Source organism: Rana temporaria, chromosome 1 (assembly GCF_905171775.1).
Source record: "Rana temporaria chromosome 1, aRanTem1.1, whole genome shotgun sequence".
Classification (NCBI taxonomy): Eukaryota; Metazoa; Chordata; class Amphibia; order Anura; family Ranidae; genus Rana; species Rana temporaria.
In genome coordinates this window covers 563311552-563382104 of record NC_053489.1, presented here as the reverse complement: position 1 = coordinate 563382104, position 70553 = coordinate 563311552, and the positions used below count along the sequence as shown (strand labels likewise).

Sequence of the window (70553 nt, the reverse complement as noted above, 5' to 3'; positions counted from 1 at the left end):
GACCCCTTTTTGGAAAGACGACACTCCAAGGTATTTAGAAAGAGGCATGATGAGTTTTTTGAAGTTGTCATTTTTTCCCACAATTCTTTGCAAAATCAAGATTTTTTATTTTTTTCACAAAATTGTCATATTAGCAGGTTATTTCTCACACACAGCATATGCATACCACAAAATACACCCCAAAACACATTTTGCTATTACTCCCGAGTATGGCGATACCACATGTGTGAGACTTTTACACAGCATGGCCACATAGAGAGGCCCAACATGCAGGGAGCACCTTCAGGCGTTCTGGAGCACCCAGGCCAATTCTGAAATTTCTCTCCTACATGTAAAAATCATAATTTATTTGCTAGAAAATTAAATAGAACCCCAAAACATTATATATATAAATATATATATATATATACTGTATTTATCGCGGTATAACGCGCTCCCGCGTATACTGCGCACCCCTAAAGTTGCCCCGAATCCTGTGGAAAAAAAGTATTTTTTGTACTTACAGTTTTGGTGTCTTGCGTGGCGTCCATCGGCGGCCTCGTCGGGTCCGGCGTCCGTCTGCGGCTTCGGGTGTCCTCTTCGTCAGGTCCGGCGTCCTTCTGCGGCTTGGGGTGTCCTCTTCGTCGGGTCCGGCGTCCGTCTGTGGCTTCGGGTGTCCTCTTCGTCGGGTCCGGCGTCCTTCTGCGGTGTCCTCGCGTCCTCCCCGCTCGTTTCCCGTGCCGAGTTAGAATACTGCGCCGACATATACAGAGCGCAGTACACTCGTGTATTGTCGGGCAGGCTTGGCAACTCTCGCGCTGACGTCCTGTACGTCCAGGACGTGAGCGCGGAAGGAGCCGAGACTGCCCGACTATACCCGAGTGTACTGCGCTCGGTATATGTCGGCGCAGTATTCAAACTCGGCGCGGGAAAGCGGGTATCGGTACCGCGCACCCACGATTTTGCCCTGATTTTCAGGGCAAAAAAGTGCGCGGTATACGCTGATAAATACGGTATATATATATATTTTTTTTTTAGCAAAGACCCTAGAGAATACAATGGCGGTAGTTGCAACTTTTTATCGCGCACGGTATTTGCACAGCAATTTCTCGAACGTGTTTTTTTGGGAAATAAAACTGTTTTGTGCTTTTAAAAAAAAAACACTAAAGTTAGCCCAATGTTTTTGCATAATGTGAAAGATGAAGTTACGCCGAGTAAGTAGATACTTAACATGTCACCCTTCAAAATTCCACATGCTCGTGGAATGGCGCCAAACTTCGCTACTTAGAAATCCCCATAGATGAGGCTTTAAATATTTTTACTGGTTACATGTTTTTAGTTAAGAGGAGGTCTAGGGCCAAAAGTATTGCTCTCGCTCTAACGTTTCACATGTGTGTTTTGAACACCGTTTTTATATGTGGGCGGGAATTACATATGTGTTCGCTTCTGTTTACGAGCACACGGGGACAGGGGTACTTTATAAAAAAATATATTTTTTGTTCATTTTACTTTATTTATTTTAGTTTGACACGTTTTTCCCCAAAAATAAATGTTTTTGATCACTTTTATTCCTATTACAAGGAATGTAAACATCCCTTGTAATTGGAATATGGCATGGCAGGTCCTCTTTACATTGAGATATGGGGTCAATAAGACCCCACATCTCACCACTAGGCTGGGAAGCCTGAAATAAAAAAAAACTATCCTGGCTTTGATCGTAGCGGTGAGTCGGTAGAAGCACCAGAGGGCGACAGGGGGGGGGATGTCCCCTCTCGCCTCCCGTAAGAATGATCAAGAGGCGGAACAGCTGCTATGATGTAGAGCAGGGGTCTTCAAACTACGGCCCTCCAGTTGTTTAGGAACTACAATTCCCATCATGCCTAGTCATGTCTGTGAATGTCAGTGTGTTACAATGCCTCATGGGATGTGTAGTTCTGCAACAGCTGGAGGGCCGTAGTTTGAGGATCCCTGATGTAGAGAATCGACGGCTGAAAAAGCTGATATCTGAATGATGCCTGTAACTGCACCCATCATTCAGATACCCCAGCACAAATTCAAGGACGTCATATGATGGCCGGCGAGCGGGAAGTGGTTAAAACGCATTTTTTTTTGTATTTTCCGGGTATTGCAGAGTATTGGCAGGATATTACAGAGTGTTTTCTGGGTATTTCAGAGTATGGGCAGGGTATTTCAGAGTATGGGCAGGGTATTTCAGAGTATGGGCAGGGTATTGCACAGTATGAGCAGGGTATTGCAGAGTATGGGCAGGGTATTGCAGAGTATGGGCAGGGTATTGCAGAGTATGGGCAGGTATTGCAGAGTATTTTCCGGGTATTGCAGAGTATTTTCTGGGTATTGCAGACTATTGGCGGGGTATTGCAGAGTATTGGCAGAGTATTGGCGGGGTATTGCAGAGTATTGGCGGGGTATTGCAGAGTATTGGCGGGGTATTGCAGAGTATTGGCGGCGTTCTGCAGAGTATTGGCAGGGTATTGCAGAGTATTGGCAGGGTATTGCAGAGTATTTTAGAGTATTGGCGGAGTATTGCAGAGTATTGGCGGGGTATTGCAGAGTATTGGCGGGGTATTGCAGAGTATTGGCGGGGTATTGCAGAGTATTGACAGGGTATTGCAGAGTATTGGTGGGGTATTGCAGAGTATTGGCGGGGTATTGCAGAGTATTTTCCGGGTATTTTTAGGGTACTGTAGAGTATTGGCAGGGATGGCTGAGCATTGATGGATGGATGGCTGGATCTGTGACTGCAATTGTCACAGATCCAGCCCACAGCGCTGCTGCTGCCATCCGATCACTCCCCCTCTCCTCTCACACTGTACCGATCGGTACAGAGAGGGGAGGGAGGAATCGGCATCATCACATGACGGTTTGTTTACAAGTGATCGCTCCATCACTTGACCGGGCGATCACGTGGTAAACGGCCACTATCAGCGGCTATTTACCACGATCCGTGATGCGCCGGGTCCTCCCAGAATCGCGGGAACGCGATTCTGGGAGAACGTCCATAGACGACCTCCCAGATTTACCGAACCGCTCTGTAGACGTCTTTTGTCTATGGGCGGGTCGTTAAGTGGTTAAAGGTTTTTTGTTTTCTTTTTAAATAACAAACGTGTTATACTTACCAGCTCTGTGAAATGGTTTTCCACAGAGCTGCCCCGATCCTCTTCTTCTCGGGGTCCCTCACTGGTGCTCCTGGCTCCTCCCCCTTGACTGGTGCCCCCAATAGCAATCCACATTGCTGTGTGTGGGGGCACTGGTGCATGCTCACTCCAAGGCCATAGGACACATAGAGCCATGGTCCAACCCCACCCCTGCCCTCTCCACATTGGCTCCCACTTCTGTCTCAGCCAATGAGAAGAGCGAGATCCTGCATGCATTGCATGTCCTATGCATAGCATTCGTATGTACTGCAAATTTTTCTCAATAAACTGTTCAGCCTTTACATCAGCTCTGCACTGTTTTGACTGGAGGCTCCACATCCTCATTGAGTTTTGGATAGCGCTGTCTGCATCGCTCCTACCCTATTCACTCACTCCATGTGTTTTCAAGACGGCTGCATCGGATAGGCTCTGGGGCAGTGGACAGCACCTGGAACATTGTGTTGTTTTAGTCTTCTCATCCTAGTTACACTTTGATAATTAAAGGCTGAGCTTAACGTGTTTTATCTTCTTCTGACATTTCACTTATTTATTGCTCAGCACTTATATTGGGCGTGTCCGTATTAGCACTGTCTACAATTATCATTTATAAACCTAGTAGGTGTCAAACTTGAATTTCAAGTTTGAATACATATCATAACTGGACACGTTTTTGAAACACATCAAACACCTACAGCATGCACAAGTAACCCCTGGTCAAGCTCGTCCACACAGGAGATTTTTTTGTTGCTATTGTATTTCTGATGGACACATGGATGAAAAATACAATTGTAGCGCCTGGCTACTTTCATAGCCGGTGCTGTTGTTAAATTAATAGGGTGGTCAAAGAATTAGTTGCCTCTGACCGTGTTTATTTTGCTAAATTCAGAGCTTCTGTTCCAGCTTTGGCTGTACTGTGTGTGTACACTGTCGTTGTCTGGGGAGTTGGTCCCACCCCCAGACCGACAGGTGGCAGCAGTAGAGTCAGGGTAGTGTGGATATTTCTCCTCGGCAGCCAATCAGAAAGGTTGATCGCCTCGCTGTGCATGCTGGGAGGCGTATTTAGGGGGCGGACTCCATGAGTTCGGGGTCGTCTTCGCCACCATCTGCCTAGGCAGTCGTCTCCCCACCCCATATGTGGCCCTCATGGCCGGGGTGTGTGCTTCAGTGTTCCTGGCTCCGGGACCACGTTGGTCCGGAGCAAAGAATCTACCTGGCAGGCTCAGTGTGTAGACTGAGTCTGCGGCTGCAGAGTCCTGTGCTGTCCGCCCCGAGGGAGGAAGCCGACCGATGGAGAACCTGTCTGGGAAATACTGAGCATGAGGCTGGTATCTCAAGAGAGGCCCACTGCTTCATCAAAGGACACTTTGTTTCTGAGAGGCTGGACGATGGTCGCCTATCAGTACCGAGATTACTAAACGCTGTTCAAGGGAGATCCAGGTGCTTAATCCAGTGTTGAGAAGGATTTTGTACCGAGAATGTCTCCACCTTTAGGAAGGTCTGTGGCAGAGACCTTGCTAAAGTTCTGAGTGACACTCTGGCTGCTAGTCCGGTGAGAGCGGCCTATCCAGATGCACTATATCCACTCTGGCTAGAGTGGAAGCAGGACTGCTTCTGAAACCCTGTTATACGCCCGAATCCATTATCTACCACTTCTTCCATCATCTCACCTACTACTACTTTTACCATTTTTACCCTGTTGGGTAATAAAGCAGAGAAAAAAACACCTACAGTGTGGACATTGACTTTCTTACAGCTGTCATCCAGTACCCTAGACGGCGGAGAAAATAGAGGTAACATGCCACCCAAATTAAACCAGCAGCTCCTTCGGGGGTAGTGCTACACAATATTGTCTAAAAAGGTGCTAATGTGCAGCCATGCATATAAGGGTTTCAAAGAGAACCATTGTATCTGTGTAGTTCTTCACCATTGCCCCATATCATCAGCAGGCAGCTCAGTATGTGAAATGTGTAGCTGCATTTTCTGATCCTTTGAGCTTGAGTTACAAAGGAAAAAACTATTTCCTTTTTACCTGAAATTTTACTTTAACATTTCTATTTTATGCATAAAGATGAGGTATGCAGCCCAGCATATCCAGGGAAGTTCAAGTACTGGAACATTTATGGTGAAATTCGCCAATACCAGATTATTTTTTTTTTTTTTTACTGTGGGCTAGAGAGTTAAAATGTCCAACAATCGAGGCTTTGGTATGTGCCAGCCCCATCACTATAAAAAGGAGCGTTCCCAGAAACAATTTGTAATTGTGTTTTTGAGTACTGTAGGGAGAGCTGACAGTCTATGTAGGTGGAATTGAGGTGCTTTTATGTGTGTGTCAGCAACAACTGTATTTACTGTTTAGCTACTGGGCCCCCCTTTGCAAATTAGTTTTTGTTTTTTTGTTTATTTTTACTTTTACATTTTCCGCTAGGTTAAAATGGGTTGGGATGAACATTTCAGTTTATTTTTTGGGGAGAGGTATATTTTATTTTCTGTTGCTATGGCCTGTACTTCTGTTTCAAGGTGCACTATGTATACTTGTTGCTGACACAGGCAAAGCTTGACACTGTTTGCAACATGTCTTTACATACTTGTGCATTAAAGGTTTGTTTTTTATTTTCTAAATAGGTCCTTTTAACCACTTAAGACCCAGACCAAAATGCAGCTAAAGGACCCGGCCAGGTTTTGTGATTCGGCACTGCGTCGGTTTAACAGACAATTGCGCAGTCGTGCGACGTTGCTCCCAAACAAAATTGGCGTCCTTTTTTTCCCACAAAAAGAACTTTCTTTTGGTGGTATTTGATCACCTCTGCGTTTTTTATTTTTTGCGCTATAAACAAAAATAGAGCGACAATTTTGAAAGAATTCAATATTTTTTACTTTTTGCTATAATAAATATCCCCCAAAAATATATAAAAACCTATTTTTGGTAAAAAAAAATCGGAATAAGCGTTTATCGGTTGGTTTGCGCAAAATTTATAGCGTTTACAAAATAGGGGATAGTTTTATTGCATTTTTATTAATATTTTTTTTTTTTACTACTAATGGTGGCGATCAGCGATTTTTTTCTTGACTGCAACATTATGGCGGACACTTCGGACAATTTTGACACATTTTTGGGACCATTGTCATTTTCACAGCAAAAAATGCATTTAAAATGCATTGTTTACTGTGAAAATGACAATTGCAGTTTGGGAGTTAACCACAAGGGGGCGCTGAAGGGGTTATGTATGACCTAATATGTGTTTCTAACTGTAGGGGGTGTGGCTATAGGTGTGACATCATCGATTGTGTATCCCTATAAAAGGGATCATACGATCGATGATGCCGCCACATTGAAGAACGGGGAAGCTGTGTTTACACACAGCTCTCCCCGTTCTTCAGCTCCGGGGAATGATCGCGGGACTCCAGCGGTGATCGGGTCCCGCGGTCCCGGTCACGGAGACCAACGGCTGGGTACTAGCACAGGACGTACCTGTACGTGCATGTGCCCAGCCGTGCCATTCTGCCAACGTAAATGTGCAGGAGAACGTCCTTAACCACTTCAATACCGGGCTTTAAAACCCACCTCCTTCCCGGGCCTATTCTGGCACTTCTCTCTTACATGTACAAATCGTCATTCTTTTGCTAGAAAATTACTCAGAACCCCCAAACATTATATATTTTTTTTAGCAGACACCCTAGGGAATAAAATGGCGGTCATTGCAACTTTTTATCTTGCACCGTATTTGCGCAATCATTTTTCAAACGGCTTTTTTTTGTAAAAAAAATTGTTTCATAAATTAAAAAATAACAATAACAGTAACGTTAGCCCAATTTTTTGGTAAAATATGAAAGATGATGTTACGCCGAGTAACTAGATACCTACCATGTCACGCTTTAAAATTGCGTACACTCATGGAATGGCGCCAAACTTCACTACTTAAAAATCTCCATAGGCGACACTTTAAAATGTTTACAAGTTGCCAGTTTAGAGTTACAGAGGAGGTCTAGTGCTAGAATTGTTGCACACGCTCTAACGCACGCGGCGACACCTCACATGTGTGGTTTGAACGACGTTTACATACGTGGGCGGGACTTACGTGTGCATACGCTTCTGAGCGCGAGCTACCGGGGACAGGGGCATTTAAATTTTTTTATTATTATTTTTTATTTTACTTATTTCTTTATTTTTTACACTTTTTTTTACACTTTTTTTTTTTCAATCGCTTTTATTCCTATTACAAGGAATGTAAACATCCCTTGTAATAGGAATGTGTGTGACAGGTCCTCTTTAAGGAGAGATGCGGGGTCAATAAGACCCCACATCTCTCCTCCAGGCTGGAAAGAATGAGATCGTGAAAAAAAATTCACAGATCTCATTCAAACTAGCCACAATTGCGGTTTGTTTACTTACGGGGACCCGGGCGTGACGTCATCACATCGCGCCCGGGCCTCCGACGGTCATAGAGATGACTGGTGACCATCTGGTCACCAGTCATCTCTATGGCAAACATCCGGCGGACGGCGATCATCTCTCCAGGCCCCCGGTGGGACGGGAGAGCCCGGAGAAGCACCGGATGGCGGCGGGAGGGGGGATGTCCCCTCCCGCCGCCTGTAAGAACGATCTAGCGGTGGAACCGCCGTTATGATCGTTCTTACGGTGCGCAGGATCGCCGCCACTAAAAAATTATATCTCAATGATGCCTCCGGGTGCAGGCATCATTGAGATATCCCCCCGCAAAGCCCAGGACGTCATATGACGTCCACCCGGGATAACAGGTCCCCGTTTGGACGTCATATGACGGCGTGCGGGTGTCAAGTGGTTAAGTGGTTAAGCTAGTACATCTAGTGCTAGTGCTAGTTGGTTCACTTACCTTTTCCTTCTAAATGTTTTTTTCTTTGAATTTCTCACTTTATGTTCCTCCTCCGTAAGCTTGCCCTCATCATCTGAGCCGTTCTGGCTGGGGGTTAGTCAGCGTGCTCTCCCTCTCCCTTGGGACTACATCCCTGCGGGAAGATGCCATGAAAACAGCATCTCCCCACAGGGATGTCGTCTCAAGGGAGGGGGCGAGCACGCTGACTAAACCCCAGCCAGAACGGCTCGGATGATGGGGGCAAGCTTACTGAGGAGGAACAGGAAGTGAGAAATTCAGACAAAGAAAGAAAACATTTAGAAGGGAAATCGAAGGAAAAGGTAAGTGAACCAACAATGCACTAGCTTAACGGAACCTATTTAGCAAATAAAAAAACTAACTTTTACAACCCCTTTAATGTATTGTGCAGCAGAGCACCACATTGTCACCCCCCTTTTACTATAGTTGCCATTGAATTCCAGTAATTCTCTATTTTAAAATAGAATGTCATGCAGGGGCACCAAAGGGGATGTAACCAATTTTACATTTTAAAATTAACCTCTTGCATGCTGCAGTACACCCTTACATATTCATAGCACTGCCCCACATGTACAAGCCACTGCTATTTCTAATAGGCATGTGCATTTCGTTTCGTTCCGAATCGAAATTCTGACAATTTTTTCATTATTCGGACATTCGGATGCATACGAATTCCCGAATTGCAATATTAATGAATCTACCGAATCCGAACGAACGTTTTCGATTCCGGATCGAAAACCCGCGGACGAAATTCGATCGGAATTCGATTTTTTTTTTTCGAATTCCGATCGAATTTCGAAATTATATTCGAAAAGAGACTATTTGTTGTCGAATCCGGTCGAAATACTTTCGAAATCGACCGGATTTTTCGAAATTCGGTCGAAAACGAACGAATTCCGAAAACGGTCGAAATATTTTCGAATTCGACCGGATTTTTTCGAAATTCGGTCGAAAACGAACGAGTTCCGAAAACAAATTTAACACATGTAACGAACCTAACTTAACAAAATTAATTAAATAACGAATTAAAACGAAACAAAACAAAATTTTCCCTTTTGCACATGCCTAATTTCTAAGGTCAGTCCACAGTCCTCTGCAGTATGGGCCTCTTTTAACGTATCTCCTGCTGACAGCACCATTGTGGTACAGAGCTTCTGCTGAAATGTATCAGCCATTGTAAAAACACCAGCTATGTGGGTACTAAATGTGTGAGGAAACACATGACTCTGCATCACAGAGTTTGGTGGGATTAACACTTCAAAGAGACAAGTCAGAAGTAGGGATGAGCCGAACACCCTCCGGTTCGGTTAACACCAGAAAAAATGAGTTTGAACACGCAAACACTGTTAAAGTCTATGGGACACGAACATGAAAAATCAAAAGTGATAATTTTAAAGGTTAATATACAAGTTATTGTCATAAAAAGTGTTTGGGGACCTGGGTCCTGCCCCAGGGGACATGTATCAATGTAAAAAAAAGTTTTAAAACCAGCGGTTTGTTCGGGAGCAGTGATTTTATTAATGCTTAAAGTGAAACAATAAAAGTGAAATATTCCTTTAAATTTTGTACCTGGGGGGGGTGTATAGTATGCCTGTAAAGTAGCGCATGTTTCCCGTGTTTAGAATTGTCCCTGCACAAAATGTAATTTCTAAAGGAAAAAAATGGCAGGGGTTCCCCCCCCCCCGTCACGGGGCGGCGTCACCTGTCCACGTCACTGGGTAACCCCCGACTTTCTCCTTACGCAAGGAGAAAGCCGTGGGTTACCCAATGACGTGGACGGGTGACCCCGCCCCCTCTTACATGTAATGGGGGTTTTGTGTGGAGTGGAGACTGGAGCATTGCTAGAGAATGGATCACCGCGGGACAACGAGAATGGATTACAACACTGGACAGACTAGATTACATCGCTGGAATGTTTTTTTTATTTTTTATTTTTTTATTTTTAATAAAGGACATTTTTGCCACTTTCTTTTGTGAAATGGTAGGGGTACAATGTACCATGTTACCAACTCACATAGGGGGGCGGAATCTGGGGGTCCCCTTTATTAAAGGGGGCTTCCAGATTCCAATAAGCCCCCCGCCCGCAGACCCCCACAACCACCGGGCAAGAGTTGTGGGGATGAGGCCCTTGTCCCCATCAACATGGGGACATCCTTCCCATGTTGAGGGCATGTGGCCTGGTATGGTTCAGGAGGAGGGGGGCCGCTTTCTCGTCCCCCCCTCTTTTCCTGTGGCCTGCCAGGTTGCGTGCTCGGATAAGGGTCTGGTATGGATTTTTGGGGGGACCCCATGCCATTTTTTTTTTGGTGCAGGTGCTATTTTTTCAATGACTTTGATCTATTTTTAAATGGCATGGGGTTCCCCTTTATATCCATACCAGACCTGAAGGGCCTGATATGGAATTTGGAGGGGACCCCCACATATTTTTTTTGGTTCAGGGTTCCCCTTAATATCCCCTTAATATTCATACCAGACCCAAAGGGCCTGGTAATGAACTGGGGGGAACCCCTGCCATTTTTTCAATGACTTTGATCTGTATTGCTGGGACCCGACAATTCATAAATAGCCGCGAGTTGTTTTAAATTATTTTTTTTCCTTTAGAAATTACATTTTGTGCAGGGACAGTTCTAAACACGGGAAACATGCGCTACTTTACACGCATACTATACACCCCCCCCCCCCCAGGTATGAAATTTTAAGGAATATTTCACTTTTATTGTTTCACTTTAAGCATTGACCCGGGTCCCCAAACACTTTTTATGACAATAACTTGCATATTAACCTTTAAAATTAGCACTTTTGATTTCTCACATAGACTTTTAAAGGGTGTTCCGCGGCTTTTCGAACTTGCCGCAAACACCCCAAATTGTTCGCTGTTCGCCGAACAGGCAACTCATGTTCGACTCGAACATAAAGCTCATCTCTAGTGAGAAGTAAAAAGACCTCACTTCTCCTCTAGTTATGCACTTTCAACATCTCCCCTTCTCCACAACATTCTTCTGCGACATCTGTGGCCCCTAGTGACAGGAAGGGGACTCTCACAAAGGGAATAAAAATCCTCAAGTATAATTTAAGGCAAAACGTTTTTCTCGTTTTGGATAGAGTAAAGAGGGATTAGAACCCCTGTCCGTTTTTAAAGCTGTCTGTGCCCCCGGTAAGGAGATTTACCGTCTTTATTTGTTCCGTTAACCATTATCATTGGAAGTACAGAAAATATGAAATTTTGGGTTGTCCCCAGAAAAGTAATAGAGGGGAAATCTTCCAATAGGGACACTAGTTCTGGTGACCTGGTGGTCCCCAAAGGATTCCCTTAATTTGCAGGGATTTCCACTTCCTGTCTGGCTAAGGGATGAGACGCAGGAGGGAAATCTCCAAAATAGGAAACAGCAAAAAAAATCTGACGAAAAACAGGTTTTGCCTATAGTTCTACTTTAAAGTGACTGTAAAGCTTCTGTTTTTTTCACCTTAATGCATCCAAATAATCATAATTTGAGCCCAAAAAATGTGATATGTGTACCAACATCAGAAATCAAAACGTAATTCCCAAAAATTTGAGGGTAATATCACTATTCTACACTCCACAAAGAACCACCAAATATCACAGAATAAATTAAAGGATAACTATTGAGTAATGTAATTCCATCACCTCTATGTCCAAAGAAATGCAGTATTTATGTGTAGGAGGTTCTCACATGTGGCAGATCTGTGGCTTAGAGGTTAGAACTTCTGCTGAGCATCTGGGTTTGAATTCCAAACACGCCGCTTCATGTAGAGAAGTTGTCTCATCTCCTAGGTCATAAAACTATGTCTAAATGTAGTATTTATGTGTAGGAGGATTTCACCACCATTGTAAATCTTGCCAGATACACTATATAGCCAAAAGTATTGGGACACCTGTCTTTACACAATGGCAGCCCAGTCTTAGTTCGTAGGGTTACAATTTGATTTGGCCCACCCTTTCCAGTTAGAACAGCTTCTGGGAAGGCTGTGCACAAGGTGTCTATGGAATGTAGTGTGTCTATGGGAATGTTTATCCATTCTTTTAGAAGTGCATTTGTGAGGCCAGGCACTGATGTTGGAAGAGAAGGCCTGGCTCGCAGTCTCTGCTCTAATTCAGCCCAAAGGTGTTCTATCAGGTTTAGGTCAGGACTCTGTGCAGGCCAGTCAATTTCTTCCACCCCAAACTCGCTCACCCATGTCTTTATGGACCTTGCTTTGTGCACTGGTGTGCAGTCATGTTGGAACAGGAAGGAGCCATCCCCAAACCCCCATGAAATTTCCAAAATGTCTTGGTATGCTGATGCCTTGAGAGTTCCCTTCACTGGAACTAAGAGGCCAAGCCCAACCCCACATCATAATTCCCCCTACACCAAATGATGTGGACCAGTGCACAAAGCAAGGTCCATAAAGACATGGGTGAGTGAGTTTGGGGTGGATGAACTTGACTGGCCTGGATAGAGTCCTGACCTCAACACAACAGAACACCTTGGGAATGAATTTGAGCAGAGACACCACAGAGATGCAGACAACATGTGTGAGGCTGCCTGCTGGCTAAGAGGGTAGCCATTCTGTCTAGCAACCCTGGGGTCACTGGTTCAATTCCCCAACGTGCTAATGCTTGTGTTGAAGTTTATACAGCTGTATGTTCTACCTGTGTGGTGTTTCTCACCACAATCCAGGCGCCTCTAAGTGCAGAAATATAAAACTTTTAATATCCCCTAAAGGGGTTAAAAACACTTACAAGATGGTGGATGAAGCAGGCATGTAGAAGGTAGGTGTGTCCAGAAGATGTTCCAGTGGCAGGGCAGTCCCAGTCTGATGATAAAGCTTCCAGGGAAGTCCACAAGAGAACAGCCAACTTGTGCTGTGAGTGTTTAGGGAACACAATGTTAAATGTTTTATATTTCTGCACTTAGAGGCGCCTTGTTTGTTTTTCTGTTCCCATTAGAGATTGCTTGTCTCCCTGAGTGCTGCCTAAAGTGTGTGAAGATCTGCTACCCTCTCCAACACAGACTTTATCTGTCAGGATTCAAATTCTTGGAGCGCCCTGGATATACACATTTTTATCTTCTTCTCACCACAATCCAAATAGTCTCTAATTTAAGAAAGTTAGTTTTGGACTTTATATTTATATTGAAAGCTCAATGCAGCCAGGGACAATTGCCACACACAATTTTAAATAAAAAATTTTCCTTTAGAAATGAAATTTTGCTGTAATAAACACGGGAAAGGTGCGCTACTTTACAGGCACACTAGAGACACCCCCCAGGCACGATATTTAAAGGAATTTTAATTTGTATTGTTTAACTTTAAGCATTATTAAAATCACTGCTCCTAAAAAAAATGCTGTTTAAAAAACGTTTTTTCCAATTGATACATGTCCCCTGGGACAGGACTCAGGTTCCTCATACACTTTTTATGGCAAAGAACTAAGTCTTAATTGCCCTTAATTGACGCTATTTTCTGGGACTGCAGGATCATTTATTGGCGCTATAGTAAATGACCCCCTTTGTATCGTATGTATTATTGGTACCCTGGCCCCCCACCCACAGTCCCGCCCCAGCCAGCATAAAAGCTTTTTGACTGGCTCTGTAGCCACAGTTATAAAGAAGGAGCAAACCTATATGCTCCGAAACGCATCACCACCCCCTCTGACATCACATCCAGGTACCTGCGTTCCAATATGGTCCCGGCAGCATGGCTGCTCTTCCTGGATTCCAATACACAGCTCTCCACCGCTGGCCGGTTGGAATACATCTTACACCTGCTACATCTTAAAGGAAATCTCCTGTATCTTGTAAAGCCTCGTACACACGATCAGTCCATCCGATGAGAACGGTCTGAAGGACCGTTGTCATAGGTTAACCTCCCTGGCGGTATGATTCTTTCTGAAAAAACATGCTGAAAGCGGTACAATTATTTGCAAGGAAATTTGGTGTTTTATACTGTAGGCCTGTGATTTTTAGGAATAACTCACTTAAATCTGACCAAACAAGAATCTAATAGGCATCCCGGGTATGACATTTTTTTAAAAACAAAATTTTTAATTATAATATAATAAATAATTATAAATAATTATAGCAAGTAATAATATAATTAAAATAAAAATTATTCAATAATGTAATCAACTCAAAATCACTGAAATTTGCTCAGTTGCAGAATTGTTGCTGTCATTATTTTTTTTTTTTATGATGAATTTCCCCGCAAATCGCTATCGCACAATTCTGCAAGTGATTATAATTTATTATCGCTGTTTTCTAGCTGATCTAAAACCATTTTTGACATAAAAAGACACTTTTGGTTGCTATGGACAATCTACAGTTTTCAGGCAGAAAGAAAGGTTTTTATTATATAAAATGACATGTAGGACACTGGGCAGACCACTAGGGACAAGGGGTGTGTGTTTTTTTTTTTTACATACAGTACTGTAATCTATAAGATTACAGTATACTGTATGTATAGTGTTTGTTTACTTTTTTGAATTTGGCGCCGATCTCCGCTCCCGTGCGTCGGCACAGGAGGACGCTGTGTGAATCGAGCGAGTTCCCGCTCGCTCACACAGCGCGGTGACATCGCTGGATCCAGGAGAAGGTAAGCCAGCGCGCTCTGCAGGCTCTGCATGTCTACCCCGAGCGTGACTCGGGGTTACCGATTTTGGTAGAAAAAATCAACCCCGAGTCACGCTCGGGGATACCGCCAGGAGGGTTAACCGATGATGGTCCGTCGTGCCTACACACCATCAGTTAAAAAAAACGACCGTGTCAGAACTCGGTGACGTAAAACACAACGACGTGCTGAAAAAAACGAAGTTCAATGCTTCCAAGCATGCGTCGACTTGATTCTGAGCATGCCAGGGTTTTTAGCTGATGCTTTTGCATACTAACGATCGGTTTTGACCTATCGGTTAGGTGTCAATCGGTTAAATTTTAAAGCAAGTTCCTAGGTTAAATAACCTATGGGGCCCACACACGATTGGTTTTGACCGATCAAAACAGTCCTTCAGACCGTTGTCCTCTGGCTATCCTATCGTGTGTACGAGGCCTAATTGTTTTTAATCTTACTTTGGCAATTAAAAGGCTTGGTTTTATTGCACTTGGAAGCACCCTCTTTTCTTTTTATGTTCATACTTGCAGTCTGTATTCCCCATTTTTTTTTTATATAGCTCCTATTATGAAATAAATGACCCATGGCTTCTGTACTGTTTTGTTCAATACAGAACAATCTCACTAAAAACCGTTATTAAAGCAAGCCCACGTTGTTTACTTCGATCAGAACTATCAATAAAGGCAAAGAAGATGGCTAGTAAGGTGGATAAACAGATGTGTTACTTTTATGAGACTTTAGGAACCAATCCTATTACCCATAAGGAACTGATATCTAGTTATTTCTCGTTTCTCTTCCATCTGGCTCCAGGGTGTACTCACACCCTGATGTAAGAGGCACAAAAATTCCCTAATGTGTTTCCTTTTATTCATATCACACTGCAGGCTCTAATAGGTAGAGTGGATTCCATATACAATATTCTACCCATAGTGTTTGTTATTATTTGTAAGGTGTAAGTTTTGATGTGTTGCATCCACAATGAAGGGGTTGTGAGTATATAAAGCAAAAACGGAAATATCAATCATCTATTGCAAATGGAAATTGCAACTTCTTTTTACCTGGGCCCCTGGAGAGAAAGCTTCAGAATTTCTACATACACCAGTATATTTACCAATACCTCTGATACTTTTTTTTTTAACAGAAAGCAGATACAGTAGCAAGTGCTAAGAAGCAAATATATTAGTACAGCTCTAGCACTGAACAACAGAAGGAGAATTTACGAGTCACACTGCAAACGCTCAACACATTTGGATGAAAAAGAAAAACTTTTAACTGCTCTTCAATGCTGCCTATGTCATTCAATGACGTATCTTGTCCAGTCCAGTGTAAAATAATACAATAATCATTTAAAAAGGGAGATGATAATAAAACAGGAGTTCTAAGGAAAATATGAAAAACACATAAACAAAAAAGAATCTAAAAGTATAAACTCTTCTCGCTAGTGACACATTTTTTTTATTATAATTTTTGTATTTATTTCTATTGGTTGAACTAGGTTGACTTGTGTCTTGTTTTAACCTATGTGACAACATTTGAAAGATGCAATTCTTTTTTTCTTTCTGGGTATGGGTTCCTTTAATTTAGTCATAATTCGGTGGCATCACTATTGTTGTAAGAGTCCCTGGTGAGCAATTGTCACATCTGTTGCTCACAGGAAACGTTTTTTTTACCAAACGGTGTATGACATGCATGCTAGAAAGATGCAGATCACACGTGTACTGAGCATGTGTGCTCCGAGAGCAAGAAAGAACATTCCACTAAGATATAAAGGGGAATATGAGCTGGCGGTATCATGTAAAGGTTAATCCAATCCCTCTAATTAGAAAACCATCACATATTAACTAGTAATTAAAACCAGTGTCATCACAGATAATCTGTAATCAAATACAGTGAAACCTTGGACTGCGAGCATAATTCGTTCCAGAAGCATGCTTGTAATCCAAAGCACTTGTATATCAAAGCGAATTTCCCCATAAGAAATAATGGAAACTCAAATGATGTGTTCCACAACCATTTATTCATAGGTCCTTCAGCTAATAGTCCATATACAAAGATTTTAGCAAGGTTATGTTAACATCCACAAATTTCAGCCTCCACAAGGGAATTAGAAGCAAAATCCAGCAGGAGCTACAGAGTATAAAAGAGAAGAGAGGCCCCTCTAAGTGTAGCAATATGTTGCTAAATGTTGTACCTTCATTAAATGTAACCATGTTGCTACACTTATAGGCGCCTCTCTTCTCTTTTCCTTGTGAAAGTATTTTATTGAATAAATATGATAATCCAAGTACAAATCTTGTGTTATACATGTTGTAATAAGTTATCCAACTTACAACAGGTTTGAAAACAAAACTTCATGATCCACTATATATGTACAGATAAGTAAATTATGTAAACTCAACAGAAAATAGAAAAGTAAATAAAACATTACATCAAGATATTCATGACTGTAGCTGGAAATACTATTTATCATATAAATTGTTTTATTTGGACCTGGAATATTGAAGTATAATTATGTAAAGCAGAACTTTATTACTGTTTAAATAAAATGAGTTATAAAATAAAAATAAATAAAAAATAAAAGGATAGACAAAAAAACAAAAATAAAAATGGATAGAATAGGATAGTAGGAAATTAGAGAAGGAAGTGTAGAAGTCCACTGAGATGGTTCGGATAAGTTGGCCTACAGCCTGAGTGTTTGAACAGAACACTATAATGTTCACGATAATGAGTAGGGTAACACCCAAGCTCTAGAAATTAGTTTTTTAAGTCATTTATTACCAAATTAATCTTTCAGCTACCATGGCATAAGAACTGAGCTGTCACGCAAGGCTGTGGCGGGGTCTGGTTGCACAGTGAGACCAAATATTCTGGAAGCAGTTTCAAATAACTTTTCCCAATATATTTGTACTAACGGGCAGGACCACCAAATATGTAAGTGGGTGCCTGGATCAGGACAGCCCCGGAAGCATTGGGCTGTTTGGTTTTGCGTAAATTTTTTCCAACCTGGAGGGAACAAGGTAGCAACGAGTTAAAACTTTGTAGTTGGTTTCTACCATCAGGATATTTGGTGAGGAAGATTTTGTTGCAGACCAGATTTTGGACCAATCAGCCATATCAAATGTTCTTTCCAGGTCCTCCTCCCATTTACGTGCATAAGGTGGTTTATCTAAACCAGGGTACATAGAAATGTGGGAATATATAGAAGATATTATACCTCTTAAATGAGGGTCTTTCAGGCATGCTGATTCAAAAATCGTAATTTGGGATAGAGAGATATCAGTGTTTAACAAAGGTGTGTAACATTTTTTGATTTGGAGGTATCTAAAAAGTTCAGAATTTGGTAAGTTATAGGTGTCACAAAGGGTAGGAAATGTGTGAAAGGATGTTGAAGAAGTTAGGTTACTAAGACCCATGCTGGGTAGAAAGCAGGGTTTTTGAGAAATGACAAAAGAGGGTTGTGAGAAGATTGTAGCTGATGCTTAAATCTAAGTTTGTCCCATAAAGATAACAAATATTTAGTGATGGGGTTACACGTAGGGTTTTGCGTTCCTTGGGGAGGAGCCATAACAGATTGGAAATAGAAAGAGGGTCACATTCTACCGCTTCTATTATTACCCATAGGGGTTTTTTATGTGTGATGTTTAGAGAGGCTAGCAATGTGTGCAGCTCTATAATAGTTAGCAAAATTTGGAAATCCAAGACCTCCTTTGAGTTTTGGTAAATGCAGCATATGTAATGATACACAGGGTTTAATGGAGCCCCAGACATATGTTAATGTTCTTCTATGGAGTAATCTAAGGTAGTAAGATGGGATCGGCAAAACTCGAAATAAATAAAGTCGTTTTGGGAGAATTGTCATTCTAATTGCATTAATTTTACCTATACATGAGATCGGGAGATGTGTCCATTGTTGTAAAAGTATTGTAATTTGTTTGAGGAGTGGGGGATAGTTTGCTACAAAAAGATCTGAATATGAGGCTGTTAGGTGAACCCCTAAATAGGGGATTGACCTCTCAGTCCATATAAAAGGGAGTGCATTTTTGGCCGAGTCTGATTCTACTTTGGAGAGGGATATATCTAGGGCTCTGGATTTTTTGGGATTTATTGTAAATTTCCGAAATCATTGCAAATTTGTCTAGAATGGACAGGAGGTTATGTCCAGAAACTTGTGGGGATGACAGAAATAGGGTATGACATCTGCAAATAGACATCATTTATGATGGTATCCAGCAGTTTCAATACCTGTGATTGTTGGGTCTGTGCGGATTCGTTGGGCTAAAGGTTCTATTAGGAGGGCGAATAGGAGGGGGGAGAGTGGGCATCCCTGGCGAGTTCCTCTTTCTATATTAAATGGATGAGATTTATAGCCTGCATATTTAATGTATGCAATTGGTTTGTTATAAAACGCTTCGATCCATGTTAAGAAGTGGGGGCCAAAACCCCATCTTTGCAATGTGTAGTGAAGGTAAGGCCATGATATGGAGTCAAAAGCCTTTTTTATATCAAGGGATAGGAAACAAGAGGGAATTCGACGGGTTTTAGCTATTTGAGCTAGCAATACTGCCCTACGGACATTGTCACACAACTGGCGCATTGGCATGAAACCTACCTACATTATTTAGTCTTTTGGCTAATATTTTGGCTAAAATTTTGATATCGAAGTTCAGGAGTGAGGTGTCGTCGGTGAGAGGTTTGGGGATCATGCAAACGATGGCCGTCAAAGTTTCTTGTCTAAAGGATTTTACTTCTAATAATACAGTAAAAGCTTCCGCTAAGATTGGTGATAACATGACTGTATACGTTTTGTAATATAAGTCAGAGTAGCCATCTGGGCCTGGTCTCTTGTTGAATTTGAGGTCTTTGATAGCCTCGGAGACATCATCAGGTGTAATGTTGCCTTCTAATAAATTCTTTTGGTCAAGGAAAAGTTCTGATAAGTTTATATCGGAGAAAAATGTATCTGCCGTTTTCGGGTTTAAATTATTAGATGATGTATATAATGAGGTCAGATGGGAATGAAATTTCTGAACTATTTTGGTAGGGTTGCTCGTGTAAACATCTTTTGCCAGTTTTAAGCGGATTGGTTTTAAAGGGTTTGTTCAAGGAATTAAGCGTACGTGCAAGGTAGGTACCCGATTTATTGGATTTCATTAAATAGTTATGTCTTGATCGTTTGTAGGATTTTTCCACTGCTTCAGTTAGAAATAAGTCATATGCAACACAAGTTTTGTCTAAACGGGATAATGTTAATGGTGATGGATTGTCCTGATGGGATATAAAGGCAGTATTAAACTCCATTTCCAGTTTACGCGCAAGGGTTTTCCGTTCGCGTTTGAATATGGCTGATTGTTTCTGAATTGTATTGAGTGAGATATAATCTTTAATGGCTTGTTTAATGGTTTTCTGATAAGCCTCTCTTCTCTTTTATACTCAGTTGTGACATGACGCTACTCTTATATCAAGACATCGCTTGTATATCAAGTCAAAATGTATTAAAAAATGTTACTTGTCTTGCAAAACGCTCTCAAACCAAGTTACTCTCAAACCAAGGTTTTACTGTATACAAGAAAAAATTAAAAACATTTCTAACACACCTGAGATTTAGGATGCTGAATAAAGTGAATTAAAACAAACGTTGAATTTTCAGGTTTTCCGTCTACTTTTTGAAACCAGGAGCATAACAATTTAAAGCGGTTCTCCACCCTAAAGTGGAGTCCCGCTGATCGGAACCCTCCCCCCCCTCCGGTGTCACATTTGACACCTTTCAGGGGGGAGGGGGGTGCAGATACCTGTCTGAAGACAGGTATTCGCACCCACTTCCGGCCAGACGCTATGGGCAAAAGACGGGCATTCCGTCACATCCCGTCTGTCGCCCGTTGTGTGCTGGGAACACTCGGCTCCCAGCACACAGCGGGAGCCAATCGGCTGGCGCGGCGCGACTCGCGCATGCGCCGTAGGGAACCGGGCAGTGAAGCTGCAGCGCTTCACTTCCTGGTTCCCTGAGCATGGATGGCGGGGGGAGCAGCAGAGAGACGAGCGATCGCTCGTGCTCTGCTGCGATCGGCGCTGGACTCCAGGACAGGTAAGTGTCCTAATATTAAAAGTCAGCAGCTGCAGTATTTGTAGCTGCTGGCTTTTAATATTATTTTCCCGTGGCACATCCGCTTTAAGAGAAGCAGATGTTGTTTGCAGAAATGCAAAAAGCCTTCCAAAGTGTAGTGCTATATTTTTGTTTTAGTGTAGAATGGATCGCTGGGTATTCATGACCCCTACACATCCTCAATATGATTTTATAGCACCAAACATTTGTTCTTCTGCTTGAGCCCTGATACTGTCATTCAGCAGACACCATGTGATCTAGGACAATTTAATAAATGGGTAACATTTTGAAAGTCGCTGTTATTTAGTAGCCCCCCTCTCTGCATTTACACACTTAGTAAAACCTACAAAGAAAAAATAAATAAATACAAATTTAAACGTACCTCCTCTTCCTCCTTCAGCATCCCACCTGATAAAACTATTCTGCCAATTTTTGTGATTGTGGAAAATATCAAAATCTCATGAAACTGGCACAGGATTTGTCAGATTTGGGACCTTACGCTTCAGCCTGATGAGGTTGAGTGCTATCAATGGCAAGTGGACCAGAAGACGAGTTGGGTGTTCTTTAGATTCTCTAATACTTAGCATGGTCAAATAGACATTTGTTTTTCACCAGAATGACAAGAAAATTCATGGAGCAGGATAAAAAATAAATATTTAACCACTTAAGCCCCGGACCAATATGCAGCCTAAAGACCCAAGGTGTTTTTACAGTTCGGGACTGCGTCGCTTTAACAGACAATTGCGCGGTCGTGCGACGTGGCTCCCAAACAAAATTGGCGTCCTTTTTTCCCCACAAATAGAGCTTTCTTTTGGTGGTATTTGATCACATCTGCGGTTTTTAGTTTTTGCGCTATAAACAAAAATAGAGCGACAATTTTGAAAAAAAAGCAATATTTTTTACTTTTTGCTGTAATAAATATCCCCCAAAAACATATATAAAAACATTTTTTTTCCTCAGTTTAGGCCGATACATATTCTTCTACCTATTTTTAGTAAAAAAAATCGCAATAAGCGTTTATCGATTGGTTTGCGCAAAATTTATAGTGTTTACAAAATAGGGGAAATTTTTTTTGCATTTTTATTTTTTATTTTTTTTTACTACTAATGGCGGCGATCAGCAATTTTTTTCGTGACTGCGACATTATGGCGGACAATTTTGACACATTTTTGGGACCATTGTCATTTTCACAGCAAAAAATGCATTTAAATTGCATTCTTTATTGTGAAAATGACAGTTGCAGTTTGGGAGTTAACCACAGGTGGCGCTGTAGGAGTTAGGGTGCACCTAGTATGTGTTTACAACTGTTTGGGGGTGTGGCTGTAGGAATGACGTCATCGATCGTGTCTTCCCTATAAAGGGAATGACGCGATCGATGCGCCGCCATAGTGAAGGACGGGGAAGCCGTGTTTACACACGGCTCTCCCCGTTCTTCAGCTCCGGGGAGCGATCGCGACGGAGCGGCTATAAACAAATAGCCGCGCCGTGGTCCCGGATCGCTCCCCGAGCGGACCCGACCTCCGCATGTAGCGGGGGGGGGTCCCGATCGGACCCCCCACCCGCTAATAGGCGAGGACGTACGTGTACGCCCATGTGCCTGTACGTGCCATATTGTGGACGTATATGTACATGCGGGGGTCGGGAACTGGTTAATAATTGAAATTCTAACTGTGAATGTGGTTTTTGCTTGGGAAAAATTTTACTTATTATATGAAACCTAAGTCTGGGTACATAGGTCTGAGATACGTCTGGGATTCAATTCAAATAGCATGTTTGGTGGTAATTGTAAGTTTTTTTATTTTAACAAAATTAATTGTTGTAGATTTCAAAATGTTAGGAGCTGTGTTTGGAAAGCAAAGGATTGGACAAACAAAAGGGTTATTCTAGGTGTTTGGTATAGAAGTTGAGTTAATGTGCATATTATTAATAAAATTACTGAAATAGTGAATCTGCACATTGCTATTAGTAGATGTAATAGATGTAAGAGTGAATAGGGTGTGGAGTACACTTCCAGACTCCTTTAAAGAACTGGAGGTTTTTCTTCTCCGCAAATGGTGCAGACTGTTCAGAACTTGCATGACGGCATTCTAAAAAGGACTGAACCTAGTCTAAATGCAAAGGGTGGATCTATTTCCTCTAAGATCACTGATATTTTGCTATTGTTAGATATTTTTACCCCCTGCATATTCTCGTTTGGTGAAATGATATATGTAAATAACTTAGATAAGTGTTGCTTTATACAACATACAGTATAAGAACGCTCTATATACACAAAAACAGAGAGATATGTGTATACACTGATGTCAAGAACTACTGATATGTTTTTTTGAACTTTCTGACATGGCATTGACATTTTTGTCAGTGCAGATTAAAGAGAATATGGATTTTTTTTAAATGTCTTTATTGATTTTGCTAATTGAACCCAACAAATGCTAGAATACCACCTTTTTACAGCTGAACTTTGAAAAAAAAGGGAAGATCAGATTCCACAGACTGTCATTTGAGTTGCATAAGATACATAGATAACTCTTGCATCTCCTTAAAATAATTAAATGTCTGTATCACTTGCTGCCATATCCGGACAGTAGTTTATAGCAGCTCTTTACAGTAACAAGTTCTTTCGTTTCTAATTAAAGCATTCAGAGATTCAGCTTATCGATTTTGATGAAAAGAAAAAAAAAATAATGCAGGAAATATTTACAGAAAATATATTACATAATTAACAGTAAAATAAAAGTTATAAAATGTAAAAATACTTAGGCCTCATGTACACTGATGCTGGTAAATGGATGTTTAGGAGCAGTTGGGCATTTTTTTCAACTGCTCCTGAACTTTACTCTGTGTTATCTTATCAGTACATGTACACAGGTTCATTTATAGTCGTTTCTAGGCAGTTGCGTTTAGAGGCTTTTTCTTGAACCCCAAAAAATTTGTTCAGAAGCTGTTTTTAGAGGCAGTTGAAGCGCCAAACTCAACTTGCTTTTAGCAGTGTATCGTTTACAGACGTTTTTCATTTTATAAAAAAAAATGTGGCTTGTAAACGTGGCTAAACGTCTGTTTTTACACACTGGTTTCTAGCTGTCAAGTTAAATTGTTCAGGAGAGGTTGAACGTGAAGCCTTAGTATTAACCACTTAAGCCCCGGACCATTTTGTAGCTAAAGGACCAGGCCACTTTTTGCGATTCGGCACTGCGTCGCTTTAACTGACAATTGCACGTTCGCGCGACGTGGCTCCCAAACAAAATTGGAGTCCTTTTTTTCCCCACAAATATAGCTTTCTTTTGTTGGTATTTGATCACCTCTGCGTTTTTTTTTTTTTGCGCTATAAACAAAAATGCTATAATAAATATCCCCAAATAATATATAAAAAATTTTTTTGGTAAAAAATGCAACTAAACCTCTGTTTTTAATTACATACAGTTAGACAGATTAATTTGGTTTAGTGCTTTTTTGGTTGGTAACTTTGAGCCTGGCTATTATGGAAACATTTTTTATATTCCATATATATACTTAATCGCATACTGCTAAAAACGCATCTCATTCAAAGTCCCAACTCTCCCCCCTTTTTATACATTTACAGGGATGGAGGCCTGTGGTAGTGTCTATCACATGCCTCATTCAAAGTCCCAACCCTATTCCCCCCTTTTAAAAAAAAATCACAATAAGCGTTTATTGATTGGTTTGCGCAAAAGTTATAGCGTCTACAAAATAGGGGATAGTTTTATGGCATTTTTATTAATATTTATTTTTTACTAGTAATGACAGCGTTCAGCGATTTTTATCGTTACTGCGACATTATGGCGGACAGATCGGACACTTTTGACACTATTTTGGGACCATTGTAATTTTTACAGCGATCAGTGCTATAAAAATGCACTGATTACTGTAAAAATTACACTGGCAGTGAAGGGGTTAACCTGTAGGGGTTAAGTGTTCCCTAGGAAGTGATCCTTACTGTAGAGGGGCATGGCTGGGCGTGTGACGTCACTGATCGTCGTTCCCTATGACAGGGAACAGACGATCAGTGACACTCTCACTAGGAAGCACAGGGAGAGGTTAGTTTACACTTGCCTCTCCCCGTTCTTTAGCTCTGTGACCCGATCGTGGGACACCGGCGGGGATCAGGTCTGCGGGCGCGGTCACAGAGCACAGGACCAGGTCGCGAGTGGAACCTTAAAGGGGACGTACCTGTACGTCCTTGTGCCCAGCCGTGCCATTCTGGCGACGTACATTGGCGTGCGGCGGTCCTTAAGTGGTTAAACCCAAAAAAGCTGAAATGTATTATATTGCAGATTGCCAATCATTAGTGGCTGCTTTTGTTTCCTTTTTAGGGCTCCAACCTTTATTTTCACCCATTCATCTGGTTGGTAAGTCTGTTATTTTTCAACTTCCTTTAACAAACCAAGCTCTCCAGCAAAATTGGCAGTAAGGGCTCATTTACACTTGCTTCGATTTCAACACACATTAAAGAGCCTACTGCTTCAACATGCTTTTTTTATGTGTCTTTGATGCTTCGTGATGTTTTGATGATGCTTCAGTGATGCTTTTTTTTAAGCTTTAATGGAGCTTGGCAAATGCCCTGTGTGTGTGTATTGATTTTCTATTTGTTTTAAAGGGGCCCAGTAGAACCCCAGCTCAGTGGTACCCCCACTCAGCAGACCCCCAGCTCATTAGTAACCCTATTCAGCAGATCCTCAGCTCATTGTTACCCTTATTCATAAGATTCCCAGCTTATTAATACCCTTCAGTAGATCCTGCTCACTAGTACTCCTAGCTCTGCTGATGCCCCAATCAGTAGTATCATCAGTACCCTGCTCAGAAATAAGCTCCAGCTCTGCTAATCCCTCACTCAGTAGTAACATCCGGCTCTGCTAATCGCCCACTCAGTAGTAACCCCCAGCTCTGCTGATCCTCTGGTTTGCTGACCCTCCTCTCTCTCCAGTTGCCGCTCACTTCCGGCTATATTGTTCCCATGCTGCACACCATGTGTGACATTGCTAGTTCCCCCAGCTCTGCTGATCCTCTGCTGCTCTGTCCTCACTGTTTCCATGTTGTACACTACATGTGATGGCTGCTAGTTGCTCCGCTCCAGTCTAGACCCTGCTCATCTTCCTGCTGCTACACGCTGCACACCAGATGTGACATTTGCACCAGACACTTCCAGAATATATACACATGAACCAGAAGTGACTGCTAATGAAGTCTTTCCGGTTTGCTTGTTGGTTTGCCAGTGCATCCTGGGATTTCTCATACCTGTAATACTTCCAAAGCAAAGCTAAAGCTGAATAAAAGCCCCTCAAAAGCTGCAGGTGCTGCTAGCGAGTTTGTCATAGACTTCTATGGAGGCTTTGGAGATACCTTAAAGAATCAAGAAACAGACATGTGGTATAATTTTTGATGTGAAGCAAAGCAAACACAACATGTGAACAGGACTGTAAGCTTACTTTTTTATTTAGAGACAGGGGCTTTGATTGGCATTCAGAGCGCTTTAAAAAAGTGTGTCCAATGCCACATTTTGAATTAAGTATAAGCAAGCCCTTAGAGTGCAGGGACAAAATATGCACCACTGACAGGGGTGCTTACAATATTTAGCTTTATGTAAACCCTTTATCTCAATAGGGAAAAAAAGCTGTAACTGCTTATAAAGTGTAAGCTGGAGTTTGGGCTGTAGGTTGTTAATCAAGTTCATCTAAGGGTCCTTTCACACGAGCGGACCATTCGTCCGTTCATTACAAGTCCGTTAACGGACTAGTAATGAATCCCTATCTGTTAGCAGATGGAGCATCCGCTAGCATCCGCGTCAGTCGGGATCCGGTTTTCCGAACGGAAGAAACCCTATTTTTCTTCCGTTCGGCGGAACGGACCGGATGCAGATGGACAGACGGTCCGTCTGCATCCGGTCCCCCATAGGGGACAGCGGAGCAGAGACAGGGCAGTCCCTGCACTGTGTGCGGGGACCGCCCTATCCGCCGACAGCTCAGCGGGGATCCCCGCTGAGCTTTGGCGGACACACGGAGCGGACCCAGAAACCGTCCGCTCCGTGTGAAAGAGCCCTAAATCTGTTAGTCCATCTGACAATACTCTCTCTTCAGGTTGACAATGCTGCTGTCCAAAGGTGTTTCTGTTGCTCTTGCATCCAGAGTGGAGATGTTTTACAACATGCCATGCGTTACTGACCTGGTGAAAAAGGAAAACGAATGCAGCCTCCACATCCATTTTATATCCACAATCAAGTTATGATTTAGGATTACAGCTGAACTTCAAGCAAACAGCTAGATACATAAATAAAATCCATATATGGGTTTTGTTTACACCTGCCAAAAGATTTGTATTTCTTTCCATCCATTTCAGAGATTTACACAGCTCTGCCACCCTGCAAAGTCCTGCCTTGGAGGTCATCTGATCTTTCTCTGCTGTAGTTACACTTAAGGTTCCTAGACGAGAAACCAGGCAGTAGAGGTGCACACCTTTATCTTTGGTGTTTGTCCCCCCCCCCCCAAAAAAGATCATTAAATTTTTTTTACCCCTATCTATGCAAATACTTTCTAGCACCAAAGTTCCCTTGTCCTTTATAAATCTGTCCAGTCAACAGATTAGTTAAGGTATGTACACACAATTACTAAAATATATTTTAGCTTTAACATAATGTAATTTTAAAAGATATTTGTGATGTTTTTAACAGCTGATGCACACAGACATAAATACAGGCAGACAGCATTAAATATGGCTGTATTTGCGATGCCCAGGAGCCCCAGCTGATGCGTAATTCTGCCCATAGGCCTGTATGTACAGAATACGCTGTACATGGGTATACGTCTGTAAACATCAGTACCTGTGTTTACATATGCACATTTATGAACATCATTTCCTGAACAAGCACATTTATAGAGCACAGTGGTGCTCTATAAATGGGAAAAAGAAGACATGCTCTCTTTTTGGCTCGACGAGATCCTCGACAGTTTCCTCGTCGAAAAGTGTACACACGACCGGTTTCCTCTGCAAAAAGTTTCTTGCTGGTTTTTGCCGAGAAACTCGGTCGTGTGTACGAGGCCTAAGAGAAGGCTAATTGAAAAGGGGTTACCTTGAGCAACAGATAATGATCTAGTCGAAATAATACAAAAATTATTTTATTTCGATATCAATGATATAATTTTAAAAATGCAGTTTTAAAACAAAAACTTAAATAAGATCTAGTCATATGGTAATTAATTGCCATGGACATAAATGATGAACAGGACTCACAAATTACAACATAAACACAGCACTAGTCCGGACGTGATAGATCCAGTAGCAAGTTATATACACTCCATCCAATTGGATACCTTAATTTTATGCACAGGGGGGAATTGTTATATTAACAATTCAAGCATATGGGTACTAAATTGTCCCTCCCCTGACAAGGCCAATGAGTGTGTTTACAAAAGACTGGATTTAGTGAGTGGAGAGAGAGAGAGAGGAAGAAGGGAAGGAGCAAAGAAAATTTAACCAAGAGGCATCCTAATTGGTATAAAAAAATCATCAATTGCGGAAAAATTCATGTGTGCACACTATTACACTATTTTAAAAATGTTATTGATCAGCAGTCCCAATGTTAGCTAACAAGGAGGGGGTGAATTGAAGATTAATCATATAGTGATGATGAAGTTATCACAGATGTTGTTAGTAAAATGATTCCAGTTATTAATTCCTCATTATATCTGTAGGCAATGGCATCCAATAGATCAAAATATGATTAGTCCCTCTGTTAATTGCCTTAATCATGAATATATTGATCTATCACAAGATGGTATAGAAAATATTTCTAATTAGTGGTGATCAAAAATAGAGAAGCATGGCAGGCTTGAAACTAGAAACAGCAGCGGTGACAAATATCTGGTAACTGTAACTTGTAAATGGTTTCAATACGTTACCAATATGTTGCTAGTTGTCACACTGATTCTTGCTGATTTAGTTGCTGAAGCGGCAGCTGGTGCTAAATAGGTATAAGGATCACATGGTAGTGATCTTTTTGGCCGGAGATCTGGGTGAGAGAGTAGCAAATGTGTCCCGAGATTCGATCAATTCAAATGGTACATTCAGGTATCGCTTCCTCACGATCTCGTAATGCCGTGTAGAGGTGTTGCTGGCGTGTGTGTCCGCCAGGTATAGCCAGAGTGCCTAGTTAGCTCGTGTGCCGCTGCTCCGTAGCTCCTTTGCTTGATCCGCCCGCCCAACACTCACAGGACGCCAGATGACTGCGGGGGGTGATGACGTCAACGTGTTTCGCCGTGCTTAATAGTGTAGCTTCATCTCAGACGTAATGTACAATGAGCCTTGCATGCACAGCTCAGAGTACATTTATGGCACCTGCTCTATGCTGTGAAAAGTGACTCCCATGCACAAGCACGGTAGCGATGTCATCACAGCTTATTCATTCAAGGGACCAAACAGATCAAACCCAGAAGGAAGACTGAGAGAAGATAGAAGCACCTGACCACTGACGGCGCAGCGCTGGAGGGCATCTATTGACAGGCAAGTCTGTCATAATGTGTTAGAATGCAGTGTAAACTAGCACATTATGGCAAAAACCTGCAAGGGACCCATTCATTAAAGAATTTGGGGGGGAATTTAATTATTTTAAGAGGATTATTTCTAGCAGAAAGTCTTCTGTTGTTTAAGCCCATGGTTCTCAATCTTGGTCCTCAAGTACCCCCAACAGGCAATGTTTTTGGAACTTCTCTTAGATAAAATAGCTTTCCAAATACGAAACCGTTGACTCTGATTTAAAGTACCTGTGCAAAATAAAGGAAAACCTGAAAACATGGCCTGTTGGGGGTACTTGAGGACTAAGGTTGAGAACCATTGGTTTAAATGACTGTTATTACTGGGAGCTGCGGTGGCTGCGGTGGCTCAACGCGATTGGCACTGCGCTGACAAGCCATTCACCTCTGCAGCTAGGGGTTCGGATCCCGGTCTCGGCTACATGTGAATTGAGTTTGGTGGTCTCAGCCCGGCTCCCGGTGGGTGTGCTATGCGAGGTAAGCCTGCGCTTAGTACGCCCACCCCCCTCCCACAAAAACCACCACACTTACACACACTCGAATTGGGTTAACATGCACGCACTTTGACCACACGGTCTCTAAAAAGAGAGGCGAAGGACTAATGGGGCTGGTTGAGCGGGCTAGATCCTCTCACTCCCTTATAGGGAGTCCATCTGCCCCGTTGGGCTTCAAAGCGGAGCAGGTAGGGCGGGCTGTGTGGGAGGACCCCCTCACACACCTGCCAATGCCACCCGGGGCATGGAGAAAGGTGGCAGATTGCCTCTGGGGAGGTCTGCCTACTCCGAACTCCTGCAGTCCGGCTCCTCTCTCGAGTACACGCACAAAATACACTTTAAAAAAAAAATTACTACTACTACTGCCTATTATTATATCTGCAGCACAAAGTTTTGTTTCCTTGGCTCTTATGCTTTAATCCTAAACTTTCTAATTTAAGTCTCTTAAAAAGGCACAAGTGACATACGATAAGCACATGACATTTGTCATATGCTTGCTATTTAGGGAACTGCTGTCTGGCTGGTATCATGCTTCCACTTTGCCTCCTTTTTGTAAGATGTAGTAAGCTTGTACACATTTTACAATGTTATCAATTGAATATTTTTTTACACAGTGACTAAAACAAATCTAAAAGTATGTAAAAAGCATTGTTTTTAAAAGGTCAGTTATTTAAATAATGCATACAAAAATGTTTTTGTATTTTGTTAGACAGTAACAATTAAAAAAATCTATATTTAAAAAACAAAAATATTCTTATTTTCAAGTTTGACACATTTTGTACCAAAAACATACCACTAGACCAAGGGTCTCCAAACTTTTCAAACAAAGGGCCAGTTTATTGTCCATCAGACTTTAGGGGGGCCGGATTGTGGCCAGTGGGGGCAGAAAATGTCCAAAATCAGTGAGAATAAATATGGCCTCAGGGTTGGTGGTCAGTTTTTAGAAATGTTCTATTTTTGCAATTTCTTCTTGTGTAATTAAAGTTTAGTCAAAAACGAACTCTAATGCTACGCTATGCCACATTCTAGGACTAATGTATCTTGCCACAAATAATGGGCCACAATTGAGTGATAAGGCCCCTTAAGCCCAACTCCAGCTAACAACGTTTGTAAAACGTTTAAACAGAGTTATGCACTTGGGGGCTAAGAATATGCATGCATCATACATACTAGGGGGAGTACAACTAGGGGAATCCATAGTGGTGAAGGATCTGGGGGTTTTGGTAGATCATAAACTCGATAATAACATGCAATGCCAAGCTGTGGTTTCCAAAGCGAGAAAAGACCTTTCTTGTATGAAGAGAGGTATGGACTCCAGAGAGAGATATAATTTTGCCCCTGTACAAATCATTAGTAAGACCTCATCTGGAATATGCAGTTTTGGGCAACAGTTCTCAAAAAGGATACCGGGGAACTGGAGAAAGTGCAGAGAAGGGCAACCAAACTGATAAGAGGCATGGAGGAGCTCAGCTATGAGGAAAGATTAGAGGAACTGAATTTATTCCCTCTTGAGAAGTGATTAAGTGGTGGATATGATCAACATGTACAAATACATAAGTGGTCCATATAGTGAACTTGGTGTTGAGTTTTTCACTTTAAGGTCATCATAGAAGACAAGGGGGCACTCTTTTTACGTCTAAAGAAAAAGAGATTTCATCTCCAAATACGGAAAGGTTTCTTCACAATAAGAGCTGTGAAAATGTGGAATAGACTCCCTCCAGAAGTGGTTCTGACACGCTCAGTAAATGGTTTTAAGAAAGGCCTGGATTCTTTCCTAATATACATAATATAACTGGATACTAACATTTATATGTAAAGTTGATCCAGGGAAAATCTGATTGCCTCTTCTGGGATCAGGAAGTATTTTTTTCCCCTGCTGTAGCAAATTGGTCCATGCTTTGCCTTCCTCTGGATTAACTGTGGGTATAGGATTGTATACATAGGACTGTGTTTTTTGTTTTTTTTAATTGGTTTAACTAGATGGACTTGTGTCTTTTTTCGACCTGACTTACTCTGTACCTATATAAGAGTAAGGAAAGGATAAGATTTTTGTTTTGTTTATTTTCGCATTCAGTTTTTCCTATTTCGGGAGATTTTTGTTTAGGAAATCTCCCCAATCGGGACATAGACTGAAAATATTTTCATTTAAATCAGAAACTCTGTCAAATTATTGACAGAGACTTTTCTGTATCTTTCGGTCCAAGTGACAACTAGTCCCCTCAGGCCGATCCGCCCTATAGGCTCCATATGCAAGCCGCTTAGGGCCCCGCAAAAGCTGTGGAGGGCCTGATGAGAAGTAATTTTTGGCCCCTCAACCCCCTTCTCAACTCGCTGGCTGCATGGGAGACGAGGTAAGAAGTTACACCCCCCCCCTCGCTTCTCAACTTAATTTAATGTGATATGTCATTTTGCTTAGGGCCCCAGGGAGGACAAGTCCCCTTGACCTGTTGCTACAAGGAGAGGACATTTCCAAAATGTACCCAGCATTGTTTCAAGAACAGCAATAAAAACTTGATAAACGCATTAACTCTTATGTCCATCAAGAAGAAAAAAGAAAAGGTAAACATTAAATTAAGGAACAAGCTTAATTTCTTGGCCTAATTGGAACACGTAGACCTTTTGAAGTAGTTAAAGTCCTGCAAATCTACAAGGTTGTCCTCCATATTGTAGACAACTTAGGCTGATCTTCAATTTACCACGTTAGTTGATCCTAAAGCAATCTTAAGTTTCTGTTTAAAAGCATTCAGTCTTTCGTTGTGAGCAGGCCATTCTAGAATACAGCGTGACTTGAACATCCCTCTTCTCAGGTGTATGCTGTGATTTAATTGGTAATCTGGAATATCTTCAATAAACAAGAGAATGATAGAATCACGACTTTGCTCAATGGCTTGCTGGACAGCCTGATATATCTTGAACCTTGTTGAAACAAAAGTTACAACAGAAAAAAGTTACAAACGTACATTTAGGGTATAAACAAGTAATGTTAAAACATATGTTAAAGTACTGTAGTATTAAATACTCAGCGTTTTTATTTTAACACATTGAGTAAAATAATACAAACATTTCCCAGTAAACTAGTTGCTAAAACTCTTACCCAGGCACTTGCAGTTTACAGCTTTCAATGCTGCTGACTCCTGCTCTATCAGTGCTGCTGCCCTTAACTTTCATTCTTCACAGGAAAAAGTAAATGGTGGACAGAACATGTAGATTTTGACTAGAGACTAGTAATTTTGGACTTTAAAGGCACACAGTAAATATAGTAAAAAACTAGCGTGGCGATCCCTCCCCCTAACACCGGTGGGCAGGGTTAATTTGTTGAAAATGTTCTACCTTCAAAAGTCCTTATACTTTTTCCGTAATACCCCTTTGCATATACCTAGGACGTTCTTTAAACGCTTGGAGAGTCTGTTGTTATCTTTTGTGTGGGCTGGGCGAACCCCCCCCCCCCCGGGTTGCGAGGCAGATCCTCTACCTCCCTTTATCTGGAGGGGGGCTAGCCCTTCAGAATTTTTTGATCTAATACTGGGCGGCAGTGCTGGTTACGGTTCGGTGGTGGTTCTCCCAGCCCAGGCAGAAACCGGCAGTCACGCTGGAGGCGGCTATTCTGGGCTCATATGCGGCCCTGAGTAATTTGCCATTCCGGGGTCTCCGGGCGAATCCCTCTATGACGACCCTCATGCGGACCACAGTTAAGGGTCTGGCAGGAGGCTCGGCTTATCTATAGGAAGCCCGCCCATGTGTCCCCGCATATGCCCCTGTGGAGCAATCCTATGCTGCCCCATCTGAACAGCATCCCGGACCCCTCCCTCTGGGCTAAGAAGGGTATTATTAAGTTGAGTCAGATAGTTCATGAGGGCAGGCTTATGCCCTTTAGGGAGATGCGGCGTGTTCATTCATTCCCGATCTTTTTTCAATTTAGGTACTGGCAGCATGCGCATGCATTCAAGGCCCAATACTCTGACCCCCTGACCTTGGAGTCAGACTCTGTTGAGTGTCTCCTGACCTCCAGTGTGATGGTGCACCCCCTATCATCCTTATACCTGCGTCTAACGGTGGCGTTTGGTATCAAGCTTACTAGGTCCTGGGAAAAGTGGAAGGCTTATATGCCGTCCTTGGATGAGGAGGGCTGGGAGGACTGCATTTCCTCATATATCCCCTCTTTGATCGCCGCGAAGGACAGATTCATACAATTCAAATTCCTTCACAGAGCTTATTACACCCCACAGAGGTTAGCTCGTATCTACCCTTTGAGGGACCCTAACTGCCAGAGGTGTAAAGTAGAACTGGGAACATTCTGGCACATGGTCTGGGCATGTCCCAAGCTCCAGCCGTTTTGGGCGGCAGTGGCCTCTAGACTGATTGATGTGAGTGGGACGGTTATTCCGGTTGACCCGACAATCCTGTTACTCAGCCATTTAGAAGATGTTATGGGGGATAGGTACTGTAAATTGCGACTGACCTTTGCACTCTTTTATGCTAGACGTGAGATACTGTTGAAGTGGAAATCAGAGGATCCTCCTAATTGTGCCTCTTGGCAACGCACAGTAAATTCGGTCCTACCCCTATATCAGCTGACCTACGAAAATAGACAGTGCCTGGACAAATTTGACAAGATCTGGTCCAGTTGGACAGGAACTCAGGTTTCCCTTGACCCCCCTCTCCTGACTGAGGGGGGGTGTTCACGGCGGCCCCATAGGACAGTTAATGTTCGAGGTCCCTCCCCTCCCTCTCTCCCTTCCTGTTCCACTCCTGTATTAATTCTGTTTTGAAGTTTGGGTGGGTTGGCTGCACAGTGTTTGCTGGGACTCACTAATTTGCCATCCCCTCTGAATGTCTATTCTTTAAAGAGACTGTGCCTGGGGTCCTACCCTTGTCCGGACAGCAATGTATGCTCCTGATATTGGATTTGTACATCATTGTATTTACTGTAGTGCACCTGTAATGTAATGCTGATTTGGCTAATAAACTCTTAAAAAAACTGTTAAAAAAAAAAATATAGTAAAAAAACTAGAGGTATTTTATTTATAAAGATGTCATAAAAAACAGTTGAGCGAGCCCTCCTTTCCTCCTTTCTAACTATAATGAGTCTCCTATGATAAAACTGTACTATGTTAATATGATTGTGATAACCTGTGTGGACCAGTTATTGATTTGATTTTATATTTATAACTGTTTTTTATGACATCGTTATAAATAAAATACCTCTAGTTTTTTACTATATATACTGTGTGCCTTTAACCCCTTCCATACTGGGCATTTTCACCCCCTTCCTGCCCAGACCAATTTTTAGTTTTCAGCACTGTTGCAGTTTGAATGACAATTGCGTGGTCATGCAACACTGTACCCAAACTAAATCTTTATGTTTTATTAACCCCACAATTATAGCTTTCGTTTGGTGGTATTTGATCATCTCTGCGTTTTTTATTTTTTGCGCTATAAACAAAAGAAGAGCGACAATTTTTTTTAAAAACACAATATTTTTTACTTTTTTATTTAATAAATATCACAATATTTTTTAAAAAAATAATTTTTTTCCTCAGTTTAGGCCGAAAATTATTCTTCTACATATTTTTGGTAAAAACAAATCGCAATAATCGTATATTGATTGGTTTGCGCAAAAGTTATAGCGTCTACAAAATAGGTGATAGATTTATGGCATTTTTATTTTTTTACTAGTAATGGCGGCGATCTGCGATTTTTTTTATTGTGACCGTGACATTGTGGCGAACACATCAGACACTTTTGACACATTTTTGGGACCATTCACATTTATACAGCGATTAGTGCTATAAATATGCACTGATTACTGTGTAAATGTGACTGGCAGGGAAGGGGTTAACCACTAGGGGGTGCTGACGGGGTTAAAATGTTCCCTAAAGTGTGTTCTAACTGTAGGGGGGAGGGGACTAACAAGGGGAGGAGACCGATGTGTGTTCCTCTGTACTGGGAACACAGCATTGGTCTCCTCACCTCTGACAGGAGGTGGATCTGTGTGTTTACACACACAGATCCACACTCCTGCCGTGATCACCAGCAATCGCGGGAGCCCTGTGGAAATCGCAGCCGCCGGGCACGCGCGCCAGGTCACGAGCGGTGTCGCGGGCACGCGCACCTTAGATCGCCGTGAACAAAGGACGTCATATGACGTCCACCCGGATCGAGGGAGGGTTCCTGCCGGCGTCATTTTACAATGTGCCGGTAAGGAAGGGGTTAAAGTCCAAAATTACTAGTCTCTAGTCAAAATCTACATATTATTGGGACGTTTGCACATTATTACTAGTATATTCACAGTATCACCCTGTGGGGATATACGTTAAACCCAGCTTTTTTCATAGGTGGACAGTACATACCTCCCAACATTTTAAGATGGGAATGAGGGACACCTACTAGAAAACGTATGTAGGCATAGGACACGCCCCCTGCCACACTCCCTTAACCCCTTAACGCCCGCCGCACGACTATTTACGTCCGCAGAATGGCACGGACAGGCAGAAGGAAGTATATATACGTCCTTGCCTTCTAGCGGGTGGGGGGTCCGATCGGGACCCCCTCCGCTGCGTGCGGCGGGCGGGTTCCCTCGGGGAGCGATCCGGGACGACGGCGCGGCTATTCGTTTATAGCTGCTCCGTTGCGATCGCTCCCCGAGGCTGAAGCACGGGGAGAGCTGTATGTAAACACGGCTTCCCCGTGCTTCACTGTGGCGGCGTATCGATCGAGTGATCCCTTTTATAAGGGAGACTCGATCGATGATGTCAGTCCTACAGTCACACCCCCCTACAGTTGTAAACACACACTAAGTGAACACTAACCCCTACAGCGCCCCCTGTGGTTAACTCCCAAACTGCAACTGTCATTTTTACAATAAACAATGCAATTTAAATGCATTTTTTTCTGTGAAAATGACAATGGTCCCAAAAATGTGTCAAAATTGTCCGAAGTGTCCGCCATAATGTCGCAGTCACGAAAAAAATCGCTGATCGCCGCCAATAGTAGTAAAAAAAAAAAAATTAATAAAAATGCAATAAAACTATCACCTATTTTGTAAACGCTATAAATTTTGCGCAAACCAATCGATAAACGCTTATTGCGATTTTTTTTTACCCAAAATAGGTAGAAGAATACGTATCGGCCTAAACTGAGGAAAAAATAAATTTTATATATGTTTTTGGGGGATATTTATTATAGCAAAAAGTAAAAAATATTGCATTTTTTTCAAAATTGACGCTTTATTTTTGTTTATAGCACAAAAAATAAAAACCGCAGGGGTGATCAAATACCACCAAAAGAAAGCTCTATTTGTGGGAAAAAAAGGAGCCACCCTGAAACAGGAAACCTGGGTCAGCGATCATCAGCTTAAACAGGATAATAGACAAGGAATAAAATGTAAAGAAATATAAATAAGCAGCATGCTCATGAAGTGAATAAATCAGGTGCTAAAAGTGCTTAAAAACTGAGGTTATATCACTTTAACAAGAATATACATCAATATTTTGCCTAGCTTGCAGGTGGTCACATATCCCTCACCCTCAGTGGTTAGGACTGCAGCTTTGGATTAGCAGAAACAGTGTCTCATTTAATGATTTCGATCTCAGAAGAAGAAACCAGTGGGAACTGAAGGGAACCAAGGAGAACGGCATTCCTGGAAGACTTCCTCAGAGTCTAACTGATTGGACTTCGTTCCCTATCTCTGAGGAAGTCCAGTCAGGACACAGCACATCAGATTGGTGTGTCCATGACCTTATCACACTAGGCAGAGAGCTGAGGCAGACTTTGGATAAACTCAGAGACGTAGACAATGTTAAGAGCTGTGCTTTTACTGGTGTATACAGTATGTAAGTGTTTTAATCTATATTGGGTGTAAATAAATGCATATATAGAGAGCACTATGGTTTACTTTAATCTCTCTGCATGAGAGATGCTGTGGCAATATTTTCTGAGAAGTTGATAAGCCATTTAGTGAAGAGAGAAATTAAGGCAGTTTATACTTGATTGATCTCCTATGATGTAGAGGTCAATCTTACCAAATGAGAACATTACCAAGAGCATGTGGTGTGGTATTTTAAATAAGGGCATCGTGGAAGAAGAGTTTACAAATACACCAGATGATTACATTTTAATGACTGGTTGCACTTTTCTGGACTTTTTTGGGGGTTTTATCACTCCTTACATATCCTTATTGTGATATTTTTGTGCAAGATTTTTATAGGGAATATTTGTATGATATTATTTATATTTTTTTCACATATTATTCACTGGAATTCTGTTAAAGATTTTTATATACACTATGGGCCAGACTCAGAGACAGCGGCGTATTTTTGTGCGGGCGAAGCGCATCTTATATGCGCTACGCCGACGTAACATAGAGAGGCAAGAGCAGTATTCACAAAGCACTTGCTCCCTAAGTTACGTCGGCGTAGCGTAAATGGGCCGGCGTAAGCCCGCCTAATTCAAATTAGGAAGGTAGTGGGCGTGTTGTATTAAAATTAGCCATGACCCAATGTAAATGAATTCCCGAACGAACGGCGCATGCGCACGCATGCTCAGAATCACGTCGCATATACTCCCTGATACGTCGGCTCAATGCTTTCGACGTGAACGTAACCTACGCCCAGCCCCATTTACGTACGACTTACGCAAACGACGTAAAATCCAACGGCTGTTCCGACGTCCATACCCTAACATGACTTACCCCTGCTTTATGAGGGATAACTATACGCCGGAAGTACGCCTTACGTAAACGGCATAGCTTACTGTGACAGGCGCAAGTACGTTCGTGAATCGGCGTATCTAGGTCATTTACATATTCAACGCGTAAATCAATGGAAGCGCCCCTAGCGGCCAGCGTAAATATGCACCCAAGATACGACGGCGTAGGAGACTTACGTCGGTCGGATGGAGCCAGAATTCAGGCGTATCTGGTTTCAAAAATACGGCGTATAGAAACGACGGCGCATCCTAGAACTTAAGCTGCGTATCAACAGATACGTCGGCGTAAGTTCTCTCTGAATCTGGCCCTATATTGTCAAAAGTATTGTGACACCTGCCTTTACACCCACATGAACTTTAATGGCATCTTCTACTTAGTCCATAGGGTTCAATATTGAGTTGGCCCACCCTTTGCAGCTATAACAGTTTCATCTCTTCTGGGAAGGCTGTCTACAAGGTTTAGGAGTGTGTCTGTGGGAATGTTTGACCATTCTTCCAGAAGCACATTTGTGAGGTCAGGCACGGATGTTGGATGAGAAGGCCTGGCTCGCAGTCTCCGCTATAATTCATCTTAAAGGTGTTTTTTTGGGTTAAGGTCAGGACACTGTGCAAGCCAGTCAAGTTCCTCCACCCCAAACTCGCTTATTTATGTCTTTATGGACCTTGCTTTGTGCACTGGTGCACAGCCTTTTTTTGGAACAGAAAGGGGCCATCCCCAAACTGTTCCGACAAAGTTGGGAGCATGAAATTGTTCAAAATGTCTTGTTACGCTTACACCTTAAGAGTTCCCTTCACTGGATCTAAGCAGCCAAGCCCAACCCCTGAAAAACAACCCCATACCATAACCCTCCCTCCACCAAATGATTTGGACCAGTGCACAAAGCCAGGTCCATAAGACATGGATGAGTGAGTCCTGACCTCAACCCGATAGAACACCTTTGGGATGAATTAGAGCAGAGACTGCGAGCCAGGCCTTCTCGTCCTGACCTCACAAATGCGCTTCTGGAAGAATGATAAAACATTCCCATAGACAAACTCCTAAACCTTGTGGACAGCCTTCCCAGTAGAGATGAAGCTGTTATAGCTGCAAAGGGTGGGCCAACTCAATATTGAACCCTACGGACTAAGCCTGGGATGCCGTTCAAGTTAATGTGCGTGTAAACGCAGATGTCCCAATACTTTTGATAATATAGTGTATGTATACTGTATATATATCAGTTTATTTCTATATCTATTTATTGATTTTATTTGTTTGTGTGAAGCACAATTTAGTTAGAAGATAGAAGTTAGAAGATAATAGGAGAAGAACATATCCCAGCTCAGGCATTTGTGGAGTTTTTTTTTTTTTTTTTTATTTAGTGGAAAACATTTGGCAAACTTGATCTAAAATATAAAGCGAATATAAACACTGTCAAAATTAATTTTGTATGGCACTTTTACCTATTAGGTACTAAATATGTGAATTTACAGTTTGCCAAACCTACCTTCTACACCATTTGTCATTCAAAAAATAATGGGATATTACAAAAATAATCTTCCTGCTTCTTCTGATGCTGTTGACTGTTAAAGTTGGAATCGGTAATCCAGCGTCAAAGTCTCTTTCCTCATAGCAGAATCTAAGCTGAGAAGTAGCATCTTCTTCTTCAAGTGGAAGCAGATATTTGTAAACCCACTCCATGTCTTTGTCAGCATGAATGATGTAAGCATCATATTCAAAGTTTTGGTTGCCTGGATCAATTACTCTAAAACCAAGAATCTTGTTAACCACAACATTCCAGTAAAACTGTATTCTCCAGCCTTGGAAATGTAAGAACAATACCAGAAATAGAAAACAGCACGTGATAGTGAAGGTGAACATAAAAAATGCTTTGAAAGGAGCAGTGTCCTTGCAGGGAGAGCTATCGAAATTTTCCACATAAATGCCATGGTATTTATTAGGTGTATTGCACACATACTGTTTGTTCCGTCCTACCACACTTGTATTTGTTGTATTAAGCCAGTTAGAAAACCATGCTATGCTTTCACAGGTACAGTCAAAAGGGTTTTGACCCATATTTAACATTTTAAGGCCATTAAAAACGTTCTTTAATGTATTTGGCTCAACGGATGTTATCAGATTTTTATGAAGATCTAGTGAGTCAAGTGAGCTTTGATCTTCGAATAGGGATGGTGGCAGTAAATACACATTATTTTCCCCTAAATTCAGTATGTTTAAATTGAAAAGTCCTTTGAAAGCATTGGTGGGAATCTCATCCAACCCATTAGACAGTAGGTCAAGTATTTCCAAATTCTGAAGACCTTTCAGAAATAAAACCGGTCCTCCAGGATTAGCTTTTTTCCACAGTCGAGCAAGGTTGTTATGCTGTAGATTGAGTATTCTAAGGCTACTAAGACCAAAAAAGACATTCTCAACCATGTTAGCAATATTGTTGTTCCCAAGGTCCAAAACTGTGAGGTTCTTCAGACAAGCGAAGGGAGATGTGCTCTCAGCGTTAAATGTCAATGCTGTTTTTCTAAGGTTCAGCTTTTCCAGGGTTGGAATAAAACGAAATGAAGTGCTCGTTAAGGTCAAATGTTTATTGTAAGAAAGATAAATCATTTTAATGCTGAGAAGACCTTTAAACTCATATCCACTTAAGGTTTGCTCAATCCAGTTTAGGCCTAAATCAAGTATTTGAAGATATTCCATGGAAGAAAACATCCCATATTCCAGCTTGGCTAGGTTAGTTTTTGTGAGATTCAGAAACAATAATGGAGATTTTGAGAGTGATGAAAATGTCCTATTAGTAAATGACTTAAAAGAGCATTCAGTCAAGCTTAAATTCTTCAAACTTGTCAATCCTGTAAAAGTGAGCTGTGTAAAGTCAAGATTTCTATTTCTTTCCATATTCAGGTTCTCAAGGTTTTTGAGCCACTGGAATGATGTGTCGTCAATTTTAGGGTCTTTAGCACCGTTAAAAAACTTTTGTAAATTCAAGGATTTAACACTTGACAAGCCTTTAAATGCTCCTGCGCTTAAATGACTGACTTGATTTTCTTCCAGATTGAGAACCGTTAAAGACTCTAGATAAATAAATGAGTCATTATCAATTTCGGTCAAGCTGTTTTTTGATATATCCAGAAACGCAAGGGTTGTATTTTGAAGGCCTTTAAACGTTTTATTGTGTATCTTTGTTAGTTGAGAATTGAGTAGAATGAGGACTTTAATCTGAGTAACGGACAGTTCTGTGCAAAGCTGTTCTATCAAAGTAGGTCCAAGCGTCAGGTTAGCCATTATAAGTGTATTGAGGTATTTAAATGGTTCAAAACACCTTGGATTTATCTGCAAAATAGAAACAAGCATATATTAACTTGTTAATGTTCTCTTAAAGTAAATGAGCTTGTAAAGTGATTTATGGTTTACAAGAAAACTCCCAGCTCAACTCACCAGCCAATCTGCAACCAATCAAATTATCCTGTCTTTAATGCCGCATACACATGATCGGAAATTCCGACAAGAAAACCGTGGATTTTTTCTGAATGTTGGCTCAAACTTGTGTTGCATACACACGGTCACACAAATCTTGTAGGAAATTCCGACCGTCAAGAACGCGGTGACGTACAAGTCGTACGACGAGCCGAGATCAATGACGTTCAATAGGCAGTTCGGCTCTTCTGCTTGATTCTGAGCATGTGTTTTGGAATTGCATTCAGACGAGCAGATTTTCCGATAGGAACTTTTTCAGACGGAAAAATAGAGAACCTGCTCTCAATCTTTTGTTGGCAGGAAATTCCGACAGCAAAAGTCCGGTGGAGCATACACACAGTCAGAATTTCTGACCAAAAGCCCACATCAGACTTTTCTTGTCGTAATTTCTGATCGTGTGCATGCAGCATTAGTTTGCATTAAAAACCGGGGTTTAGTTAGCACACATTTTCAAATACATATATGTAAGCTACAGAGCTGCTCCAAAGAACCCCAGTATCATCTGCAGTCCTAACTCTTGTAAATTTAAGAGAGCCTCCATAGTAAACGAGAGCAGCGGGAGGTTACGTGACTGATGCATAATTTTTATAAAACAATGACACTGTGCAACATACAGTAGCTTCATATAACAAAGGATATTCTAGTAATTAGGTACAGTGACTTTACACAGAATAGCAGCAGGAGGGGAGTGGCAACGTGCAGATCGGCGCTCACTCAATAGCTGACAGGATGGGAGGACAGAGGGGGAGAGGGAGAGACTATGGGCTGACAGAGGCACGTAAACTGACTGCGGTATTATGGATCAGCAGCCCAGGAACAGGCATAGAGAGAGACAAATTACTCAGCACAAGCATTATACTGCAGCAGGTCGGCACAATCCCGTGAGCCATCGTAGCTGTACGTTGGCTCCTTTAAACGGGATAGCAGGCGCGCTGCACTGTGGGGGTGCAAATGCTTGTGGCCTGTGGTCGCGATGACCACAGGCCACGATGACCACGTGCGATAGCGGGCATGAGAGGCAGAACAGGGACGTGTGTGTAAACACACACATTCCAGTTCTGTGAGGAGAGGAGAGAGAGATCGCGAGTTCCTACTAGCAGTGAACCACAATCTGTCATTTCCTATAGTCTTCTCCCCCCACAGTTAGAACACACACTAGGGAACACACCCCTAGTGTTAACTTATTCCCTGCCAGTGACATTTACACAGTAAACAGTGCTTTTTTATAACACTGAACACTGTATAATTGTCAGTGGTCCAACAAATGTGTCAAAAGTGTCCGATCTGTCCGCCATTATGTCGCAGTCCTGATAAAAATCACTGCCATTATTAATAAAACAATATTAATAAAAATGCCATAAATCTATCACCTATTTTGTAAACGCTATAACTTCTGCGCAAACCAATCAATATACGCTTATATATTGTAGAAGAATACATATCGGCCTAAAGTGAGAAAAAAATGTACTTTTTAAAAAAAAAATTGGGGATATTTATTATAGCAAAAAGTACACAATATTGTGTTTTTTCAAAATTGTCGCTCTTTTTTCACACAGAGCATGGTCATGAGTATGTTTGTTTATTGGTATCTCTCATAATTCTCATTTAAATTTTAAATATTCCCAAGAATTCTTTCATTCTTAACTCTTAAGCCCTGTACACACAGGCAAGAATCTTGTCAGGGAAAAAAACGTTGTTTTTTCCAACGAGATCTTGGCAAGAATCTCTTGCCACCCGAGTGTACAGACTCTCCTTTCAAAAGAACCGCGGTTCTCTTGAAAGGCAAGAACGCGGTGACATCATTGCGTACGACGAGCATGCGCTAGTCACATTCGATGCCATCGCCGCCATCTTGCTGCACCCTACCTATGCCTAGGAAGCTACCGCGCATGCGTCAGTCATTTCGAGCATGTGCAGGTTTCCACGGCGACCAGGTAAGTATACACACTCTCGGGTTTCTCGGCAGGAAAACTGCAGAGAATTTCACGACGAGAAAATCGAGAACATGTGCTCTATTTTTCTCGTCTAGATTCTGGGCAGTTTTCTTGTCGAGAAACCTGAAAACCTCGTACACACACTCAGTTTACTCGGCAAGAAAGCTCTGCCAGCAGTTTTCTTGCTGGTTCTTGCCGAGTAAACCGAGCGTGTGTACAAGGCTTCAGAACAAATGGATATGAGAATGATAAATTTGCATGATAGACTTGGGATTGCATGAACAATCTGCACATATGATGTGAACGAGGCCTTAAAGTGGAGGTTCACCCAAAAACCTTTTTTTTTAACATTAGATTGAGGCTCGTTTTGTCAAGGGGAATCGGGTGTTTTTTTTACAATCGAAGCAGTACTTACCGTTTTAGAGATGCATCTTCTCCGCCGCTTCCGGGTATGGGCTGCGGGACTGGGCGTTCCTACTTGATTGACAGTCTTCCGACGGTCGCATACATCGCGTCACGATTTTCCGAAAGTAGCCGAACGTCGGTGCGCAGGCGCCGTATAGAGCCGCACCGACGTTTGGCTTCTTTCGGCTACTCGTGACGCGGATGTATGCGACCGTCGGAAGCCTGTCGGAAGCCTGTCAATCAAATAGGAACGCCCAGTCCCGAAGACCATACCCGGAAGCGGCGGAGAAGATCGTTCTCTAAAACGGTAAGTACTGCTCGGATTTTAAAAAAACTACCCGATTCCCCTTGACAAAATGAGCATCAATCTAATCTTAAAAAAAAAAATTTGGGTGAACTCCCGCTTTAAAGAACAGCAATTGAATAATGTAAGAATGTGCTTATTTGTCTGCTAATATATAATTTTCATCTGGTTCGTTTTAACTTCTCAATTTCAGTCTTTGCTTCCTTTAGAAAACCTAATATGTGGGTAAGATCAAGTATGATGTAAATACCAAATAATACATTTGTATATTGTATCCCTGCCAGGAAGTAATCATGACATAAAAAGTGGAAGTAAATCTTACATACAGACATTGTGATGTTGCCAGTTGACAAAAGAAAGCAGATTTCAAGTCTTCTTCTAAAAATACTATATAATCAGGAGCAGAGGTTTCAGTTGCATACATTTGCAAGTAAATGTGGAAGTAATGTAACATCTGCTTCCGCTAAGTGAGCATCCCATATCAACAAGTAGCAGTAATGGGACATGTATATGAAAATGCATTTTACTTGGGTGATTGAACTCTCCAGCATCTATCAAGAACGAATATAAAAGATGTACTAGTTGAAGATGTATTTTAAATATGAAACGGTTGGCTCTTATTTCTCCTCAGTAGGAAACATCCCACATGCTCACAAAAAATTAAATATTAAAATCACCATCATTTCATGGAAAGGAATGTGCTGTTTTTTTTTACCAAGAATGCTTAAAGAGGTATTAAAGTGACTGCAAAGTCAAATTTTTTTGCTCTAAAAAAAACAAACATGTTATACTTACCTGCTCTGTTGCAGCCCGGATCCTCCTCTTCTTGGGTGCCTCCTCTGTGCACCTGGCTCCTTTCTCCTGTTGAGTGCCCCCAGATTAAGCAGCTTGATATGGGGGCACCCGAGCCAAGCTGCAGCTCTGTGTGTCCATTCAGAAACAGAGCTGCAGTTCGGCCCCGCCCCTCTTTCTCCTGATTGGCTAACTGATGTTTATTGAGAGCAGTAGGAGTCAATGGCGCAGATCCTGTGTCTCAGCCAATCAGGAGGGAGAATCTCGGATGGACGAGACACTCGTGGACATCGCTGGACAGAGATGGCGCTCCGGTAAATATTAGGGGGGTGCTACACACAGAAGATTCTATATATTTATGCATAGAGTGCATTAATATAAAAAAACTTCTGACTTTACAACCCCTTTAACCACTTCAGCCGAGGAGGATTTGGCTGCCCAATGACCAGGCTATTTTTTGCGATTCAGCATTGCGTCGCTTTAACTGATAATTGCGCGGTCGTGCGACGTGGCTCCCAAACAAAATTGACGTCCTTTTTTCCCCCACAAATAGAGCTTTCATTTGGTGGTATTTGATTACCTCTGCGGTTTTTATTTTTTTGCGCTATAAACCAAAAAAGAGCGACAATTTAAAAAAAAAAGCAATATTTTTTACATTTTGCTATAATAAATATCCCCAAAAAATATATAAAAAACTAATTTCTTTCTCAGTTTAGGCCGATATGTATACTTCTACATATTTTTGGGGGAAAAAATTGCAATAAGCGTATATTGATTGGTTTGCACAAAAGTTATAGTGTCTATAAAATAGGGAATAGATTTATGGCATTTTTATTAATATTTTTTTTTTTACTAGTAATGGCGGCAATCTGCAATTTTTATGGCGGACACATCGGACACTTTTGACGCTATTTTGCGACCATTTTCATTTGTGCTATAAAAATACACTGATTACTGTGTAAATGACACTGGCAGGGAAGGGGTTAACCACTAGGGGGGTGAGGAAGGGGTTAAGTGTGTCCTAGGGAGTGATTCTAACTGTAGGGGGGGTAGGCTACCAGTGGTACAACATTGATCACTGCTCTCAATGACAGGGAGCAGTAGACAGGGAGCAGTAGATCAGTGTCCTGTCACAAGGCAAAACACAGGCATCCCCCTGTTCTGCAGCTCCGTGACACATCAAGTTCGTGTGTCGCGCAGGCACGGCCGCGGAGCTTGACGGCAAATTCAAAGCAACGTACCTGTAGAAGCGGAAGCGGCATGCTAAAGGTGTGTACGCACCCCCTGCAGGTGAAAGTGCAAGATCATAAATATATATACCTGATCCTGCCCACAGCTGCCCCCCGGTAGCAGTAAAACTGGCAAGGGCACACATCATATTTCTTATTTTATTTTCAATCAGACTGCTGCCCCCCCTTTTCTAGCTCAGGGAGGGCAAGATATGGGGCCTGGGCACATATGAAATTGACTGCCCCAGTGTCAGTAACAGTCTCCACTACAGACAGCGCCCCCCCCCTTCTCCCCTCAGGGATTGGACTTGGGCAGACACACACATAAAATTGAGTCTCACAGTGACACAGACAGCAGTGTGCAACAGCACAGATTATAATGATGACACCTCACTGACAGGACACGTCCCCTCCTGAGTCACAGTGACAGTCTTTCTCCACACCAGGTGGTCCTTTCAGCCCACTTCAATGAAAACACCACTGACAGTCCCACTCCCGGCCTTGCTCTTGCCTGTGGCTGGCGGTGGCGGCAGTAAGTGCTTCATGAATTCATAGACTCACGCTCAGGCACCGCCTCTGCCAGACCCTCCCCCCGCCAGCGTCGCCTGAACACACTGTAGCAGGCACTCCGATGGTCCGGAGCTGAGCATTACAGTCATGTTTTTAACTGGCAACCTTTTCCTGTCATGGGCATTTAAGGGCAGGAGAAAAGTGCCCGGTTTTTACTGGCTGCCTTTAAAAATACTGATGTTGGCCTAACACTACCTTCCCCCCCCAGACTGACAAAGCTGCTGTCCAAAGGTGTCTCTGCTGCTCTTACATATAGAGTGTAGCCACTCTAATACAGTTTTTGGGTTACTGGCCAAATCACAAAGAGAATAAAGAAGGAAAAAGTACAAAAAGGAAAACTAATGCAGTCACCACATCTAAAGATTGGTAAGCTGCAATAAATACAATTTTTGATTTTAGGTTTTATAAAGCTTTAAAGGGGTTGTAAACCTTTGTTTTTTTTTTCACTTTGATGCATCCGATGCATTAGGGTGAAAAAACACCTTGCACTGTCCGGCCCCCCAGCCCCCCCCCCCCCCCCCGTTTTACTTACCTGAGCCCTGGATTTCAGTGGGCGCGATCCCGCGCCGCTCTCTCCACTGGAGAACAATAATGCTGAGGCACAGAGGGTCAAATCAAGACACCACATCCCATAAATATACTGTAAACAAAAAGAAATGGGGAGGGTAACAAACCCTGGGATTTTAAAGGTGTCAAAATCAAAAAATCAAATAGGTATAGTAAAAAACTAATTTATTGTTTACACATACAGTATATCAGCTTTATAAATTGAACAGACCTATAATTATCCCAAAGGACATAAAAGGCTAAACAGAGAGCATAGAGAAACCTGTATCCAATTCGCCCAATTGGATACAGGTGTGAATTGGATACAGGTTTCTCTATGCTCTCTGTTGAGCCTTTTATGTCCTTTGGGATAATTATAGGTCTGTTCAATTTATAAAGTTGATATACTGTATGTGTAAACAATAAATTAGTTTTTTACTATACCTATTTGATTTATTGATTTATTGATTTTGACACCTTTAAAATCCCAGGGTTTGTTACCCTCCCCATTTCTTTTTGTTATGCTCTCTCCACTGCTTCTTGTTTCTTCATTGGATAGATTGATAGCAGTTTAGTCATTTGCTCCCGCTGATGTCAATCAAATCCAATTTCGTGGCAGGTCCAGGATGTGTTAGTCTCAAAGGAAGTGGGGTGAATGATGTTAGACATGATACTGGACATTACGCTGAGGACATCTTGTGGTGCAAAAGAAGTACTGTGGGGGAGATCTCTAGATTCAAGCTGAATATTGCAGCAACAACTGCAATGTTTAAATATGAATGGGCTGTTTATCTGTATATATGTTTTTCCTATTTAGCTTTAGTTTTGTTTTAATATGATAACACAACTATAGAAGAGGAAGCTTGTACTAATATGCAAGTCAAGTCAAATAATTAAACGGAACCGTTACAAAAACACCTCAACTGTGCTCCTTGAAAATACCTATATTTCTGCTTTAAGACAAAATAAAGTCTTGACGCTGTAAGAGGAAATTAGCTTCCAAAGGTTGTTCTGCAGAAATACCAGCAACTATGTGCAGGGGAACTTACACCCCTACAATGATTTATTTATATTATATTTACTATACTAAACATACCCTTTTACATTATCAATCCTAATGTTTTATGTTACTGCCCTTTAACTGACATCGTGAATGAACCTAACTGCTTGACAAGTCTCTGATGGAAGCACATTTTTCAGCTCTATAATTTTTTTTTAAGAATTACTAAACCCACCACAGTAAAATCAGTCTGTATATGCAGTAAAGAATGCTTGTTATACTCACTGTGGAACCTAAGACGTTAATCCTCTGCATTGTATTAAAATACTGTTTGATCCTGTCTTCTCTAACCCCCCCTCCCCCTTCTTCTGCCCTGTACACACGACTGGTTTTCCTGACATGCCAAAATCCGACGTTTTTACCAATGTGATTCCTCTCAAGCCTGCCTTGCATACACACGTTCAGTAAAAAAAAAAAACGCTTGACCAAAGCGCGGTGACGTCCAACATGTATGACGGCACTATAAAGGGGAAGTTCCATTCAAATGGCGCCACCCTTTGGGCTGCTTTTGCTAATCCTTGTGTTAGTAAAAGTTTGGTGAGAGACGATTCGCGCTTTTCAGGCTTCGTGCTTATCAGTCCGTTACAGCGTGATGAATGTGCTATCTCCATTATGTACCAGAAGGAGCGCTCCCCTCTCATACTTGATTCTGAGCATGCACATTTTTCCCCTCAGAAAAGCCTACACACGAGCGGTTTTCGCGACGAGAAAAAGACAGACAGGAAACACGACGGGAAGAAATAGAACAGGTTAGATTTTTTTTTGCGGGCAGTTTTCTCGTTGGGAAAACTGCTATGGAGCATACACACGACCGGTTTCCCCGACCAATCTAAAAAATAGCAGTTTCCTCGTCGGAAAAACCCGTTGTGTGTACAAGGCATTCCATAGTCCCCAATCTATCTGCTGATTGAACAGAGCCTTGGGGGCACTCTGCACATGCTTAGTTTTGGTGTGTATTGCTAGAGAGTTTTTTTTCTTGTGAGAGTGCATGTAATCAGCACAGGGCCAATCACCACTTTCCAGACAGAGGGTCAGGGGGCCTGCAGCCTCATAGGACAATCAGGGGAAATTGAAAACTCCTCCTACATGCTTTAACCAGACACTTATAGAAGTCACAAGACTGCTATATACTGCTGATTATAAAAGGTATTTAGCCGTTTATATCTACTAAAATAATTGCATGTCCATGTTCTGTGTACCGTTGGAGACCCGATCTAGTGAATGCAGGTCCTGGGTTTAGTAACACTTTAATACAATCACCTCGTTCACAGATTTAGCATGCAGTCTCAGCCTCTTTTCAGACAGCTGTATTAATCTTTGTGACAGATCCCCTTTAATGCTAATTAAAAATACCTTAGTATGGCATAGACATATAAATGTATACATCTCAATGATGTAGGACTGATGGTTACCCCCAAATTACAAACAAATTGTGTCTCACATTGTGGACAGGATTGGATGATAGATCCAGCTTCTGAACGGAGTTGTTTCCAAGAAATGCCAAAGCTTCTTTTTTTAGGTCATTGATCAGATTATGAGAAAAGGAAAGTTCTTCAAGATTTGATAACTGTTCTGTATCCCCCAAGGCCATAGATGTCATCTTGTTGTGAGACATATCAAGAATTTTCAAACTCTGCATACAAAACGAAAAACATAAATTAGTCTAGTCACAGTATGAGCATTCAAGTTTTCTTGTAACCAAAATATGTCTAAAGCTATTTTTTGGGCCCATTCATGCTGTGTTGTGGTGCATTAACAAACTTAAATTTTCAATGGACTGCCAACACAACACAACACATGGAAAAACAAACATCGACCATTTTCCCCAACACCACTGTGCGTTATGGTATGGTGCAGCGCGAGCGTGTTTAGTGGATGCATTAGGGTGCTATTCTAATTGCTGTGTGTTGACGTGACAAAGTGTGGAATTACAGCAACTTAGCAATGTGAATATGTACTTAAAGTGGAAAATATTTGGTATTTATGCCCCCCTATTTCCTATTGCATCTTGTCTCTTAAAGGAGTTGTAAAGGAACATTTTTTTTTTGTTCCTGAAATGACTGTTTACAGGGTATAGAGACATAATAGTTAACTGATTCCTTTTAAAAATGATTAAAAATAGATAAAAATCAATCATATAATGTATCTGCAGTTTCTAGTTTCGTTTTTGCATGTTGTTTCCTGCTTCTGTGATGTACAGAGCCACAGAGCCAATACAGGGCAGTGATGGTTTGGAAAACGAAACTGATTAGTGCTGAGGGGTTTTAGACACACAGTACTCACACCTCCTTGATTAGTGACCACAGAGAGAAAGCTCCCAGTACTGTGGTTATCAGGAAACAGACAACCAGGAAGTGTGGAGATCAGAGAAGAATTACAGCAACTTGAGAGCAAAAACGAACAATGAGGACATGAAAACAGCACTGCATTAAGGTAAAGGAAGCTATTAAGATAAAAAAAAAAATCCTTTACAAACCCTTTAACTACTTGACCTCTGGAAGATTTACCCCCTTAATGATCAGGCCACTTTTTTTGATATGGCACTGCATTCATTTAACTGAAAAATGAGCAGTCATGTAATGCTGTACCCAAATAAAATTTGACACTTTTCCCAACAAATATAGTTTTCCTTTGGTGCTATTTAACTTTAACCCCCACTGCATTTTCTATTTTTTGTGCGATAAACAAAAAAAAACTGTCAATTTTGGGAAATAAAACACTTCCGGTCCATCATTTCCAGTTTTCTCTTAGCTCTGAGTGATAGGTTCACATCTTAGACATGTCACTTCCTGTTCAGGAGTAGGGCGAAAGTGCCCACCAGGTAGGCACCAAGCAGGGAGGAAGAGGATATGATGTCATGTGACACAACATCCAGTGTCACCCATGATGATCCCCCTCAGCTGAGTGTACAGGTGTCCGTATTTGTGTGATGATTGATGATAAGGTAGAAGTTTATTTATTCCTCTAATTTCTGACGGCGCCTCACCTGCTGAAGAAGCTCATTAGAGAGCGCAACGTGTACAGGTGCTTCCATTCAGGACGTTTCTTTCCGTTCTCATCATTATTGATGATATGCATGCTTTTCACATTTGTACAGTATGTGAGTATTTTATCCCTGAGTTAAGTTTTATTAAATGTTATTAGCAGAGAGCACTATGGTTTGCCTTTGTTTTATATGGCTACACATGACTGAATGAGATCCCGGAAGGAGGTCTGAGCTGTCTAGGTGCACTGTGATGAGGATTTGTGTTCCCAAAAAATCCTGAGAGATATTTCACCAGGTGTGTGTGACTCTGTAGTGGGGTCCATATGGTGAGAACCCGGGAGGAGGTCGGTTATGTCCAGGAACACCAGGAGGAGGAAGGGTTTCCCTGAGAGATATTACTACAGGTGTGGTGGTCACTAAAGTCACTAGATATCAATGAACTGTCACTGAAAGTTGCACAACGGTGGAATTTTGTCAATATTTAGACTTGATTTATGAGTTTTTGGTTGTGCTACACTATATATATTATACAGTATATTGTAATTGAATGTTACTAAAAATTACCTTTCCTTTTCAATCTGCAGCCAATATAATTTTCTGTAAAATGCAATGCAATATGACAATCTGAATGTGTTGTGTACACAGATGGTGTACAGACCACCCCCTATATATGTAATTTCCTGCTTGTGTGATTGGCTTACTGATTTTCCAAGACGTCTACACTAAGATACAGGTCAGATTTGTGGCATCCCCTGCAACAAAAATTTCATTTTTGGTGAAATGCTCCCAAAGGGAAATCAGATCTAAAGGAATGCAGACACTGTCACTTTCCTCATTAGAGCCCTGGAGGTGCAGCAGCTGACTGATAATTATGAAATCACTCTTATACAGGTTCACTGACACATGGACACAGACAAACAAACAGCTATTTATTCAGAATAATAAAAGGTACGAATCTGCCACAAAGTTTGCTAAAATTCTTGCATTTTACATAGATCACCCAGAGGGGAATGTTTTTTTCTCAACAAAAGTTACTCTTTAACCACTTGTCAACCACAGGAAGACCCTGTTGTTCTGGGCAGACGTCATATGACATTGCGCTTTTAAAAGTCAATGGGGACCCGATGCGCGTGCCCGGCGGCCGCGATGTTCGCCGGGCACCCGTGATTGCCCAGTAACTGAGCAGGGCAGTGGATCTGTGTGTGTAAACACACAGATCCACGTCCTGTCAGGGACAGAGGACTGATGGTGTGTCCCTTGTAGATAGGGACAACCATCGGTCACCTCCCCCAGTCACTCCCCTCCCCCCACAGTAAGAATCACTCCCTAGGGAATACATTTACCCCTTGATCGCCCCCATAGTGTTAACCCCTTCCCTGCCAGTCACATTTATACAGTAATCAATGCATTTTTATAGCAGGGATTGCTGTATAAATATGAATCCCCAAAAATGTGTCAAAAGTGTCCGATGTGTCCGCCGCAATATCGCAGTCACGATAAAAATCTCTGATCGCCGCAATTACTAGTAAAAAAAATAATAATAATAAAAATGCTATAAATCTATCCCCTATTTTGTAGACCCTATAACTTTTACGCAAACCAATCAATATACGCTTATTGCGATTTTTTTTTTACCAAAAATATGTAGAAGAATACGCATCGGCCTAAACTGAGGAAAAAAATTGTTTTAAAAAAATGGATATTTATTATAGCAAAAAGTAAAAAATATTGTGTTTTTTTTTTAAAAACTTGTCCCTCTTCTTTTGTTTATAGTGCAAGAAATAAAAACCGTAGAGGTGATCAAATACCACCAAAAGAAAGCTATTTGTGGGAAAAAATTATAAAAATTTCATTTGGGTACAGTGTTGCATGACCGCGCAATTGTAGTACAAAGTGTCACAGCGCTGAAAGCTGAAAATTGGTCTGAGCAGGAAGGGGGTGAAAGTGCCCTGTAGGCAAGTGGTTAAAGAGTTCAAAACAAAAGTAGAAGTTCCATTTTAACCACTAGCCGACCAGCTGCCGCAGTTATACAGTGGCAGGTCGGCTCGGCTGCGCGAAATATACGTCTGTATACGTCATTTCGCATTCCAGCCATTAGGGGGACGTGCGCGCTGCCGGTGCCGACGCGTGTGCCCGGCATTCTGGGCTAGATTACCGACGGGCACCCGCGATCGCTCGTTACAGAGCGAGAACTTGGAGCTGTGTGTGTAAACACAGCTCCCGGTCCTGTCAGGGGGAGAAATAACCATTCGTCTGTTCATACAATGTATGAACAGCGATCAGTCATTTCCCCTAGTCAGTCCCAACCCCCTTCAGTTAGAACACACCTAGGGAACATAATTAACCCCTTCCTCGCCCCCTAGAGTTAACCCCTTCCCTGTCAGTGACATTTTTACAGTAATCAATGCATTTTTATAGCACTGATCGCTATAAAAATACCAATGGTCCCAAAAATGTGTCAAAAGAAGAAAGAAAGATTTCCTTTTCAAGTGACAACTGTTATGCCTCGTACACACGATCAGTTTTCCTGACAGGAAAAGTGCGATGTGAGGTTTTTGTCAGGAAACCCCGACCGTGTGAATGCCCATCACACTTTTTCTGTCAGTTTTCCTGCCAAGAAATGATTGGGAGCAGGATCTCAATTTTCGTGACAGGAAAAATTCCTATCGCGATCGTCTGTATGCAGTTACGACGTGCAAAAAAAACCTGCATGCTCAGGCCTCGTACACACGACCGAGTTTCTCGGCAAAAACCAGAAAGAAACTTGCTGGGAGATATTTTTTTGCCGAGGAAACCAGTCGTGTGTACATTTTCGCCGAGGAAACTGTAGAGAAACTCGACGAGCCAAAAAGAAAGCATGTTCTCTATTTCCTTGACGGGAATGGAGAAAATTGGCTTGTCGAGTTTCTCGACGGCTTCACAAGGAACTCGAGGAGCAAAACGATGTGTTTCGCCCATCGAGTTTCTCGGTCGTGTGTACGAGGCCTCAGAATCAAGCAGAAGAGCTGAACTGCCCATTGAACTTCATTGATCTCGGTTTGTCGTATGTGTTGTATGTCACCGCGTTCTCGTCGTTCGAAATTTCAGCCAAGATTTGAGTGACCGTGTGTATCCTGTCGGAAAAACTGATTGTGTGTACGAGGCATTAGGCTTTGGAGTTCCCATCTCTAGACATATCTCTCAATAGCAAAGAGAGAGCAATAAACAGCTGATGGGGTTCTATGCTTATTAAAGTAAAAAAGTGTGGGTTTTAGATATACGGTACATACATCATAACAAAATGTACCTGCAGGCTTTTAAAAGGGTTTCCAGTGATTTCTTTCACTCCATTAGAAGTCAGTTGTAGTTCAGTAAGGTTTGTGCAGGACAAGAAGGCCTTTTCTAAAATCTTGGCAAACTCGTTATGTTGTAGATTCAGTATCCTCAATAAAGGCAGCCGTTCACATAATTCTGGCTCAAGAATATGGAGAGTGTTAAAGCCAACATCTAGATGTTCAAGCTGGTCATATCTGGAGAGATTGGCTGTAGGTAATTGTTTTAGGCGATTGTGGGACAAATCTAGAACTTTGATGTTAACAGGGAGGTCAGAAGGTATGGTGAACAGTTCCAGATGGCTGCAGTCAGCTTTGTCTTGGAAGAGTTTGCAGCGATTTGCAGCACAGACAGGGGAAAGACTTATTGTGTTCAATGTCCATAATATAAATACCAAGGCGAAATACGGCATTTTCATTTTATTTCTGTAAAACAAATAATGTCAGTTAATTGTTATAATCTTATAAACAAGAATGTTTCAAAGACCAAATATTTGCTGGTGAATGGCTTTGGCTTTAAAGAGCAACCCTAGGAAAGAAGTAGAATCGATCAGTAAATCCGTGCCCAAGGCTGTTTTTATAGTACAATATTGATGCCAAGTACTTATCTCTTGTTGGATAACCTTACAATCAAGCCTCCAGAAAGAGGTCACATGACCAATTGCAAAACGTTGGTCAGGTGGTATTTGCTAGCACAAAGGTTATATGTTTCATCATTCACAATACCTCTTGTTGGATAACTAGAAATCAGTTCTCAGGTCCCATGACCAGCAGGGAATGCAGTTCCGGCACCTCCAGCAATATAATGGCAAGGAGTTCTGGGGTGTGCTGGATAGTCTATTGATGCTGGCTACTGTAACATCTATTGTTGCTGAGGGGGATCTATTGTTGCTGGGGAGTATTTTGTTGGCAGGGGACCATTGTTGCTGGGACGATCTACTGTTGTTGAGGTATCTATATGTAGTGCCTTGCTCCCATTGAGGATTCGCTATGTGTTAAATTATAGTTGTCTGAGCAGTAGTTTGGCTCAGAAGGATTATGTTAAATTTACGGTTATGTTTTAGTTCAGCTGGGTTGCATGATTTTCCACTTGACTGTGGGTGTCGCTGTCACCGCAGGTCAAGGCTGGAAAGGCAACAGGCTGGATGCATTGGGTACCTCTTTCCAGAAGCGGCTCAGGGGGTTTGGTCAACCAGTTGTGCATTCTGGGAGAGGGTACTTAAGGAACGGACACCGGTTTGGCGGGGTCTTCCGATCCTGACCTGATGCCCCTCCTGGCCTTAGGTAAGGCGTGAGCTGTCTTATGGTCTTGGGGCCGGCTGGCCCGAGGCTTTGAAACTGAGAGTGGGCCCGGAGGTTGCTTGGGCCTACTAGTCCAGGGATGGTCCTTCACTATCTCGCCTACTTCAAGGGAGTTGAACCACTGGGATTCAATTGAAGGACTTATCCTGTCAGTTTTACCTCACTGTGCTGCCGGGTTGGCTGAAAGATCCTTGGCACCGTGAGTCATGTATTCTATTGAAATTTCTACAAAGTGTGTGAGTAGTCACACGATCTTGTGGCAGAAGATTGTGGTATGGCCGACGAACTTACCGAGTCTGTGGCAGAGACTTTAGCGAGATTCGGCCAGTGAGCTGCTAGGCCAGTGAGAGTAGGCCTATCTGGTGGAACCAAGTTAATCCTCTGGATCTAAGTTCGTACCCGTGATCCGCAGAGCGAAGGTACCTGAGTCTCCCCTTCCCTCTACCCCTCTGTTGGAGAACTTTGTTCAATAAAAACCATGGAAGAGACTTTGTGTTGGTGCAGACATTTCTTATGGTCAACTCTTCAAGGAGAACCCCTGAGACGAACGTATGGAACAGTAAGGTAACGGCAGGCCCAAATCTAAACCAGCAGCTCCTTCGGGGGTAGTGCTACATATAGTTGCTGAGAGGGATCTATTGTTGCTAGAAATATTTATTGTTCCTGGGAGGGGTATATTTTTGTTGCTGGCTGCATGGGACCTATTTTACTGCCTGGTATTGACAAATTCCATACAAACTACAAAGCAGCAACAATTATACTTGGTTCTGTATTTAATAAAAGGGTCAGTACTAGGAGATGGGTAGGGGGTGGAACCAAGGGATGGTGTTCAGAGGTGGGTAGGGAGCAGAGATAAAGAGTGACTTTGAAGGGGTTAGTACCTGCACATTCTCCTGAGAAAAAAAGTTCTGCCCATGACCAATGCTACAACACTGGTCAGGTAGTTTTTGCTCATGGAGATGGTAAATGTTAAACCAGAGTTACTAACATCTACAGCAGGGGTGTCCAAACTTTCTAATAAAAGGGCCAGTTTACTGTCCTTCAAAACATAGGGTGGCCAAACTGTAGCCAGCAGGAGGAATAGTGCCCAATCGTTGGTGTCAGTGGGAAAAATAATGCCCCATCGCTGGTGCCAGTGGGAGGAATAGTGTCCTATTGTTGGTGTCAATGGGAAGAATAATGCCCCATTGTCGGTGTCAGTGGCAGGAACTATGCACCACTGCAGCTTATAGTGGGGGAAAAATGCTTCAAAGGTGGATAAAAGCAAGCAAAGGCCCACATGTGGGCCCAGGGCAGCAGTTTGGAGAACACTGATCTAATGACTTGCGTAGTGGTCCAAGATCTACTGGTATTGGTGCATTGGCCAGCCTTGATTTTCTGTCTTTAATTCTTTCTGTTTTTTTTTTTTTTTATATATCAGTAGAATACATCTATGTACAGTATTGTCTGGATATTTTTTTTTTAGTTTAGGTCCATTTAAACCCAGTTATTAAAATCTCATATAATATTAAAAATGTAAATGTAATTTCAAATGAAATTTTCAAGATTTTACAACTGCAGCTTTTAAATAATACTTGGTAATCCTACTTGTTATAAGGTGACAACGCTCTGTGCCAGTCTCCTGTTCTCCTGCATTGCCAACCTGTCACAGACATACTGGGGTAGATTCAGGAACAATTTCCGCCGGTGTAGACTGAGATGCGCGGCGTAAATGCCAATTTGCGCCGGCGTATCTCCGCGCCGTATTCAGCAAACAATATTACGCCGTAACGTAGATTTTTTTTTTTTCGTTTGGACCTTTCCACGCCGGTGCGGCGTGGGCGCCCATTTACGCTGGTCTGAACTAGCGCGGCCCTGGTTTTTCTATTTTAAATATGCAAATGAGGGAGTTGGTCCGATTCAGCAAATTACGAATTGCCGGCGCAGGCTACTCCCGGTGCGTGTAACTCTGGTTTGCAGCGGAAAGTTACCCTTTATAAAGCAGGGGTAACTTTACACCAAACTTGCAGAGGTCAGCTGGAGAGCAGCTAAAGCAGCAGCGTTACAAATGACCTGAGCAACAACACTTGCTGGACAACACATAGAGGCGGTCCCCATGTTGGGAGAGGCCCTCAATAATTACAGCCCTCTCCTCTGGGCTGAAATTGGTCATCCGCCCACCTGAGGATTCCTCATCAGCCATAACTGCCCCACCACAATGCAAACCACCTAGCTTGGAAAAAAAAAGCTTCAGTACATTTGCACCTGCAGGGCGGAAGTCTGGGCTGATTCATGGACTGGGCTTTGGTAGTGGGTCGGCGGAGCTCAGGGATCACGCCGGGGCGCAGTTCTGAGCATGTGCAGATTGGGGCATTTACCCCTGGATGTCACTGAGCATGTGCGGTCTAAGATGCGCCCCGGCGTGACCCCTGCGCCACGCTCCCCGCTTCATTAGCATAGGGAGCCACCCATTTTATTCTACCCCGCCTTACGCCGCGCTACGCCGCCTTACGCCGTGTAAAATCCGCCACGCCGGGGCAAGAGACAGGAAAAAAGTTTCCTGAATCACTAGCATGCCTCTCTGCGCTGCTCCGGCGCAGTGTAAAAAAGATGCACTGCGCCGGACCAAAGATCCGCTGATGTTCCTGAATCTGGCCCACTGATGTGCATTTTGATGTCTAATGCAAGCATGCTCTACTGTTGTCACCATCAGGAAGCCCTTTCTGAGCCATTACATACAGCTTATGATAGAAGCATGTAGACATAAATAGCCGGATTCACGTAGATCGGTGTATCTTTGTGCCGGCGTAGCGCATCTCATATGCGCTACGCCGACGTAACTCTGAGAGGCAAGTGCAGTATTCACAAAGCACTCGCTCCCAAACTTGCGCCGGCGTAACGTAAATTGGCCGGCGTAAGCCCGCCTAATTCAAAGTAGGTTGAAGGTGGGCGTGATCTATTCAATTAAAGCGTGACCCCATGTAAATGACGGGCCGAACGAACGGCGCATGCGCGCGCATGCTCAGAATCACGTTGCATATACTCCCTAAGATACGACGGATCAATGCCTACGACGTGAACGTAACCTACGCCCAGCCCCATTCACGTACGATTTACGTAAACGACGTAAAATACGACGGCTGTTCCCTGGTCCATACCCTAACATGACTTACACATGCTTTAGGTGGAATAACTTTACGCCGGACGTACAGTACGCATTACGTAAACGGCGTAGATTACAGCGACGGGCGCAAGTACGTTCGTGAATCGGCGTATCTCGGTCATTTGCATATTCGACACGTAAATCAATGGATGCGCCCCTTGCGGCCAGCGTAAATATGTGCCCAAGATACGACGGCGTAGGAGACTTACATCGGTCATGTGAAGCCAAAATTCAGGCGTATCTTGTTTGCTGAATAAGGCGCATAGATACGACGGCGCATTCGTGGACTTACGCGGCCTATCAGAAGATACGTCGGCGTAAGTCCTTTCTGAATCCGGACCAAAGTGGCTGCAAAACGAGTCCGGGAGAGCAAAAGCACTGAGATGCAAAGACTGTTTTCTTAAATAAAAAAAAATAAGAAAATTGTTCAAAGTACTTAAAAAACAAAATGTCATACAGTTAGGGCTTACATTTACCCGTCATCAAATCCTTGAAGCAGTAGTTGACTAATCTCTTACCTACAATCACACATAACACAAAGAACCAATATAAAGCGTCACTTCTGCATTGATCACTAATGTTAATGGGGTCTCTTTCTAATACATTTTCACAGCTATTCTTCCAGCAAAACAACATGTACGTTTGTGTTGTAGAAACTATCCAAGCATCGTGAGAATGAGGTAAAATTGATTGTTCTTAAACAATTTTCTTTTCTAGTCGATTGGTTTTTAAATATTATGAGCAGTAGTAATGATAGGTTCATTCACAATGAGCATAGAATGAATCATGAAAATAGTGAATTATGGTCACTAGATGGAGCTGAGGAGCATAGGAAATAAATATTTATTGGCAAGAAGAGATACAATGTAACAATTCCAGAGAAAATTGGAAGGAGTTATCAAATACATGGGAATCCCCTAGTAGCAATGTTTACATTTAGGACCGATTCACACCAGAACACGGCAGGTTCTATTCCCACGCCACGCACAAAATGCACATTATGAAAAGTACATTTTTGAAAAGTAATGCATGCACTACTTTTTGTGCGAGCCAGTGCAAATGAATGGGCTAAAATTGCACCTCCCTGAATTGCACAGGTACGCAGACAATCCTGTGCAATTCAGGTGAGAACCAGCCCTTATGCCGCGTACACACGATCATTTTTCGGCATGAAAAAAAATTAAAAAATGTAATTTAAAATGATCGTGTGTGGGCTTCACATAATTTTTCGGGTTCTGAAAAACGACAAAAAAAAAATTCGAACATGCTACATTTTTTAACGACGTTTTAAACAATGTCGTTTTTCGGGTTGTAAAAAATGTGTGTGTGGGCTAAAACGACGTTAAAAACCCACGCATGCTCAGAAGCAAGTTATGAGACGGGAGCGCTCGTTTTGGTAAAACTACCATTCGTAATGGAGTAAGCACATTCATCACGCTGTAACAGACAGAAAAGCGCAAATCGTCTTTTACTAACACGGAATCAGCTAAAGCAGCCCCAAGGGTAGCGTCATCCGCATGGAACTTCCCCTTTATAGTGCCGTCGTACGTGTTAGGGCTCTTTCACACGGAGCGGACCGTTTCTGGGTCCGCTCCGTGTGTCCGCCAAAGCTCAGCGGGGATCCCCGCTGAGCTGTCGGCATATAGGGCGGTCCCCGCACACAGTGCAGGGACCGCCCTGTCTCTGCTCCGCTCTCCCCTATGGGGGACCGGATGCAGACGGTCCGTCTGTCCGTCTGCATCCGGTCCGTTCCGCCGAACGGAAGAAAAATAGGGTTTCTTCCGTTCGGAAAAGCGGAACCCGACTGACGCGGACGCTAGCCGATGCTCCATCCGCTAACGGACGCGTCCCCATAGGGATTCATTACAAGTCCGTTAACGGACTTGTAATGAACGGACAGACGGAGCGGACGTCTGAAAGGGGCCTAAGGCACGTCACCGCGCTTTGCTAGAGCATTGTAATGAACGGACAGACGGAGCGGACGTCTGAAAGGGGCCTAAGGCGCGTCACCGCGCTTTGCTAGAGCATTTTTTAAAAACGATGGTGTGTGGGCAACGTCGTTTTAATGATGAAGTTGGAAAAACTTTGTTTTTTCTACATGCCGAAAAACATTGTTCTTTTTTCATGCTGAAAAATGATCGTGTGTACGCGGCATTAGGGCGAATTCACACCTGCAAAAGCACCCTGCTGGCGATTATATGTGGGGTTCCCACGCTTAGCGTTGAATAGGCAGCCCCATTGAAAGTAATGAGAAGCTGCCAGCTCTTGCAGCTAATCACAACCCACTTGCATGTGCAGTAATCTCCAAATTGTCTGTATTTTTTCATTTATATAGTAAAAAATAAAAAACTCAGTGATGATCAAATACCACCAAAAGAAAGCTCTATTTGTGTGGAAAAAAATTATATCAATTTAATTTAGGTAAAGTGTTGCATGACTCCAAAGGTGCAGAGTGTCTCCAAAGGCTCTGTCTTATCAGGAGATGGATTGGGGACAGTGGAAGAAGGTGAGGATCAGAGAAGGCTGGATCAAACAGCTTTTTTGACACAATGCGGAGGATTAACCCCATAGGTTCCACAGTGAGTATAACAAACAAGCTTTACTGCATATACAAACTGATTTTACTGTTGGTGGGTTTAGTAACACTTTAAGTGGTTAAAGCTGAATTTCATGTCTGTTTTTGAACCATGCATGTATACATATTCCATATCTGGCTGATCCTTGTAGAAGTGTGGAATCACTGTAGTAGTAGCTGTTACTACAGTGATCCTCGCTGTCTTCTGGGTACTGTACCAAGCGGCTACTGTGCTGCATAGTAAACACAGGGGTTACTCGCTCATCATGGGCGCTATTCAGAGAACACCTTATAGGTTTTTCATTGAATACAAGGCATTCTCTGATTAGAAAAGGTGGAGATAGTGATGTCACTGTCCCATCTCTCCGTCTCCTCCAGTCAGAGAATCGTTTTCATTAAAATAATTGTAAAGGCAAAAGTTTTTTTTTATCTTAATGCATTCTATGCATTAAAGTGATTGTAAAGGCTTGTTTAAAAAAAATAAATGTTACTTACCATCTCTGTGAAATGGTTTTGCACAGAGCAGCCTGGATCCTTCTCTTCTCGGGTCCCTCTTTGTTGCTCCTAGTCTCTCCCTCCTTTGAGTGCCCCCATAGTTAGCAGTTTGCTACAGGGGTCACCCAAGCCAAGTCAAAGCTCTGTGCGTCCATTCAGGCAACAGAGCCCCGACCTGGCCCCTCCCCCTCTCTCCCCTGAATGGCTGACTGACTTTGATTGACAGCCACGGGAGCCAATAGAGCTGCTTCTCTATCTCAGCCAATCAGGGGGAGTGTACTGGATGGCGGGGAATCGTGGACATCGCTGGAGAGAGAAGGAGCCCAGGTAGGTAATTATGGGGTGCTGGGGGAGGTAGCTAAACACAGAAGTTTTTTTTATCTTAATGCATAGAATGCATTAAGATCAAAAACCCTCTGTCTTTACAACTCCTTTAAGATAAAAAAAAAAACTTTTGTGTATATCAGGCTCCCCAGCACCCCCTAATTATTTACCTCAGCCCCATCTCTCTCCAGGGATGTCCATGAATGTCTAATGCCGCATACACACCATCACTTTATGTGATGAAAAAAAACGACACTTTCTGTGAAGTAAAAAATGACGTTTTTGAAACTTCAATTTTCAAAGACGAAGTTGCCTACACACCATCGTTTTTCTCACAATGTTCTTGCAAAGTGAGGTTACGTTCCACCACGTTTTACCATTGAAGCTTGCTTCATAAGTAGCTTCTGGGCATGCGTGGATGAAAAAACGTCTTAGAAAACGAAGTTTTTTGCTACACACGGTCAATTTCTGTGAAGTAAAAAGTGCACTTTTGAAAAACGACACATAAAATTGAAGCATGCTTCAATTTTTTTTGGTCGTTTTTTACAAGACATAAAACGACGTTTTCCCCCACACACAGTCAATTAAAGTGACGTTTTTAAAAACGTCATTTTTTTTCATCACATAAAGTGATGGTGTGTACGCGGCATAAGCCATTCTGAACACTCCTCCTGCCATTGGCTCCTGCAGCTGTCAATAAAAGTCAGTCAGTCAATCAGTTGAGAGAGGACACACAGAGCTGTGACTCGGCTCGGGTGCCCCTATAGGAAGCCGCTGGCTGCGGGGGGCACTCAATAGGAGGGAGGGGCTAGGAGAAGCAAAGAGGGACCAGAGAAGAGGATCCGGGCTGCTCTGTGCAAAACCAACTGCACAGAGGAAATAAGTATAACATGTTTGTTATTTAAAAAGAAAAAAAATGAGCCTTTACAATCACTTTAATTGAGAAACATGCAAGTTGTTTTCTGAAAGTCACCTATGCCAAGCGAATGGCCCACTATGTGCACTATGCAGCAAGGCAGCTTCTTGGCATGAACAGAGAGGTTCGCTGTAGTAGCAGCAGTTGCTACAGTTATCTTCCATTTCTATGGTGATTGTCCAGGCACGGAATATGTATACTCACTGGTTCAAGCTGGACCAATGTAACTATGCAAAGAAAATAAGAAAATAAAACCTGGGATTCACCTTAAAGAACATTCAATTTTGCCCCATTCTCATAACAGCTGGTTAGTTTGCGCACCCTTGTGGTTTCAAGGACAAATAGTTTTGCAATTTGTTTTTCAGAAATAAACCCCTTTGTTTTCCTCTTTTCTGCAGTTATTATTATTCAGTTCAAGATTATTTCTTGCAAAAAAAAATCATCAGGTAGATATAAAAAAAAATATGCCACATTCTTTTATTTAAAGCTGAAGTTTAGTGACTTTTTCATTACATTTAAATCAACACCAGGGAGGGGGGTTACATGAATGATAGGAATCCCATGTGCTGGTGACTGCTGTGCTCCTTGAAATCTTCAGTCCTCTGCCCCCCAAATACCCCCAGTGTTGTGATCTTCCTGTGCTGAGTGGGTGTATATAAGCGGCTCCACTCGTCAAAAGTGCTGACCCTGCTCCATTCATAGAAGCGGTACCATCAGTTCCCACAATGAAAAGCTCTCTATGAATGGAGGATGGGTGAATGAATGAAAAGTCAGTCTCCTCCATTCATAGAGTGCTTTTCATTTTGGAAAGTGATGGTACGGCTTCTATAAAAGGAGCAGATGGGTAGAAAGGGCGCATATAGTCCGCACTTTTGGCGATTGCCTGTAATAGGTTCAGCCCCTCGTAATAACCTCTGCTGCACCGGAAGATCACAGCTGCAGAGGTATGCAGGGGACAGAGGAATGCAGATTTCAAGGAACAGAGCAGCCAGCAGCCAGCAGCACACAGGACACTTGTCATTCATCTAAGTATTGCCCTGTGTGCCAATTAAAAAAAAAAAACACTAAATATCTCCTTGAGGCTCAGTTCACATTTGTGCGATGCAGGAACCCTGCAAATCCACTGCGAGTTACGGCATCGCACCCGACTCGCACAGCAGTTCACACTGCCATATGCGAAGTGCTGGGAGCGTCAATACATTGTTAATGACACCCCAATTTCAGCTTGCATATTGCACTGCGAGCTGACAGTTCAGACATTAATTGGATCGCATGGGTGTGAACACCCATGCAATCCGATTCTGGTGCAGAGCAAAAAAAGGGTCCTGTGCGAGTTTGGTCCGAATGCAGTATAAGCCGTACTATCTGTATGGCTGAAATCGCATTGCACGGATATCGCATGTGATTTGCGCTGCAGTGCGGTGCGAATCACATGCAATCTCGCTGAGCGCGCTGGTGTGAAGCGGCACTTAAGCCTAGGTTCACATGTTTGCGAACACAGACATTGCATTGGATTCGCACAAAAATGGTGCAGGGACTTTTCTCCCCCGCACTGGAATCGGATCGCATGGGAGTTCTCACCTAGGCGATCCGATTCCTGTGCGAGTTGACAGTTCGCACTGCGTTCTGACAACCGATCTGGGGGTGCCATTAACAATGTATTGACACCCGCAGCAGTGTGAACCGTCTGTGGGAGAGATGCGATGTGGAAACCGGCGCTGTAATCGCGTTGGTTCCCACATCACATATGTGTGAACCTAGGCTAAAACTTTCGACAACTTACTTGTCATACTGCAAGCTGTAGATTTCATACATTTTAACATGAGGTCCTCTAAAACCTGAACTATTTCAAGGATCCCTCCAGGGAAAAAAGATTGAGAACAGCTGCTCGAAGCAATTTACAACATGCTTTCTCTAACAGTGTGACTAATGCTAAATATTAGAACACCCCAACCTTATCCAACTCATACAACAAATACAGACCTAGCAGTTTTTACAGACAAGGTTATGCTGTTTATTTCATCATCTATACAAGTGCTTGAGTGCTGTGTGGACTCCCATAGATGAAGTCAGTGAACTGCACTTGACAAATCTGTATAAACAAGAAAAGCAACTGGCTACAGTAGTTCATAGAATTCAAAGTGCATGTCATTTACAACATACTGTAGAAAGAAAGCCTCAAGCTACAATAAACTGTTCAGATGGTAAAATGCAGACTTACAGACAGGTCCTGGTACCTTAATGTTGGAGCGGGGTATTGTTAAAGCAATCTTCCTCGTGGATAAAGCGTGCAATTTAAAAAAAATAAAATAAAATAACACAAAGAGCCGAGCATGAAGAGAATAGTGTAGGTGGAGCTGCAGAATGGTTTGATGTCTCAGCTGACTAAGGTTCCTGCCCTAGTTCATGCTCAGGGAGTGGTTATGCACATTACTGTCTCTGTACAGAATACATTGCAGCTGCTTGGCAACTAATAGGAGTCAGAGGAAAGTTTATTTTGTCTAGTAAAGACCGTCATAAAGATTACAGAGCGCAGCTGCAAAGAAAAAAAATAAAGCACAAAAAGGTTTATTCAGTAAAATAGTACAAAGAGCAACTGAACAATCTATCCACATAATATTCTTTAAAACAGAGACAAAAACATAATTTTGTTTCCACAATATTCCATAATATGGTTAGATTCACACTAGTCTCCTGCATTTAGTTTACATGTGTTGTAAGGTTCAGATATTATTTAAAAAAAAACAACAACAAAAAACATGTCATACTTACCTCCACTGTGCAGTTCATTTTTTATTTTTATTTTTTATTTAGTGCAGTTCATTTTACACAGAGTGGCCCCGATCCTCCTGTTCTGGGGCTGGGGTCCCACGGAGGCTCCTTCCCGCAATAGCCGACCCCCTCTGGGAAGCTCTCTCCCAAGGGGTTACCTTGCGGGCGCACTCCCGTGTCATACGCTCTGCATCCATACACACAGAGTGTATGTCTTGGTCCCGCCCCCTGGCTGCCGCGTCTTTGGATTTGATTGACAGCAGCGGGAGCCAATGGCTGTTCTGCTTTCAATCTGTCCAATCAACACTATGCATTAACCTCCCTGGCGGTATGATTCTGTCTGGAATTACGTACCAAAAGCGGTACAATTATTTTGCAAGGAAATTTGGCGTTTTATACTGTAGGCCTGTAATTTTTAGAAATAACTCACTTAAATCTGACCAAGCAAGAGTCTTGTAGGCATCCCGGGTATGATTTTTTTTTTAAAACAAAATTATAAATTATAATATAATAAATAATTATAAATAATTATAACAAATAATAATATAATTATAATAAAAATTATTCAATAATGTAACCAACTCAAAATCACTGAAATTTGCTCAGTTGCAGAATTTTTTTATGATGAATTTCCCCACAAATCGCTATCGCACAATTCTGCAAGTGATTATAATTTATTATCGCTGTTTTCTAGCTGATCTAAAACCATTTTTGACATAAAGGGACACTTTTGGACAATCTACAGTTTTTAGGCAGAAAGAACATTTTTTATTATATAAAAGTACATGTAGGGCACTGGGCAGACCACTAGGGACAAGGGGTGTGTGTATTTTTTACATACAGTACTGTAATCTATAAGATTACAGTATACTGTATGTAAAGTGTTTGTTTACTTTTTTGAATTTGGCGCCGATCTCCGCTCCCGTGCGTCGTAACGTCGCAGGGAACGGAGATCGGCGGCACACGGGCACACTGTGAATCGAGCGAGGAGGACCCGCTCGCTCACACAGCGGGGTGGCATCGCTGGATCCAGGGACAATGTGAGTAACTTGCCTGTGGATCCAGCGAGAAGGTAAGCCGCGCCGCTGCACACTCTGCACGTCCACCCCGAGCGTGACTCGGGGATACCGATCCTAACATTGGAAACCTACCCCGAGTCACGCTCGGGTTTACCGCCAAGGGGGTTAAGGTGAAAAAACAGGAACCTTTACAACCACTCTAAGTAAAGACAGGAGAAATTCTCTGGGAAGGCCTCATTCACATTAGCAATGACATATGTAGTGCACCCCCTAAGGAACTACAAGTAACTGGGATCCCCCACCCTGCACAGCAAGGCACACCAAATTTCTACAGTCACTCCAAAGTCAGAGAACAGTCTGCGACATCGTTTTTTTTGGTTCGTTGAGGAATATAACTTGGATAGGGATGGGAGACTATGGGATGCCCACTTGACTTCAAAACACACTTAAGGGACAAATACTCCTATATACATTCTCTGGCCCGGATTCACGTAGAATGGCGTATCTTTGTGCGGGTGTAACATATCCTATTTACGTTACGCCTCCAAAACTTTTACAGGCAAGTGCCGTATTCTCAAACGAAAGTTGCGGCGGCGTAGCGTAAATAGGCCGGCGTAAGCCCGCCTAATTCAAATGTGGTAGATGTGGGCTAGTGTTATGTTAATTTTATGTGACCCCACGTAAATGACGCTTTTTACGAACGGCGCAAGCGCCGTCCGTGAAAGTATCCCAGTGCACATGCTCCAAATTAACCCGCAAGAAGCCAATGCTTTCGACGTGAACGTAAATGACAGCCAGCCCTATTAGCGAACGACTTACGCAAACTACGTAAAATTTTCAAAATTCGACGCGGGAACGACGTCCATACTTAACATTGGTACGCCGCATGTACGCCTCCATATAGCAGGTGTAACTTTACGCCGGGAAAAGCCTAACGTAAACGGCGTATCTGTAATGCGTCAGCCGGGCGTACGTTCGTGAATGCGCGTATCTAGCTGATTTACATATTTCTAGGTGTAAATCAGCATACACGCCCCTAGCGGCCAGCGTAAATATGCAGTTAAGATCCGACGGTGTAAGAGACTTACACCGGTCGGATCTAATACAAATCTATGCGTAACTGATTCTAAGAATCAGGCGCATAGATACAACGGCTCAGACTCAGAGATACGACGGCGTATCTGGAGATACGCCGTCGTATCTCCTTTGAGAATCTGGGCCTGAATATACAACTCCTCTTCTTCCTCCAGCACACACTTGCTTGCAGAACCCAGATACAGCATGTCACAGTGTTGTAATTCTGTAGCAAAGGCCCATGCAGGCCTATACTTGAAGAACAGAGTGGGTGACACATAGGGTTGCCACCTTTTCTGCTAGCCAAACCCAAACACTTTTGCGGCGCACGGCAATGTTTTTGTAGTACACGCTATAGGATTGTAAAATACCTGGGACACCTTGTGGGTTACTCAAAGAGAGTAAAGGGGAAGCAACAACTACAGGTAGATATTGATGGTCAGACTTTCAGGCCAAGGAAGTATATTAAAAAATAAAAGTTTAATTTACAAAAAGATACATAATAATACAAAATAATTTACAACAATTGACCACTGTAAGCACAATCCTCAGAAGTCGTCAACGCGCGTTTGGCCGTGGGGCTTCTTCAGGACGATAACGAGGATTTCGTGAATGACAGAGAACAAATAGTTATCTGAAATGATACAGGGTAATGGATTAATGGCATAAAATTGTGTATATATACAAATAGAAAAACGTTGCAATATATATTTACATGACAGATGGTCCTTCAGTGGATGCATCCATAAGGCATATGTAGCAAATGATGTCACAAGATCATAAAAGAGCTTGTCCACAAGGTTTCAAGAAAAGGATCTAGTCAATAGAAAATGATGAAAATTGCCATTAGAATTATTTTGTGGTGTAAGTTGCTGCCAGGGTTCAGGAGAAGAACAAAAAGTTAAAAAAAAATATATAAGGGGAAAAGAAAGAAAGAAAACACAAAAGAATTGGGGGGATAAAAAGAAAGAGAGAGGAAGAAAAAAGAAAAAAAGGGAAAAGAAAGGGAGAAAAAAGGAAAAAGAAAAAGGGGCAAGCAGTGAGCCCGAGAAAGCGTATATATGGGAAATATATATGTAGCAAGCAATTCCCCAGCTTAACAACCATGTTGTAAAGTCTCTAGGAAATGTCTGTCAGAGAGATAATAAAAAATACAATTACTAGAATAAAGGAATCCCCAAGACATGGAGGCAAAAAAGTCAGACAAGTGTCAAGGTACAGAGACAGACATTTCCTAAAGACTTTACAACATGGTTGTTAAGCTGGGGAATTGCTCTACTGAGTACTCACTGTGCAAGGTGTATATTCCTGCTGGATGGTTGTTGTGATATCTGTTGTCCCAGTGGGCCCCAGGACCACCTATTCTAGGTAATTATGTGCTTCATTTTTTACTGTATATTGGTTTAGCCCCATTTGCTGTTTTTCAACAATATGATATTTTTTTTCATGTACATTTCCAAAGTGGAGCACAGCTGATGTGCGATTTCTCCTGTGATGCCTTATTCAAGTCTGCGATTTATATTTTGACCTTATGGTCAGTACAAGGTGATTACTTTGTCGTTTAAGGACAGGTTCCTTGCTACATATATATTTCCCATATATACGCTTTCTCGGGCTCACTGCTTGCCCCTTTTTCTTTTTCCTTTTTTCTCCCTTTCTTTTCCCTTTTTTTCTTTTTTCTTCCCCTCTTTCTTTTTATCCCCCCAATTCTTTTGTGCTTTCTTTCTTTCTTTTCCTCTTATATATTTTTTTTTTTTACTTTTTGTTCTTCTCCTGAACCCTGGCAGCAACTTACACCACAAAATAAGTCTAATGGCAATTTTCATCATTTTCTATTGACTAGATCCTTTTCTTGAAACCTTGTGGACAAGCTCTTTTATGATCTT

The 70553-nt window shown here is 42.3% G+C and overlaps 1 protein-coding gene across 3 annotated transcripts; it reads right to left on the bottom strand.

Annotated features, from left to right (window-relative positions):
* Positions 1 to 31666: 31666 nt before the first annotated feature.
* On the bottom strand, positions 31667 to 66201 carry TLR3 (toll like receptor 3). Of its 3 annotated transcripts, XM_040334341.1 has the most exons (6): positions 66024 to 66201; positions 65786 to 65894; positions 55024 to 55474; positions 50193 to 50384; positions 39930 to 41767; positions 31667 to 32655 (listed from the first exon to the last, which is right to left on the bottom strand). In XM_040334341.1, exons 3-6 carry the CDS (start codon positions 55465 to 55467, stop codon positions 32427 to 32429), a joined length of 2703 nt encoding a protein of 900 aa, XP_040190275.1. In that variant the 5' UTR covers positions 55468 to 55474; positions 65786 to 65894; positions 66024 to 66201; the 3' UTR covers positions 31667 to 32426. The 3 variants fall into 3 exon arrangements, with proteins under 3 accessions (XP_040190275.1, XP_040190268.1, XP_040190280.1); XM_040334334.1 differs by lacking the exon at positions 65786 to 65894; XM_040334346.1 differs by lacking the exon at positions 65786 to 65894 and having other exon boundaries at positions 66040 to 66201.
* Between the last annotated feature and the right edge of the window lie 4352 nt (positions 66202 to 70553).

Excerpts from the sequence above, each read along its gene's own strand:
- TLR3 (XM_040334341.1), bottom strand. The coding sequence starts at position 55,467 with ATGAAAATGCCGTATTTCGCCTTGGTATTTATATTATGGACATTGAAC. Across the intron at positions 50,385-55,023 it reads ACCCTTTTAAAAGCCTGCAG|AGTTTGAAAATTCTTGATAT; the intron begins GTACATTTTGTT and ends TTTTGTATGCAG. Across the intron at positions 32,656-39,929 it reads AATGACAAATGGTGTAGAAG|GTTCAAGATATATCAGGCTG; the intron begins GTAGGTTTGGCA and ends TGTTTCAACAAG.